Source organism: Podarcis filfolensis (genome assembly GCF_964270895.1).
Source record: "Podarcis filfolensis genome assembly, chromosome: 1".
In the NCBI taxonomy this organism is placed as follows: domain Eukaryota; kingdom Metazoa; phylum Chordata; class Lepidosauria; order Squamata; family Lacertidae; genus Podarcis; species Podarcis filfolensis.
The window spans coordinates 133,336,501-133,404,565 of record NC_139604.1 but is presented as its reverse complement, the minus strand read 5'-3'; the positions used below and the strand labels follow the sequence as shown (position 1 = coordinate 133,404,565).

General features: G+C 48.8%; 6 protein-coding genes and 1 long non-coding RNA gene across 17 annotated transcripts; 5 read left to right on the top strand and 2 right to left on the bottom strand.

Moving 5' to 3' along the window:
* Positions 1-8,730: 8,730 nt before the first annotated feature.
* LOC310766165 (small ribosomal subunit protein uS14) lies at positions 8,731-10,170 on the top strand. Its single transcript, XM_083622196.1, has 3 exons — positions 8,731-8,978; positions 9,620-9,719; positions 10,018-10,170. The coding sequence occupies exons 1-3, from the start codon at positions 8,917-8,919 to the stop codon at positions 10,024-10,026; spliced, it is 171 nt and encodes a 56-aa protein (XP_083478322.1). The 5' UTR covers positions 8,731-8,916; the 3' UTR covers positions 10,027-10,170.
* A 2,989-nt stretch (positions 10,171-13,159) lies between these two features.
* Positions 13,160-21,434, top strand: LOC310763394 (uncharacterized protein). 7 transcript variants are annotated; one of them, XM_083615476.1, is made up of 6 exons: positions 13,160-13,314; positions 14,505-15,333; positions 17,124-17,253; positions 18,377-20,242; positions 20,322-20,647; positions 21,151-21,434. In XM_083615476.1, the coding sequence occupies exons 2-4, from the start codon at positions 14,569-14,571 to the stop codon at positions 19,078-19,080; spliced, it is 1,599 nt and encodes a 532-aa protein (XP_083471602.1). In that variant the 5' UTR covers positions 13,160-13,314; positions 14,505-14,568; the 3' UTR covers positions 19,081-20,242; positions 20,322-20,647; positions 21,151-21,434. The 7 variants fall into 7 exon arrangements, with proteins under 7 accessions (XP_083471602.1, XP_083471607.1, XP_083471605.1 ...); XM_083615481.1 differs by having other exon boundaries at positions 18,377-20,461; positions 20,554-20,647; positions 21,154-21,434; XM_083615479.1 differs by having other exon boundaries at positions 18,377-20,461; positions 20,554-20,647.
* A 1,329-nt stretch (positions 21,435-22,763) lies between these two features.
* RPS29 (ribosomal protein S29) lies at positions 22,764-23,868 on the bottom strand. Its single transcript, XM_083622185.1, has 3 exons — positions 23,625-23,868; positions 23,203-23,302; positions 22,764-22,916 (listed from the first exon to the last, which is right to left on the bottom strand). Exons 1-3 carry the CDS (start codon positions 23,684-23,686, stop codon positions 22,908-22,910), a joined length of 171 nt encoding a protein of 56 aa, XP_083478311.1. The 5' UTR covers positions 23,687-23,868; the 3' UTR covers positions 22,764-22,907.
* Positions 23,869-30,172: 6,304 nt separating this feature from the next.
* On the top strand, positions 30,173-40,407 carry LRR1 (leucine rich repeat protein 1). 5 transcript variants are annotated; one of them, XM_083618201.1, is made up of 4 exons: positions 30,173-30,425; positions 35,308-35,406; positions 36,559-37,286; positions 39,128-40,407. In XM_083618201.1, the coding sequence occupies exons 1-4, from the start codon at positions 30,294-30,296 to the stop codon at positions 39,378-39,380; spliced, it is 1,212 nt and encodes a 403-aa protein (XP_083474327.1). In that variant the 5' UTR covers positions 30,173-30,293; the 3' UTR covers positions 39,381-40,407. The 5 variants fall into 5 exon arrangements, 3 of the variants coding, with proteins under 3 accessions (XP_083474327.1, XP_083474326.1, XP_083474328.1); XM_083618200.1 differs by having other exon boundaries at positions 30,173-30,464; XR_014549138.1 differs by having other exon boundaries at positions 30,182-30,464; positions 36,559-38,494; positions 38,847-40,407.
* Positions 40,408-43,964: 3,557 nt separating this feature from the next.
* On the top strand, positions 43,965-46,430 carry MGAT2 (alpha-1,6-mannosyl-glycoprotein 2-beta-N-acetylglucosaminyltransferase). The gene has a single exon (XM_083616999.1). The coding sequence runs from the start codon at positions 44,357-44,359 to the stop codon at positions 45,767-45,769; it is 1,413 nt and encodes a 470-aa protein (XP_083473125.1). The 5' UTR covers positions 43,965-44,356; the 3' UTR covers positions 45,770-46,430.
* An 8-nt stretch (positions 46,431-46,438) lies between these two features.
* Positions 46,439-67,743, bottom strand: DNAAF2 (dynein axonemal assembly factor 2). Its single transcript, XM_083611976.1, has 3 exons — positions 65,468-67,743; positions 52,294-52,440; positions 46,439-49,657 (listed from the first exon to the last, which is right to left on the bottom strand). The coding sequence occupies exons 1-3, from the start codon at positions 67,664-67,666 to the stop codon at positions 49,139-49,141; spliced, it is 2,865 nt and encodes a 954-aa protein (XP_083468102.1). The 5' UTR covers positions 67,667-67,743; the 3' UTR covers positions 46,439-49,138.
* On the top strand, positions 55,361-56,457 carry LOC310766996. Its single transcript, XR_014550567.1, has 2 exons — positions 55,361-55,799; positions 56,347-56,457. It is a non-coding gene; the product is annotated as an uncharacterized lncRNA (long non-coding RNA).
* Positions 67,744-68,065: the final 322 nt, after the last annotated feature.

The following is a 68,065-nucleotide window of genomic DNA, read 5'->3' as shown; positions in this document are numbered from 1 at the left end:
ATTTGCATTACTTAGAGCTTTAACGACTGATGAAGCCCAGGACGGCGAAAAAAAGCCAACATGCCGGAAATCCTTGTCTAGATTCTGTGAAAGGATTTTGTGGAACTGTAACAACCTTTCATGTGGCTGGTTTGGACTTTATGAACAGACAGGTGGAACAGACACTAATACACAGTTATGCATGAACTGACTATAGAATGATCTGTGGCCTTACCTGTCCAGGTAAGAAAAGGAAAAGTCAGGCAGCACACCCTTTCTCTTTGACTTCCTCCGTCGTTGGAGCAGCTTTTAGCTAGAATTGCTCTTTTGACTCCCAGCCCACAGAGGACACTGGGATTATCTCCATATGGGATAGATCCACATGTACATAGTTACAAAGTATATGCATATACAAAGTATATAAGTCTGCCTTCAGGGATCCAACTGTGAACCGATGATGTGAGTAAACTTCTTTTATATACTTTACACAAGACTGTGGCGTGTTTATTCTTTTAAAAGGGATCTAAGGGAATTTAACAGGAATCTAATATTGAGAGGCTTAAACAAGCCTGCAACCAGCTATCCGCTGTGTGTTTAAAAGGGGAATGTAAAACTCTGCTAAGTTATAGAACTTGCTAGCACAAGTTAGGAAGGATATTAATAAACAATCTATCCTCTCCTGTCTCTCTGAACATTCCCACACTTATGATACTTTTAACTTCAGGTGCCGAGGATTGAATTTAGCACCTTCTGCCAGTCCTGCTGCTCATAATACACACCTCCTGGAATCGTAAGGGTGGCTTGGTGGAGACCTGATCGCAGAACGAAATATCGAAATCAGAGGGAAAGGAAACTGAAAAAGAACATAGACAGATAAGGCATTGTGTTACACAAATATTATGGTGCTCCAGAAAATCTTTCACCCTTCAAAATTTAGGAAATATTCCCTGAGAAAAAGACACTTTATTTTAGTTCACAAAGCGATCCCAAAGCCATCTTGGCCCTCTTAAATGACCCCAGATATTTTCTCTGCAGTAGAAGAAAGTATCTTGGGAAAACCTTTCCCAATAGTTCTTTTCACTTGCAAAATCCTTCAAACCCTGTAAATTGGGAGGTCTGGGACAATGGATGCAAGAACTCAGGAATTTCAAAAGAATAAGGCAATCAGCAAATATTATCAGGGATCTTGACAGGCAGGAAACAAGCCACACTCTCAAATTGCAGTTGATGCTCATGTGATGCTTTTAGGTGGTCTTTGACTAAGGAGCCCTGCAATTTCTAAAGTCCTCACCCCTTTGTAAGGGGGGCGGGGATTCTGTTGCAACAGAAAAATAAAGATCTTCCTTGCTTTTCTCCTACTGGTTCCTGCCTCCACCCAACAATGAACTTGGGGGACACAGAGTCCCTTGGGGGAGTTGGGCTGTGAAAGTGAACTGCATTTTTTCATCTAACAACTGTACAAAGGCTTGTTCTGCTGCTCTGGCTGTCCAGAGAGGTGGCCAAAGTCTTGGAGCCTCAGCTTCAGGATCTGTCCTTCCCATGAGCCCTCAGGGCTGATTTCCTTAAGAATGGAGAGGTCTGATCTTCTTGAAATCCATGGGACTCTCCAGAGTCTCCTCCAGCTCCATAATTCAAAAGCATCCATTCTTCGGCGATCAGCCTTCTTGATGGTCCAGCTCTCACTTCCATACATCACTACTGGGAAAACCAGAGCTTTAACTATACAGACCTTTGTTGGCAAGGTGATGTCTCTGCTTTTTAAGATGCTGTCTAGGTTTGTCATTGCTTTTCTCCCAAGAAGCTGGCGTCTTTTAATTTCGTGGCTGCTGTCACCATCTGCAGTGATCATGGAGCCCAAGAAAGTAAAAACTGCCTCCATTTCTTCCCCTTCTATTTGCCAGGAGGTGATGGGACCAGTGGCCATGATCTTAGTTTTGATCATTGCTAGTAGCCTTTTATTGCTAGTATGAGCCTAGGACCCACGTACCTACGGGACCGCCTCTCCTGGTCTGCCCCGCGGAGGACCTTAAGGTCCACAAATGACAACATTTTGGAGGTCCCAGGTCGAAGGGTGGTTAGATTGGTCTCAACTAGGGCCAGGGCCTTTTCAGTACTGGCCCCGACTTGGTGGAAGGCTCTGTCACAAGAGACCAGGGCCCTGCGGGACTTGACATCTTTCTGCAGGGCCTGCAAGATGGAGCTGTTCCGTCTGGCCTTTGGTTTGGACTCAGTCTGACCCTTATGTTTCCCTCCCCTCATGGTTTTGATCTATGGGCTACTTTTAAAACAAGGCTGCATTTTAAATTGCATTTTCACCTGTATTTTAAATTGGGTTTTCCCCCCCTATTATGTTTTTACTGTGATTTTATTGGTGTTAGCCGCCCTGAGCCCGGTTCTGGCAGGGGAGGGCAGGGTATAAATAAAATTTATTATTAATATTATTATTATTATTATTAGCCTTCAAGAGCCCAGACCTCCATGAATTGTCTCATCCTCTTGAAGGCATCCAAGTTGCTGGCTATCACTCCCTCATGTGGCAGAGAGTTCCACAGTTTAACTTTTTGTTACATGGAAAAAAGCACTTTCTTTTTATTTAATGCACCTCCCTCAACCATGTTCTCCATCAGCCACGTGGACCCTCCTTCCTTGGAGGTTTTTAAGCAGAGCTTGGATGGCCATCTGTCATGGATGCTTGAGTTGACATTCTTGCATTGCAGGGGGTTGGACTAGATGACCCTGGGAGTCCCTTGCAACACTAAAGTTATTTGATTCCCTAAACTACAAAGCCCCAAACCTTGAATCCTTTCCTCCTAGGAGAGTCGCTCCAGCGCCTTGATCATTATGGCTCCAATAATAATAATAATAATAATAATAATAATATTTTATTTATACCCTGCCCTCCCCAGCCAAGGCCGGGCTCAGAGCGGCTTACAAGCAATAATAAAAACAAGTTGAATGATTACAACTTAAAAACAAAATTAAAATACAACATTAAAATATTGAAACATTAAAATATTAAAATGTAGCCTCATCGCAGGAGGAGAAGGAAAAGAAAAAAGAAAGAGGGGGAGGGAATCAAATTGGCTCCACGCCAAAGGCCAGGCGGAACAACTCTGTCTTACTGGCCCTGCAGAAAGAGGTCAAGTCCCGCAGGGCCCTGGTCTCATGAGGCAGAGTGTTCCACCAGGCCGGAGCCAATGTTGAAAAGGCCCTGGCTCTGGTTGAGGCTAATCTGACTTCCTTAGGGCCCGGGACCACTAGGGTGTTGCTATTTATGGACCTTGAGGCTCTCCGTGGGGCATACCGGGAGAGGCGGTCCCATAGGTACGAGGGTCCTAGGCTGTGAAGGGCTTTAAAGGTCAAAACCAGCACCTTGAACCTGACCCTGTACTCCACCGGGAGCCAGTGCAGCTTGAAAAGCACTGGGTGAATATGCTCCCATGGCAGAGACCCCGTGAGGAGCCTCGCTGCAGCATTCTGCACCCGCTGGAGTTTCTGGGACAGCTTCAAGGGCAGCCCCGCATAGAGCGAATTACAGTAGTCAAGCCTGGAGATGACCGTTGCATGGATCACTGTGGCCAGGTCGGGGCGGGAAAGGTAAGGGACCAACTGCTTGATGCGGCGAAGGTGGAAAAATGTCGCCTTGGCTGTTGCTGTAACTTGCGCCTCCATGGAAAGGTTCTTAACTGAACCTGAAGCTGCCCATTTGCAGCCCCAAAGAAGGGCAGCATCCATATACTTAATAATAATAATAGTAATAATTATAATAATAATTATAATAATAAATTATTTATATCCCGCCCTCCCCAACCGAAGCTGGGCTCAGAGCGGCTAACAACAATAAAAGTAACGCAGTTTGCATAAAATCACAATCGATTAATTGAAATGCATTCTAAAATCAATTCAAAATCAAATTAATGGCAACCACTGGGCTAGAGTTCTATGTGGATTACAGAAGGAGGGGGTCAGACTGTGCCTTGGCCAAAGGCCTTGGCCTTTTAAGCCCCCCTTTTAAGCGCTCCCCCCACCCCCCACCCCGGCTCAAATGCTGAAGCCAAAAAGCATCCTCAGCCGCGTGACAAGTCTGCCACCTGCCTGCGGAAATCAGGCACAAAGATCAAAGCAAAAAACTCTCCCTCTTGAGATGATCTCATTTAATTTCAGTTCAACATATGCGTCCGTGGGATTATTAACCCAGCACGCAGCGGCTGCAGAATATTTATTGCCACAGATAATAGATGTCTCCTTTTCCTCTGTTTTAAATTAAAATAGTGATTTGACCATTAGCCCACTGTTTGTACTACCCTGCACGGAATATTGATTTGGCTGTTGAAAGCGATTCGCAAAAGCGCAGAGCGTGCGAGATCACAGGGCCAAGCAGTGTTTAAGATGCTGCTGGGGGGGGGCGGATGTTTGCACCTCCCAGAACTACTCCTAGGTTTTATTGATCAGGGGTTGGGGGCAAATGGGACCAGGTAAGGGACATCACCTTACCAACAAAGGTCCGTATAGTTAAAGTCATGGTTTTCCCAGTAGTGATGTATGGAAGTGAGAACTGGACCATAAAGAAGGCTGATTGCTGAAGAATTGATGCTTTTGAATTCTGGTGCTGGAGGAGACTCTTGAGAGTCCCATGGACTGCAAGAAGATCCAACCTATCCATTCTGAAGGAAATCAGCCCTGAGTGCTCACTGGAAGGACAGATCCTGAAGCTGAGGCTCCAAGACTTTGGCCACTTCATGAGAAGAGAAGACTCCCTGGAAAAGACCCTGATGTTGGGAAAGATGGAGGGCACAAGGAGAAGGGGACGACAGAGGACGAGATGGTGGGACAGTGTTCTCGAAGCTACAAACATGAGTTTGACCCAACTGCGGGAGGCAGTGGAAGACAGGAGTGCCTGGCGTGCTCTGGCCCATGGGGTCACGAAGAGCCGGACACGACTAAACGACTAAACAACAACAAAGGGATTTTAGAAGGTCGGATCCACGCTATGGCCTTGGCTGCTCCCTTCTCCCACCCCCAGTTATTCAGGGGTCTCCTCCCTCCAAAGATTCCGACCTCATTCCATAGCAGTCAACTTTCCCCTTTTTTTAAGGGAAATCCCCTTATTCCGAATAGGATTCCTCTCAAGAAAAGGGAAAAGTTGACAGCTATGCCTCATTCCCTTGCCACCCCTTTTGCCTGGTACTCCAAACACCTGGATGAAGCCATTGCAAGGGGCTGGAATAGGGGACCATTCCCTGGGGTCCCAACTCTACAATGCGATGGTCTTTCTCTTTCTTCTGTCAAATGCCTCCAAGTAACTCATTTTTTCAGTGTCTATGGACCTCCTAATCATAGGAAGAGCCTGCAGGATCAGGCCAATGACCAGTTCAGCATCCTGTTTTCATAGTGGCTGAAACCCGCAAAGCAAGACCCTAGCACATGAGCCCCCTCCCCTCTTGTGGTTTTCAGAAATGGGTACAGTGTACCTCGGGTTAAGAACTTAATTCGTTCCAGAGGTCCGTTCTTAACTTGAAACTGTTCTTAACCTGAAGCACCACTTTAGCTAATGGGGCCTCCCGCTACCGCTGCGCCGCCGGAGCACGATTTCTGTTCTCATCCTGAAGCAAAGTTCTTAACCCAAGGTACTATTTCTGGGTTAGCGGAATCTGCAACTTGAAGCGTATGTAACCTGTAGTGTCTGTAACCCGAGGTACCACTGTATAGCATTTGTAATAAAAGTGAAACATTATATATATACACACACTGCGATCATACATTTATATGCACACTCTTTCAGAAATTGTTGCTTGTGAAACCATTTTAATTGGTTTGCTGAGAGGCACAGCATCTATTTTCCATGCAAAACGTCCCTGCTTCAGTTTCCATCATCTCCAAGGACCAGGAGAGCCCTGAGCTGCTCCTGAGCTGCTACCAGTCAGTGTAGACAATACAGTGGTACCTCGGGTTAAGAACTTAATTCGTTCTGGAGGTCCGTTCTTAACCTGAAACTGTTCTTAACCTGAAGCACCACTTTAGCTAATGGGGCCTCCTGCCACAGCTGCGTGATTTCTGTTCTCATCCTGACCTGAAGACCTGAGGTACCACTGTATTCCAAACAGTGCCGGATTTAAGTACAGTGGTACCTCGGGTTACAAACACTTCAGGTTACAGATGCTTCAGGTTACAGACTCTGCTAACCCAGAAATATTACCTCGGGTTAAGAACTTTGCTTCAGGATGAGAACAGAAATCATGTGGCAGCAGCGGGAGGCCCCATTAGCTAAAGTGGTGCTTCAGGTTAAGAACAGTTTCAGGTTAAGTACGGACCTCCGGAATGAATTACGTACTTAACCCGAGGTACCACTGTATAAGCTAAACAACCTAGCAGTTTGAAAGCATGAAGTTCAAGTACAGTAGATAAATAAGTACCGCTCTGGCGGGAAGGGAAACGGCCTTTCCGTGCGCTGCTCTGGTTCGCCAGAAGCGGCTTAGTCCTGCTGGCCACATGACCCGGAAGCTGTGCGCCGGCTCCCTCGGCCAGTAAAGCGAGATGAGCGCCGCAACCCCAGAGTCGGCCACGACTGGACCTAATGGTCAGGGGTCCCTTTACCTAAACAAGCTCTAGCTTAAGGCCCCACTCTCTTGGGGGCCCCAAAAATTTAAAGGAAAAAACCACCTAGATGTACATTTCCAAAATATAAGATAAAAAGCAAATAAAATAAAACAGAACCTACAGAACAGTGTTTTGTGTTGTGCAAGGGTGATGATCAGGGGTGATGGGACTTGTAGTCCCAAACCAGTTTAGGGACAGCTTCAATGGACCGTATCTGGGAATCGGAATATACATTGTGGGGGATCATGCTTTCCCCCATTTCCAAATAAAGCGGAGCTTGCTCATTTATCCTGTGGTTCTAGAAGGGCTTATCTGTTTCCGCAGCTAAAAGATCCTAAAAGCATCTTTCTTCCCACCGGTCCGGGTGCGCTGCTGCGCTGACCCCTGCTGGCGACTGGGGGAAGTGCGCGCGGCCTGAGAAGCACTTCTTCGCTCTGGCCAGGAGGAGGCGGTCGCGCAGCGCAGGAGCCCATTGGGAGAAGTTCTTTGCAGAAATGCAGCCCAGCGGGGGGAGAAGGGGCTGGCGAGCCGCCGCCCAACTCCCTTTCCCGGCCCGCAGTCCCCAGCCCGCTCCCTCCCCGCCATCTCCGGGTCTACGGGGCCCGTCGCTGTTCCTGCGGGCTGAGCGATTCCTGCAAGCGGCCAGGGACCCTCTGTCTGATCCGGGGGGCGAGTTCCCTGGATGGAATCTAATGTTTTGCCCTTGTGGAATAAAGGCATTTAATATTGTTCTTTCTGCAGCGCCTCTCTCCGAATTCCACTTAATAGACCAATGCATTATTGTTATTATTATTTTGTTGCATTAAAATTCAGCAAAAGAGCCTGGGTTTGGCTGTGTTGCCCCGGCGAGGCTGCAGCGCCTCTATTTCCCAATTGCCCTTATTAATAACAACATAACAACAACATTATTATTCTGATTATTATTATTACTATTCCAATGAGCAAAAGAGTCTGGGTTTGGCTGTGTTGCCCCGGCGAGGCTGCAGTCTTTCTCCCGATTGCCCTTATTATTATAATAATTATTAATATGATTATTCTCTAATGAGCAGCAAAAGAGTCTGGGTTTCGCTGTGTTCCCCAGGTAAGGCTGCAGCGCCTCTCTCCGAATTGCACTTAATAGACCAATGCATTATTATTATGAATATTATGATTCTTCTCTAATGATCAGCAAAAGAGTCTGGGTTTGGCTGTGTTGCCCCGGCGAGGCTACAGCGCCCCTCTCTCTTTCTCCCGATTGCCCTTATTATTGTTAATATGATTCTTCTCTAATGATCAGCAAAAGAGTCTGGGTTTGGCTGTGTTGCCCCGGCGAGGCTGCAGCGCCTCTGTTTCCCAATTGCCCTTATTAATAACAATATTCTTATTATTATTATTATTAATATGATTATTCTTTTCTGAAATCCGGCAGCAAAAGAGTCTGGGTTTGGCTGTGTTGCCCAGGTAAGGCTGCAGCGCCTCTCTCCGAATTGCACTTAATAGACCAATGCATTATTATGATGATGATGATGATGATGATGATGATTATTTTGTTGCCTTCAAATGCAGCAGCAAAAGAGTCTGGGTTTCGCTGTGTTGCCCAGGTAAGGCTGCAGCGCCCCTCTCTCCCAATTGCCCTTATTATTATTATTAATATGATTATTCTGTAATTAGCAAAAGAGTCTGGGTTTCGCTGTGTTGCCCAGGTAAGGCTGCAGCGGCTATTCACAGGCGCGGTCCCACTACTGATCGGCACGGGAGTTTTGACCTGCTCCGTCTCCGACCTGGGCCGGTTCACCCCTCCTTGGGCAACCTGGCGCGCCTCGGCTCCCCGGGGCTCGCCATATTGATGCCGAACTTAGTGCGGACACCCGATCGGCATAGCCCACAGCAGCCCCGAACTCCTGAGCTCAAGCGATCCGCCAGACTCAGCCTCCAGGAGTAGCTGGATTACAGGCACGCGCCACCGCGCCCGGCTGGGGAGAGGCAGGCAGCGCACGCTCTTGGCTCGGCGCGAAGTGACGTCAGGGGAGAGGGGCGGGGCTCGGGCGGGCGGGGCAGCGCAGGAGGACGCGGCGTCAGGGGGAGGGGCGGGGCCTGGGCGGGCGGGGCAGCGCAGGAGGACGCGGCGTCAGGGAGAGGGGCGGGGCCTGGACGGGCGCGGGGCACCACGGGAGAGGCTCTTCCTCCAGGCGCGCCGGGGGCAGAGAGAGAGGAAGAGAGGCTCTTGGCTTGGCGCGCCGTGACGTCAGGGGAGGGGGGCGGAGCCTGGGCGGGCGCGGGGCACGACGGGAGAGGCTCTTCCTCCGCCAGCGCGTGCGCAGTGGGGCGCGGCCTTTCTCTCCTCGCCCGGCGCCGAGCAAGATGGGGCACCAGCAGCTCTACTGGAGCCACCCGAGGAAGTTCGGCCAGGGATCCCGATCCTGGTGGGTGGAGGGCGGGGGGGGGAGAGGGGAGGAGGATGGGGGGGAGAAGGATTAGGAGGGGGGGCGGAAGGGGGAAGGGGGGAAGGAGGGAGCCCGCCGCCACGAGGCGCCTCAGGGAGGGAAAGAGAAGGAGGCCCCCTCCTCCTCCGGGGCTCTAGAATTCGGGGAGGGGGGGGAAGGGCAGCCAAGCCCATGGGGGGGTCTGAGGGGAGGGGGGTATAGGGAGTGGGGGTCCCTCCTGTCCCCTGCTGACCCCCAGGCCTCTTCCTCTCTTCCCCAGCCGCGTGCGAGGGAGGGAGCCCCGCCGCCATGAGGCGCCTCGGGGAGGGAAAAGAGAAGGAGGCCCCCCTCTTTGATGGGAGGGGGGAGTGGATAGCAGGGTCAGCCAAGCCCGGGGGGGGGGCTGAGGGGGCGCGTCCTCTGAGGGGAGGGGGATTCCCGTCCCCCCGTGGGAGGGGGGCTGAGGGGGTCCTCCTCCAAGTGGGGGAGGGGGCAGTACAGGGAGTGGGGGATCCCCCCAGCTGACCCCCAGGTCTCTCCCTCGTAGGAGGGGGTGCTTCCTCCGAGGGGGGGGGAGTACAGGGAGTGGGGGGTCCCTCCCGCCCTCCAGCTGACCCCCAGGCCTCTCTCTCCCCTCCCAGCCGCGTCTGCTCCAACCGCCACGGCCTGATCCGCAAGTACGGCCTCAACATGTGCCGCCAGTGCTTCCGCCAGTACGCCAAGGACATCGGCTTCATCAAGGTGAGATGGGGGGCAGGGAGGATGGGGGGGTTTCAGGGGTGGGGGTGAGGGCACTTCTCTAGGGAGAGAGGCCAGCAAGGCCCGTCAGCCCTGCTCCTTGCTCTTCCCTGAGCCTAAAAGGCAGGCAGAAGGGGCGAGGAGCCTGTGCTCCTTCCCAAGAGGAGAGCTGCCCCAGAGTAGAAAAGGGGGCCTCTTGGGTCCTGGCGGTCACAGGCCCAGAGGAAGAAGCCCCGGTTTGGGGGAACTCCAAGAGAAAGTCACACTAAAGGTCTTCACTCTTCTCTCTCCCACTTTTCAGCTGGATTAAACATCTGTTCACCTGCAGAGATGGCCTGAAGAGGACGGCAAACATGGAAGCTGCTTCAGCCGGATGAGACCCTCTTGCCGCTCATAAGATACTTTTGTGTACAGAAAAATAAAAAATAGGGACTTGTTTGCCCAGATTCTCAAACTCTGATGTGATGCTCGTGATTTGACAGTTCTATAGTCAGAGCAAATAGCGCTTGGGAAGGAGGAGAGGGCAGGGGCTGGATCCAGCACCCAGAAGGGGCCTTGTCATCTGCCTTGTCATCTTATGGCCCATATCCATGGTATGAGCTAGGATTTGTTCAAGAATCTGTACTTAATTTTCTCATCCCTATTTTTTGTTGAAATTACTTGCACAAATTAGATCCATACAGAAATATTACTCATTAACAGACAGGATCATAAAGACATTGGATCTCCACATACGCTGTTAATTTTTAAAGCAAATGGGTTTCTTTAAAAGCTTGATTCATGGTTTGGTTTATGTTCTCAAAATTAAAACAATTGATTAGTGGTCTCCATGCTTCACCTTTGAATTTGTTTTTAGGACACATAGCCTGACCAATTTCATGTTTTCCTTCACCCAGAAGGGGCCTTGTCAGCTGCCTGGTCATATCCATGGTATGAGTTAGGGGCCTAACTGAAGAGGAGTCTTAGTTACAGAGAGACTCCTCCGTTTCCTGATTCTTTTGTACCCTGTTGCTTTCATAACAACATAAAAGAGTCCTGCAGCTGGTTAGTGGCAGCATTCCTACCCTATCCTCACAGTGGGCAGACTGGCACCTATGGGAATCCTCTAAGCAGGACCTTCCTGCTGTTTCCAGCAAATTGAATTCAGAAGCATGGTGTCTCCGGCCCTCCTTTGTCCTCACTTCCTCTTGGGTTCTTCAGCAGGAGAGTTGCAATGCAGCATGAATGTCACCTCAGCAAGTTTATAAAATGTCAGGTTGGGCGCAGGACATACATTTCAAAGGTCTTGTTTTCTCCTGGCAGGGGTGGAAGTTGTCACCTTCTAATCAGCTTCACACTCTCATCTGAATGAAGGTTTAAATTCCCAAGTTTTTGTGCTTTGTATTTTAATTCTCTTTTAAAAAATAATTGCTGCCAATTTTACAAAGCAAATTTGTTGTATGATCTAAAGGGGTTTGTTGTGGGTGTTTTTACATCAAGAGGTTGGAACCACTTGCAGTTTCACTATACATAACATTCCCCACATGGGACTGCCATTTTGTGTGGCAAAGTTCCTTGACTGGCATGATTTCACCCTTCCTTTTTCAACCTTGTACCCCTCAGTTCCCAAAGGGTAGCCTGAGCATGCATGCCAGTTGACCATAGACCCACAGTGCTCAAGGCATCTACCAGCCTCAGCCTGTGAAGGAGCTAGAATTATAGGCCAGAGCCACTTTGCCCAGCTGGTTTATAGCTTCCAGACATAAATTTGAATCTTGGTAAGGTGATCTATGCAACAGCCAGTAGATGGCAGGAGACAGAGAGAGATTATACCCGCTATTCTGTGTATGTATATCTAGAATTTTTAAGCTCTGTGGAGTTGTAGACCTGCTGGTGCTCAAGGCAGCTAGGAAGCCATTTTCTCTAATGCAAGCTTGGGGGGAGTGAGTAACAAGAGAGGTAATTGGTTTGTTTTTTAAGTGCTTTTCTTTTGTGAACTGCCCTGGGATCTTTGGGGTGCTTTTGAGAGCCAATGTGGCCTAATGGTTGGAGAATCGGGCCGGGACTTGGGAGACCAGGGTTCAAATCCCCCACTCAGCTATGAACTTCACTAGGTGATCTCAGGGGCCGGTCATTGCTTTCTCTCAGCTTATCCTACCTCGCAGGGTGATTGTGCAGAATTAATAGGAGAGAGAACCATGCACACTGCCTAGAGCTTCTTGGAGGAAAAGGAGGGATATAAATGCAATAAATAAACAGGTAAATGATGGTTTGCTGCTGGGGATGGGCTTCAGTCTCCTAAGCTCTTTCTCTGATATCCAACACTTGAATTCAGCTTCTGAAAATAGTGCTCCACGCACTGCCTCTTCTAACATCTTCAGTTTGTGTCTGGCCAAGTAAAAATAGCTCCCTGTGCCAACTTTATGAATCACCTAGAAATAAAAGACTTTATCGGCTCCAAGCCATCCTTGCACCCTCCTCTCGCTGGGACCAGAGCTGGATTTAAAGGCAGAGCATCAAGTCAATGTAGCATCCAGGGGCTTCCCAAAAGCCATTAACGGAATATGCCACGGGAGGTTGCTTAAACAGCTGCAGACATGTGCAGGACTAGCCCATGATCAGGCAGGGGAGAAGAGCAGAGAATTCTGGCTTCTGGATCCATCCTCTTCTGACAGTAGTCTGACACTCCGACAGAAAGAAGCCCACAAGTTGGACCAGAACAGCAGCAAACCTCTCCTGACCCCTCTCAGCAACTCGCGTTCATGATCTCCTGCCTCTTGTTTCTGTGTGGATGTGATGCTGTGTGATACCAGCCATGCTAAAAATTACTGGGTGATATCCTATTAAGCCACCCATTCATTTCATTTCCACGGGCCCCATTTTGAGCATGATTGATGTCCGTAGAGTTGGGACCCCGAGAGTCATCTAGTCCAGCCCCCTGCAATGCAGGAATCACAGCTCAATAATCCTACATTGCCTTTGCTGTTGGGCGCAAGGCAATAAATTATGTTGATCATTTAAATGCCCTGCTGTCTCCCAAAGTTGCACGCCAAAAAATTTTAAGAGGAAAGAATTGTTAAGATAATAGAGGCAATAAACAGCATCAGAATACGAAACAGCAGGAGATCAGAGCAAAGGGTTGAGAGCAGGGGGAAAATTCCTCGCAGGCCAAAGAGGACTCTGCAAGGTTTTTAGCTGGGGCAGGCAATCAGAATAAAATACACTTTTTGACTACTGATTCAAAACCCTAAAATGCATTTTATATAACTGACTTTTAAATTTCTATTCTTTGCATATCCTTTTGTCGTAGTATTGCTATGGCCGCTGGCTGACGCAAATAAAGATTCATTCATTCATTCATTCACAAAGAGCAGCCGTGGAGACGTCTCCGATCTCTCCATTCTTCTCCATGGGAAGATTTCACTTCCGTTCCGCAGCGAAGGAAGGAAACGAGCCCGGAAGTTCAGCCCCAGACAAAAAAAATAATACAGTAAATCCTGCGGTGACTCTAGCCTTTTCCTATCTCTATGCGAAGCCGTGGATGGGGAAGGTTTGCTACTAAATAGCGCAGCAGCAGAGAAAGAGCCGGACCGGGAAGGAAGGGGGGGCACGTGCAGAGGTGAGATGCAGGAGATGCATTGCAAAGAGGGGGGGGGGGACAGAGGGTGGCCAGGTCCTTGCAGGACCCCCACCATTCAGCCCTTCTTGCAACCACCCCCCCCCCCGCATGTAAGATGCCAGCTGTGCAGCATCAGTGAATTTGTCTGGGGAGGGGGCGCTTTGCAACGATAGGGGAGGGATCTAGGCCCTTGGGAACCCCACTGGGGTGGGAAGGGAGGGGGGCAGAGACGGGTTGTTTCTCTGTCCAGCTAGCCCTGGCTATGGAGATGCCTGGGGAGGGGGGTTATTGGGTTCTTGTTTCTATTTTTATTATGCATTTTATGTTTTTATACTGTGATTTTATCTTGTGAACCACCCTAAGACCTATGGATATGGGGCGGTAAAGAAATGTAAATCGATTAAATAAGGTCAGGGCAGAGGGTGTGGGGTGTGTGTTTAGAAAGGCATCTCCATGAAGAGGGGCACGTTAGGGGTGGCCCTGACCCATGCATCTCATGCAGGTTGAGCAGGCCAGATGGGGAACCATTGACTTTACTTGGCAGAAAGCAGCTTTGAAGACTCCCAGAAGGACCCGCCCTCCATGCCAGGCAAAGGAGAGATAGCTCTGCACCCTTCTGTCACCCCCCCCCCCCCGGATCAGAGCCCTTGCTTTCCGGGAGACACATGCCCAGAACCCTAGTGGGAGCATCAATCTGCCCTTGCAGTCCTCAGCTGGAGAGGCAACAGCTGGTTGCTGTGGGTGGGCCTCTTCTTCATGATCTCATCTTCCTCATCTTATTCTGCCATAGCCAAGATTTTGAGGGATTTGAGCTGGAAGGTTTCTTCACCTTTCATCCACAGGAGACCTATCTGACCACTGCCATTCTCACCTCCTTTTCTCCTCTTTGATCCTCAGCGCCTCCTGAACCTGAGGATCCCAAGATGACAAATCTGGGTTTGGGGAATGGTTCACTTTCGAATTCACTCTGAGAGCTCAAACAGCAGAAAAGAGACTGTAGTTAGGTAAAATTCTGGCTGCATTTACAAAATAAATAGGCTGGTTTTTTAAAAAAATTGTTTGGGAACCCACTAAAACAGGCACAATGTCCATGTTATTTGCTGTATGGCCAGTTTGTTTAGAAATAAAAGGCATCTTCTGGAGGCTGACAGCTCCTTTGCTCCAATTCTGCCTTTCCTCTTCCTTGACAGGAGCTCAGCGCAGCTGTCCAGATTGCTGTCGGTTATTCCTGAGCTGCTGGAGTTATTGGCGAAGATGAAGATGGAGGAAGACGCCGCGACAGGATGCACCCCAGAGGAGGTGCCGGAGGGGGCAGGAAGTGACCAGAACACTGTAGAGTGCAAATCCAAGATGGAGGACAGAAGGCAGCCCCTGGAAGCTATGAGATCCATTCAGAAAGCAACTCCGCAGCCGGTGAAAGAGGAGCCGGAAGAGGGCTTCTCCCACCAGTGGGAATCCCAGTGGCAGGACTTTCTGAGGACGGTGGAGCCCCCTTGCCAGGGCCCAGAAGCCCAGCCGGAGGAGCCCACGCCGTGGGGCGACACAAAGGCCTTCCTGGCCTCTTTTGAGCAAGTGGCCACTGCCTGCCGCTGGCCCCGGGAGGAGTGGGTGGTGCGGCTCTTGCCGGCCCTCCGAGGAGAAGCCGAGTTGGCCTTTGGCTTGCTGGAGGACAGAGACCGGGAGGACTACGGGAAGGTGAAGGCGGCCCTCTTGCGCAGAGATGCCCTCGGCCGGGAGAGGCGGCGGCAGCACTTCCGGCGCTTTGGCTATGGGGAGGCCAAGGGGCCCCGGGCCGTCCACGGGAGGCTCCAGGAGCTGTGCCACCAGTGGCTGGCCGTCGAGAGGCACTCCAAGGAGCAGATCCTGGAGCTGCTGATCCTGGAGCAGTTCCTGACCGTCCTGCCGCCCGAGATCCAGGGCTGGGTGAGGGAACGGGGCCCCGAGACCTGCTCCCAGGCAGTGGCCCTGGCGGAGGACTTTCTGCTCAGGCAGCAAGGGGCCGAAGGAGACGGAAGCCAGGTGATTTCTTCGCAAAGTTCCTCTGCGGTGGGACTTAAGGATCTGGGTCCAGAAAGTGCACCCTCCAGGTCTAGTTTTTGGGTACAGCTGTGCCCACAGCCTGGCCTGGCCTGACCCTCACAGTTGCCCCACAGAGTAAATAACAGGACACCCAAAATCTAGATGCTCAAGTTTGCATTGCAATCCTATTTTCCCTTCCTTCCAATATAGGTAGGAAAGCCTTACTGGTTAATAATGATAATGATAATTTTATTATTTATATCCTGCCTATCTGAATGGCTTGCCCCAGCCTCTCTGGGTGGCTTCAAACATATATAAAGGTAAAGGGACCCCTGACCATTAGGTCCAGTCGTGGCCGACTCTGGGGTTGCGGCGCTCATCTCGCTTTATTGGCCGAGGGAGCCGGCGTACAGCTTCCGGGTCATGTGGCCAGCATGACTAAGCCGCTTCTGGCGAACCAGAGCAGCGCACAGAAACGCCGTTTACCATCCCGTCAGAGCGGTACCTATTTATCTACTTGCACTTTGAGGTGCTTTCGAACTGCTAGGTTGGCAGGAGCAGGGACCGAGCAACGGGAGCTCACCCCATCACGGAGATTCGAACTGCTGACCTTCTGATCGGCAAGTCCTAGGCTCTGTGGTTTAACCCACAGCGCCACCTGCTTCCCTTCAAACATATATAAAGACATAATAAAACATCAAACACCAAAAACTTCCCAATGCAGGGCTGCCTTCAGATTTTCTTCTAAAGGTTATATAGTTACTCATCTCCTTGACACCTGATGGGAGGGCGTTCCACAGGTGGGTGCCACTACCGAGAAGGCCCTCTGTAAATAATTGTTGCGCCTTTTCCTCCAAGGAGTTCCAGGCAGCGTACATGGCTCTGCTCCTCATTAATCCCCACACCAACCCCCTTGCGAGGTAGATCAGGCTGGGAGGCAGGGGCTGGCCCCTCAAGGTCACCCAGGGAGCTTCCTGGCTGAGTGGGGATTTGAACCCCAGTCACTGAGGTCATAGTCTGACACTCTAACCACTACACCACCCTGGCTTTACGATCAGCCATGGTCGCCAACCTTTTTGGGACTGGTGGGCACATTTTGAATGTTGATAAAGTGCTGTGGGCTTCCACGGGGAGCGTGGTGTGGCATAATGCAAAATTAAGAAAAAATATAGTCGTTGCTCCTTCTCTCACCCACAATCTTACACTTGCCATGCAAAGTCACCCAGGTTTTGCTGGTCCTGACTGTGGGCATCACACAATATTGATTTCACACACCCATGCAGCATGTGAAGACCGCTAACAAGCATTAGCCTCTCTCACACACACACACTCATACATATATTGTACCTCTGTCTCTCTCGCACACTCCTCCCTCTCTCTGCCCAAGTGCATCTCTCTCAGTCGCACCCGCAGAGCAGGCTGGAGAAACCCATCACCCCATTGAATCTCTTACAGATTCACAGGGGTTGCCAACCTGTTGCCCAGAGAGGCCTCTGCATTAGCTAGAAGATGCATCCACTGAGGGTCCTGCTCTTCCCTCTGTGGCCTCCACCTGGCCAGTTGCCCTAGGCAGAAAGCCTCCAGGAGCGCCTTCGCTCTGTCCTGCTGGAGCTCCCCTCCAGCTGGGGGGCAGTTGCTGTGGGTGGGCGACAATCAGACATGGAGACAGGCAGCCTGTATCTGAGCCCCCAACGTGGCCGTGGGGCTGCTAGGTCGAGACTGGCATAGCGAAGTGGGCCTCGGGGTCCAGGGGGTCCCTGTTCTGAAAGGCTTCCTTGCTGCTCTTGCAGGTGGCCTTTGAGGTGGTGGCTGTGAATTTCTCCGAGGTAGAAACTGCTCCTGCTGGTGGGGAGCAGGAGGGGCCCCTGTGCGCTGAAACAAAGCAGGAGGAGGAGGAGGACCAGGAAGCCAGCAAGTTGGGTAAGAGGGGGGTGCCTTGCGCCCGAGTTCCTGCTGGTCTGAGTTCCTCGTTTCTCTGCAGAAAAGCTCAGGAGATGCTCTTGCCATTAGAATATCCAGGCTCTTTGGGGTTTCTAAGGGTGGGAGGCGGGGGCAGTGCCCTGAAAAAACACTCTCTCGATGCAATTTGTATTTCTCTCTGGTGGCTCCCATTGTTATCCTCACCAATGCATTAATTGCTGGTGTAATAATAATAATAATAATAATAATAATAATAATAATAATAATAATTTATTTATACCCCGCCCATCTGGCTTGGCTTCCCCAGCCACTCTGGGCGGCTTCCACCAAAATATTAAAATACCGTAATGCATCAAACATTAAAAGCTTCCCTAAACAGGGCTGCCTTCAAAACTGCAAACAGATCTATTTAAAACAAAGCAAGCCCAATACAAAGAAGGAGGCGTTCTGGCAGAGATTCGTTCATTCATTCACTGGGAAAGCCTGTAGGAACAAATATATCTTCAATTGTGCAGATAGTTGGTGCCTGTCGTATCTCAGCAGGAAAGCTACTCCACAGAACAGGAGCAGCCATACTTGAAGCCCTGCTCTGAGTAACTGGGGGGCAGGTAACTTAATTGCAGGATGGTACATACCTCAGGCGTACTGCGGCAAACGTCATTAAACCAAACGTCCAGCAGTTATTTAGGTAAAAAAACCTAAAGATTCCTTGGGCCTCTCTCAACTCTTTTCTGTGAGCTTGCTAATGCTGTTCCCCCTACTGAATGGGTCATGTTATTGTTGGTTTGCTTATTAAATTTGTATATCACTCCCCCCCAAGGAGCTCAAAGTGGCATACGCTGTTATCTTCTCCCCCATTTAATCCCAACAACCATGTGAGCTGGGTTAGGCTGAGAGTGAATGACTGGTCCAATATCACCCAGTGAGCTTCATGGCCCAGTGGGGTGGAAAATTTGAACCCTGGTCTCCCAGGTCCTTTGCCCCATCACGCTAACCATTACACCACACTGCCTCCCCCTAATGTTCTGAATCTCCACCCTTTATTTCCCCTGCTTTAAAACTCTAGTTTCTTTTCTCTAGCGAAGGGAAAGAGTCATTTGGGATTCTCTCATTTCTTACGCAGGCAAAGAATGGATGGCCGAACACGAGAGGGAGACGTTCACAGCGGAAGATTCGGGCCGAGCAGGGGTGTCCCTGTGGAAAGCGGAAGAGGTGGTTCCCCAGTGCCGCTTCCAGGAAAATGCTGCCGCCAGTCAGGAGAGGCCTGAGTGCCAGCTGAGGACCGACCCCGGAGGGGATGGAGAGGCATCTGTACCTTTTGGGGGAGATTACACAGCCCTCATTGTGACCACCGTCCAGGCAGGAGTGGACACAGGGAAGAAGCGGAATACCTGCCGAGCTTACGGGAAAAGCTTCGGCCCGGGTTCCAGCGTGCTCAAGAGCCGCCGAGCGGGAGCCAAAGCCCACAAATGCCAGGTCTGTGGGAAGTTCTTCCTTTCCGGCTCCAAGCTCATCATCCACCAGAGGACCCACACGGGGGAGAAGCCCTACGAATGCTCGTCTTGTGGGAAGACGTTCAGGTCCAGCTCGGTCCTGTACCGTCACCAGAGGATCCACACGGGAGAGAAGCCTCACAAGTGCCCCGTCTGCGGTAGGAGGTTTGGCAGCAACTCCAACCTCAATCGGCACCAGAGGATCCACACCGGGGAGAAGCCGTACGAGTGCGCGGAATGCGGGAAGAGCTTCATCCAGAGGGCCAACTTGAATAAGCACCACAAAATCCACCAGGGGGACGGGAGAAGCCGGGAGGGTTTCAGCACGAGCTGAAAGCGCAAAGTGGGTGTAAATTGTGTGCACACAGGAGGAAACCGCTTAAGAGACCGGATCGTGCAGCGACACTTTTCAGAGGAATATTTCAGAAAGGGACACAGAAATTCCTGTGTTGCAGCGGGTTGGGCTGGATGACCCTAAGGGTCCCTTCCTACAATTCTGATTCCCCAAATTCCAGAAATCCCAGAGGACTTTTTGGAATTGCTCCCTGTTCTGGGTGCATTGATGAGGTGTAAGGTACCGTGGGGTGAGGGGGGCACTACTGTGAGTGCGCTGGCTGCTCCCCATCATTCGCTCACAGATGCTGAGCGCTTGGGAACGACCCTGGCAAGAGTGCTGTTGCCTTTTGCATGAAGACATCCGGTTGCACTGGCTCCCTATGAAGTGAGGCCTTGCTCTGAGCCCAAGGCAAGATTGTGGACTGTATTGTATGTTATGTGAAAAAAAGGAGGAGACAAATGTAAACACAAAATAATTTCAGTTGCATTCCTTCTTCTTTAAAAACTCCCCTTGCTTTTTCTTCTTCTTTTTTAATACTGCCTTTCCTCAAAATCTCAGCCGAGGCCGCTTATAGTTTAAACGTGTCCCTTTCATGTTGAGCTAAGGAGAGAGAATGGCACCAATAACATGAAGAGCGCAACAGGCAAAGCCAGCGGTCAGTGCAATTGCAGTGGAGCAAATTCAATGTTTTTATCAGTTAGGCAGAGAAAGGGCCTTAGCTCAGTGAGAAAGCATGTACTTGGCATGTAGAAGGAGCCAAGTTCAGTCCCCAATGGCATCTCCAGGGAGGGCTGGAGAAGACCCTCTCTGAAATCGCGGGGGGAGATGACACCGAACTAGTATCTGACTCTACCAGGCAGCTTTCTGGATGTGAAGTTGAGCATTCTGTTGACAGGAATCTCCCAAGGTTGCTTGGAGAGGCAGAAGGTTGTGCATTTATTTAGCTATTTATTTTTGTGTCCAACCAATTGATTCTCAGAGTATCCATCCCATTGAAATTAATAGACTTAAGTACGGTAGGTCCATTAATTTCTATGGGATGTATTCAGCATAACTAAGGAGATCGCTCACTCCAGTAGCATTTCTGTTTGCCTGATGGGATGATCTCTCCTCCCTACCACCACCCCAGCCAGTTTTTGGGGTGGGGGCAGGAAGAAAAGTCCCATTGCACTCTCTGATGGGAATTAACTTCCCAGGGGGCACCTGGGGGGCCAGAGCTCAAGAGGGTGATGGATTAGATCTAGAACCTTAAGTCACTAGGTGGACTGTGGGTTGCCTCCTACAAAACAGCTGATTCTTCTCCAGAAGGGGCATTTTCATTGGTCCAGCACAAACTGAGTGATCCCATCTCTGGAGCAAAGGCACCAACAAAGCCCAGGTAAATGAACCCGGAATGGAACCACTGACCATTTTATTTTAATGGGAATTAGTTGAAATGACTGGTTTACGTATTTGTTTTCTCCAAAGAAGGACTTCAAATTCCCCAAACTTGACCAGCTCTCATACCTGGAAGAAGAGGATGTTGCAATTGTCTGTGGCCTGGACGATGGAGAGAAATTTTCAGGTAGCTCTTTCAATGGATCCTTTGATGATCTGAGAATGCAGAGAGGTTACTGAATCCTCCATTATGATACACCCAAAATAGGATGCTGACATGGACGTAGCCAGGAATTTTAAAAACCAAGTTATCTGCAACACAATTGGTCAGTTAAGTATTTTATTTACTTGATTGGGGGGGGCGCAGCTACCCCCTCTGCCCCCTCCTGGCTATGTCCATGACCCATGGCACCCTGAGATGCATGTACAGGCTAGTTAAGAGTCTGGTGAGTCACTGGGTACAAGAGTTAGGAGCAATCCTTTTAAAGGAGAATCCAAGGGCAAGAGGATAGATAGACAGATCCACAGCTTGCTGCCTAGAAGAGCATCATTCGGGAAATGCTGTGAATCGCCCCCTTTTGATGGCAGGAATGCTCAGGCCAAGACAACTCACCAACACACATAATTTAGAAGTGAACTGATTGTTTCTTTCCCCCTTGGGCTCTGACTGGGTTTCTCTCTTTATTCCAGCAGGTGGTGAAGGGAAGACCAGAAATGAGGGGAAACCGGATAGCATCTCATTAGAAAGAGGCAAGCCCGAGGAAATAAAGGGAGTTTTTGCTTCCAAGATGGAACAATGAAGCAAGGGGCAAACTAGATCAGAAAGAGGATACCACAAGTGGGGATAGTGAATGTTGGGCACTTGTTGTGCTCAGGTGCTGCTTGCAGGTTTCCCACTGAGGAATCTCATTGCGAGAACAGGATGCTGGACTAGATGGGGCCCCCGGTCAGATCCAGCAGGGCTTCCGTTTTTTTATACTGATTTGGGTTTAGATGAATTTAGGGATGAACTTTTTTGTTTATCAGTAGTTAAGGTTGTGTTTCCAAGCCTTTTTTACTTGTAAACTAGGAGCGTCTGATGCTGTTTTAAAGATAAGGATCCTATTACCTAGTAACATCTGTATATAACTATGTAATTATCACTGTTTTTACTCTTACTGATTAGGTTGTGTGTTTTCCTCTTCTATATTCCCAGCTATAAACTAGAATAAACACACTTTCATTCTAAATTACAAAGAGAACAATTTCTTTAAAGTGAGATTGAACACATATTTGAGCATTTATATTTGGACCATCTCACTTGCTCCTGCTCATTCCAACTTAAAGTGGGTTTCCAAAAACAGTCTACTTTTCTGAGCCATTCTATACAAGATCGTTTTTGGAACAGTAGATGCCGGGAATATTCCACTTGCAGAGAATGTTTTCTACAAATCCATTTTGTTTAATGGGAGCCATGTGATACTCTATATAGCTAAGCCATGTAGCTTGGGAACATTGTCAAAAGACCCCAGTAAAGTCCTGCTCTGCTTAAACAGTTGTAAGATACAACCCCTATGGCCTACAAAACAAATAATGAGGAGTGTGGGTTTGGTCATAACAATAAAAAGAACTTTATACATGTGGGGGAGTATATTATTTGGAAGATGTGTGTATCTGAAGAAGTGTGCATGCACACGAAAGCTCATAGCAATAACAAACTTAGTTGGTCTCTAAGGTGCTACTGGAAGGATTTTTTTTTATTTTATTTGGAAGATGGTTGATATAATCCAGCTGGTTTTGCATTTTTCACCATGTAAAAATACGCAAAGTATGTTTATTCCTAACTTTTCTGTATCATTTTAATATTACTATGTCTGCTGCAAAAGGGAGCATGCTTATTATTTATTATAAATGGGCATATAATGGAAGGCTTACTTTTGAAAAATATTGGATGCCATCAAAGGAAACCATTTTTAAAAAGTGGCTCCTAGAAGGAAAACATGAAATTGGTCAGGCTATGTATCCTAAAAACAATTTCAAAGGTGAAGAATGGAGACTGATAATCAATTGTTTTAATTGTAGAGAACATAAACCAAACCATGAATAAAGTTTTTTAAGAAACCCCATTTGCTTTAAAAATTAAGAGCGTACGTGGAGATCCAAAGTAGAGATTCTTGAATAATACTTGCTCATACCATGGATGTGGGCCATAAGATGACAAGGCCCCTTCTGGGTGCTGGATCCAGCCCCTGCCATCTCCTCCTTCCCAAGCGCTATTTGCTCTGACTATAGAAATGTGTCAAATCATGAGCATCACACCAGAGTTTGAGAATCTGGGCAAACAAGTCCCTATTTTTTATTTTTCTGTACACAAAAGCATCTTATGAGCGGCAAGAGGGTCTCATCCGGCCGAAGCAGCTTCCATGTTTGCCGTCCTCTTCAGGCCATCTCTGCGGGTGGACAGATGTTTAATCCAGCTGAAAAGTGGGAGAGAGAAGAGCGAAGACCTTTAGTGTGACTTTCTCTTGGAGTTCCCCCAAACCGGGGCTTCTTCCTCTGGGCCTGTGACTGCCAGGACCCAGAGGCCCCCTTTTCTACTCTGGGGCAGCTCTCCTCTTGGGAAGGAGCACAGGCTCCTCGCCCCTTCTGCCTGCCTTTTAGGCTCAGGGAAGAGCAAAGAGCAGGGCTGGCGGCCCTCGCTGGCCTCTCTCCCTAGAGAAGCGCCCCCCCGTCCCCCTCCATCCTCCCTGCCCCCCATCTCACCTTGATGAAGCCGATGTCCTTGGCGTACTGGCGGAAGCACTGGCGGCACATGTTGAGCCCGTACTTGCGGATGAGGCCGTGGCGGTTGGAGCAGACGCGGCTGGGGGAGAGAGAGGCCTGGGGGTCAGCTGGAGGGTGGGAGGGACGGGGACCCCTCTTTCCCTCCCCCCCCATGGTGGGGAATGGGGAGAGAAAGAGAGAGGCCCGTGGGTCAGGGGACCCCCCACTCTCTATATTCCCCGCTCTTCCCCTCAGACGCTTCAGTCCCCCTCGGAGGGGGGGGCCTCCCTCTCTCTCCCTCCCCGAGGCGCCTCATGGCGGCGTTGCTCCTTCCCTCCCTCCTTCCCTCTTCCGCCCCCCCCCTCCTAATCCTTCTCGCCCCCCCGCTCCCTCTCCCCTCTCCCCCCCCGCCCGCCACCCACCAGGATCGGGATCCCTGGCCGAACTTCCTCGGGTGGCTCCAGTAGAGCTGCTGGTGCCCCATCTTGCTCGGCGCCGGGCGAGGAGGGAAAGGCCGCGCCCCACTGCGCACGCGCGCGCGGAGGAAGAGCCTCTCCCGTCGTGCCCCGCGCCGGCCCAGGCCCCGCCCCCTCCCCTGACGTCACTTCGCGCCGAGCCAAGAGCCTCTCTTCCCCCTCTCTGCAGCCGGCGCGCCTGGAGGAAGAGCCTCTCCCGTGGTGCCCCGCGCCCGCCCAGGCCCCGCCCCTCTCCCTGACGCCGCGTCCTCCTGCGCTGCCCCGCCTGCCCAGGCCCCGCCCCTCTCCCCTGACGTCACTCCGCGCCGAGCCAAGAGCGTGCGCTGCCTGCCTCTCCCCAGCCGGGCGCGGTGGCGCGTGCCTGTAATCCAGCTACTCCTGGAGGCTGAGTCTGGCGGATCGCTTGAGCTCAGGAGTTCGGGGCTGCTGTGGGCTATGCCGATCGGGTGTCCGCACTAAGTTCGGCATCAATATGGCGAGCCCCGGGGAGCCGAGGCGCGCCAGGTTGCCCAAGGAGGGGTGAACCGGCCCAGGTCGGAGACGGAGCAGGTCAAAACTCCCGTGCCGATCAGTAGTGGGACCGCGCCTGTGAATAGCCGCTGCAGCCTTACCTGGGCAACACAGCGAAACCCAGACTCTTTTGCTAATTACAGAATAATCATATTAATAATAATAATAAGGGCAATTGGGAGAGAGGGGCGCTGCAGCCTTACCTGGGCAACACAGCGAAACCCAGACTCTTTTGCTGCTGCATTTGAAGGCAACAAAATAATCATCATCATCATCATCATCATCATCATAATAATGCATTGGTCTATTAAGTGCAATTCGGAGAGAGGCGCTGCAGCCTTACCTGGGCAACACAGCCAAACCCAGACTCTTTTGCTGCCGGATTTCAGAAAAGAATAATCATATTAATAATAATAATAAGAAGAATATTGTTATTAATAAGGGCAATTGGGAAACAGAGGCGCTGCAGCCTCGCCGGGGCAACACAGCCAAACCCAGACTCTTTTGCTGATCATTAGAGAAGAATCATATTAACAATAATAAGGGCAATCGGGAGAAAGAGAGAGGGGCGCTGTAGCCTCGCCGGGGCAACACAGCCAAACCCAGACTCTTTTGCTGATCATTAGAGAAGAATCATAATATTCATAATAATAATGCATTGGTCTATTAAGTGCAATTCGGAGAGAGGCGCTGCAGCCTTACCTGGGGAACACAGCGAAACCCAGACTCTTTTGCTGATTGGAATAGCAATAATAATAATATTGATAGGGCAACTCGGAGAGAGGGAGAGAGGGGCGCTGCAGCCTCGCCGGGGCAACACAGCCAAACCCAGGCTCTTTTGCTAATTAGAGTATAATAATATTAATAATAATAAGGGCAATCGGGAGAAAGAGGCGCTGCAGCCTTACCTGGGCAACACAGCCAAACCCATACTCTTTTGATGATAATTAGAGAAGAATCATATTAATAATAATAATAATAAAGCATTGCTCTATTAAGTGCAATTGGGAGAGAGACGTTGCAGCCTCACCTGGGGAACCCAGACTCTTTTTCTGAATTTAATGCAACAAAATAATAATCATAATCATAAAGCATTGGTCTATTAAGTGCAATTGGGAGAGAGGCGCTGCAGAAAGAACAATATTAAATGCCTTTATTCCACAAGGGCGAAACATGAGATTCCATCCAGGGAACTCGTCGCCGGGATCAGACAGAGGGTCCCTGGCCGCTTGCAGGAATCGCTCCGCCCGCAGGAACAGCGACGGGCCCCGTAGACCCGGAGATGGCGGGGAGGGAGCGGGCTGGGGACTGCGGGCCGGGAAAGGGAGTTGGGCGGCGGCTCGCCAGCCCCTTCTCCCCCCGCTGGGCTGCATTTCTGCAAAGAACTTCTCCCAATGGGCTCCTGCGCTGCGCGACCGCCTCCTCCTGGCCAGAGCGAAGAAGTGCTTCTCAGGCCGCGCGCACTTCCCCACGCGGCCAGCAGGGGTCAGCGCAGCAGCGCACCCGGACCGGTGGGAAGAAAGATGCTTTTAGGATCTTTTAGCTGCGGAAACAGATAAGCCCTTCTAGAAGTGGAACCACAGGGTAAATGAGCAAGCTCCTCTTTATTTGGAAATGGGGGAAAATGTGATGCCCCACAATGTATATTCCGATTCCCAGATACGGTCCATTGAAGCTGTCCCTAAACTGGTTTGGGACTACAAGTCCCATCACCCCTGATCATCACCCTTGCACAACACAAAACACTGTTCTGTAGGTTCTGTTTTATTTTATTTGCTTTTTATCTTATATTTTGGAAATGTACATCTAGGTGGTTTTTTCCTTTAAATTTTTGGGGCCCCCAAGAGAGTGGGGCCTTAAGCTAGAGCTTGTTTAGGTAAAGGGACCCCTGACCATTAGGTCCAGTCCTGGCCGACTCTGGGGTTGCGGCACTCATCAACTTTACTGGCCAAGGGAGCCAGCGTACAGCTTCCGGGTCATGTGGCCAGCAGGACTAAGCCGCTTCTGGCAAACCAGAGCAGCGCATGGAAACGCCGTTTACCTTCCCGCCAGAGCGGTACCTATTTATCTACTTGAACTTCATGCTTTCAAACTGCTAGGTTGTTTAGCTTATACAGTGGTACCTCAGGTTAAGTACGTAATTCATTCCGGAGGTCCATACTTAACCTGAAACTGTTCTTAACCTGAAGCACCACTTTAGCTAATGGGGCCTCCCGCTGCTGCCACATGATTTCTGTTCTCATCCTGAAGCAAAGTTCTTAACCCGAGGTAATATTTCTGGGTTAGCAGAGTCTGTAACCTGAAGCATCTGTAACCTGAAGTGTTTGTAACCCGAGGTACCACTGTACTTAAATCCGGCACTGTTTGGAATACAGTGGTACCTCAGGTCTTCAGGTCAGGATGAGAACAGAAATCACGCAGCTGCGGCAGGAGGCCCCATTAGCTAAAGTGGTGCTTCAGGTTAAGAACAGTTTCAGGTTAAGAACGGACCTCCAGAACGAATTAAGTTCTTAACCCGAGGTACCACTGTATTGTCTACACTGACTGGTAGCAGCTCAGGAGCAGCTCAGGGCTCTCCTGGTCCTTGGAGATGATGGAAACTGAAGCAGGGACGTTTTGCATAGAAAATAGATGCTGTGCCTCTCAGCAAACCAATTAAAATGGTTTCACAAGCAACAATTTCTGAAAGAGTGTGCATATAAATGTATGGTCGCAGTGTGTGTGTATATATAATGTTTCACTTTTATTACAAATGCTATACAGTGGTACCTCGGGTTACAGACACTACAGGTTACATACGCTTCAAGTTACAGATTCCGCTAACCCAGAAATAGTACCTTGGGTTAAGAACTTTGCTTCAGGATGAGAACAGAAATCATTGAAGGCCATTGAAGCTGTCCCTAAACTGGTTTCCGGATGTTTGGGACTACAAGTCCCAACACCCCTGATTATCACCCTTGCAGGGCCCTGGTCTTCGTGGTGCATCCTGGAGTCCCAGAGACTGCCAATATTTTGTGAGAGCGATTTAAGGTATGGTTACCAGATTTTTGTCAATGAACCCGGGGACATTTTTTTTTTTTAAGCTGAGTAGCAACAGGGAGTCAGTAGTGGGGATGGTGAGGCAAAAGACCCTGGGCCCAACCAAGCACACATGCATATTGTATAAAGGTGCAAAGCCCTTCTTTCACACCCTGTGAAACATAAATGCAAAATATAAATGCACCAGCGCTCTGGAGGCGCAAAAGCTGTGCATGGACATGGAGAATCGCTCTTGCTCTAGTCTACTGGATGCCAATCTGCCAGGCGCACTGCGCTTTCAGGATTATTATGCATTACTAGAGGTAAAGCTGACAGACATCGTTGTGGGTTGGTCTCTTTTTAATGAGTGCGAGGTACAAGCGCAAGAGAGGCTGAAGAAAAAGATGCAGTTAAGGAACCTGGCTGGTTTGCACAAAGTATAGCCAGTGCTTTTTCTAAAAAAAAAAAAAAAAAGAGGTGCTGGTTCTCACCATGAAGTTGTTACAGTAAGTGCTGCACTTTTTAACAAAAAAAAAAGTTGGTGCCGGTACTGCGTACCCTTGAGTGCCCCCCCCCCCCCCCCGGAAGAAGAAGAAAGCACTGGATATAGCATTTGCAAAATTACCAGTCCAGCTTCTAGCCCCATGGCCAGTGCCTCTGAAAGTCCTTTGGTCAGACACGGCTCCTGACAGCACCTGAGAGACACTCTGTCCCACCTCCGTGCTAAGAGACACACACGTGTAATTAAGTCCCGTCTTGCTAGGTGGGGTCACTAAGAAGTTATCCACCTGCTTGTTATTACTGATTTGTATTTCTTCCCTACCCTTCACCATAAGGTCCCATCTCAGGTTACAGCAATCTTTGTGACGTTAAAAACAGTGTAAAATGAATAAAAATGGTGTAAGATAAATAAAATGGTGTAAAATGAATAAAATGGTGACAGCAGTCACGAAATTAAAAGACGCCTGCTTCTTGGGAGAAAAGCAATGACAAACCTAGACAGCATCTTAAAAAGCAGAGACATCACCTTGCCAACAAAGGTCCGTATAGTCAAAGCTATGGTTTTCCCAGTAGTGATGTATGGAAGTGAGAGCCGGACCATAAAGAAGGTTGATCGCCGAAGAATGGATGCTTTTGAATTCTGGTGCTGGAGGAGACTCTTGAGAGTCCCATGGACTGCAAGAAGATCAGACCTCTCCATTCTGAAGGAAATCAGCCCTGAGTGCTCACTGGAAGGACAGATCCTGAAGCTGAGGCTCCAAGACTTTGGCCACCTCATGAGAAGAGAAGACTCCCTGGAAAAGACCGTGATGTTGGGAGAGATGGAGGGCAACAAGGAGAAGGGGACGGCAGAGGACGAGATGGTGGGACAGTGTTCTTGAAGCTACCAGCATGAGTTTGACCAAACTGCGGGAGGCAGTGGAAGACAGGAGTGCCTGGCGTGCTCTGGTCCAGGGGGTCACGAAGAGTCGGACACGACTAAACGACAAAATGAATTACAATCAATAGAATAGGATGGGGCCTAAAAACATGCATGTCAGGTGTTAAAGGCGTTTTAGGATGGAGGTTGGACTAGATGACCCTTGCGGTCCCTCCAACTGTACGGTTCTGTCATTCTATGAAGTCACTATGGCTGACGTACAAGTTCCCTGTTGCTTCTGGCTTGCGGATGGAAATACGGCTTTGATCTTACCTGGGATTCCAGCAGAGGGCAATGCAGTTCAACAATCTATTATTATTGTCCCATACAGAAGGAAGCAGAAGTCAAGATATCAACATCAGCATTCCCGCATTTGAGGCTGTAAACAATATTTCAACTATAAGCAATGATTGGCACATCTCTCAGTGATAAGTTATGCATCCAGAATTGTGCCATTGCCTCCAGAGGTTTCATCACCATTTGAGGGAAGCTGTGGACACGGTACAGAACAATAACCCGGTGGTGAAATCTTTTCAGCCTCGGCCCAGTATACCTGAAGGAGCGTCTTCACCCCCATCGTTCATCCTGGACACTGAGGTCCAGCACCGAGGGCCTTCCCTCCCTGCAAGAAGCAAAGCTACAGGGAACCAGGCAGAGGGCCTTCTCGGTGGTGGCGCCCGCCCTGTGGAACGCCCGCCCACGAGATGTCAAAGAGAACAACAACTATCAGACTTTTAGAAGACATCTGAAGGCAGCCCTGTTCAGGGAAGTTTTTAATAAATGATGTTTCAATGTAATTTTAATCTTTTTTTGGATGCGCTCAGATGAGTGGGGTAGAAATAATAAATTATTATTATTATTATAAATTTTTATTCTGCCTCCCACCTGTTAGTAAATTATAAGAAGAGGCCTGTGTTTCAGCCCAATGGCTCAACTGGTCCAGAAAACCTCCTCACTGTGTCCAACCCACAAGCTGGGGGGAGCAGAACCGAGCTATCTGTTCGGTCAGTTAGTTAGGTATTTGTATTTATTTACTTGAATTGAGGGAGGGGGCAGCTGCCTCCTGACCGCCCTTGGCAACGCCCATGTGACTTTCAGATTTAGGTATCCAAACAAAATTAGATTGATGAAGTTAAGAGTTGGACGCTATACCATCATCTGCGGCTAGAGGGCGATAACTGGCTTTTATAGCCTGCCCGGAAGATACTGTAGCAGAGACGGCCGAAGACCATAGAGTTGCTTTCTACCCTTTCTCCATCTCTATGGAATCAGACGTCGCTCATCCCACGGGCGGGTTCGCACTGGGGGTCCTGGGGGAAGATATGGCGTCTACCTGATCCGCCTGCTGCGCGCTGCCCCCCCACTTGGACTTCTGAGGGCGGGGGAAGGGCGAGAAGAGAGAACCGAAGTTCGCGCAACAACTCTCGGGAAAAGAAACGGATCTGGGGGCAGCTGCCGCGTAGAGATTGGGAGACGGGGAGGCAGGCAGCGCTGTGGACAGCCGCGCCGTTGCGTAAGTATGGAAGCGACCGGACGAGGAAGGCCCGCTCTGTGTGTTGGTTTGATTCCTTTCCCGGCGGCGCGATGCGCGCGCAGGAGGCGGGAAAGGCGCTGGGTCGCCTTGGCGGTTTTTTGGCGGCGCCTGAGGCGGCGGAGGGCGGGCGGAGATGCGGCTGCCGTGCGAGGTGTCGGTGGCGAGCCGCCTGCTCCCCTCGGCGGGGCTGCGAGGGCCGGGCCGCGCCGCCAGGGCTGTGGTGGCCCTCGGGAAGCCGCCCGGAGGAGGGGGAGTCTGGCTCCAGGTCAGCACCGCCCGACACCGCCCGGGGGCCAAGTACCAGGTCAGGCAGGCAGGCCGGCCGCGCCCCGGCCCTGCTCTCTCTCTCGCTCTCTCTCGGGGCCTCCTCGGTGGTGGCTCCGCGCTCCTGGGAAGCCCCACGGGGGGGGGGGTCGCCTTTTTCCGTTCGTTATAAAAGCATTTTAAATAGTATTAGTACTACAGGGGTACCTCGGGCAGATTTGAGGGTAAACCATACACAGCACGGGTCTGCCCTTGTGGCTCGTTGGAAGTTGAAACTGCTTCACATGTACTATTACTAATTCCTAATAAAAAAATTTTAAAAAAAGATTAAAATGGTAACCTGCGCATCTGCAGGCTACAGACCAGCAGACCCTGATAGCGACAGGCTTCGAGAAAGCTAGGACTACAATTCGCCAGCCTATCTGGGACGTAGAATTACAATGCCACATGAGCGAAATGATTAAACATCCAGCAATAAGGGACCATGGGAGAGGTTTCTCTCCAGCTAACTATCTGTCAGGTCTTCAGGTACCCAAATACAGACGGTCTTTTACCCTCGCCAGATTCAACGTTCTCCCTTCTGCCTTACTTCAGGGCAGATTTGAGGGTAAACCATACACAGCACGGGTCTGTCCTTGTGGCTCGTTGGAAGTTGAAACTGCTTCACATGTACTATTACGTTGTCGTTTCTATGAGGATATACGTTTGACTTTTATTACACCTGTTTTGCAAAAGTCCAGGAAAGAATCGGAACACCATAGTTTAAAACTACTGCTAGAGGACAAGAATCCCAAGACTACCTTAAATGTAGCTAAATTCTGTGCGTCTGCAATCAATCGCAGGAAGCAAGTGGTATTCCATAGTGACTAAACCCCTAAATGTTAATTACAGGGGGCACGCTAATAATTAATTTGAATTTTTATATTTAAATCCTAGTTATATTCATATTGTCTTTTGTATTTCTGATATATATATTTTTTATGAGCTGTGATATTGTGTGTGTTGACGCTGGTCTGTGACCGTATTAATAAATTCATTCATTCATTCATACAGTGGTACCTCGGGTTACATGCGCTTCAGGTTCCAGGCACTTCAGGTTACAGACTCCACTAACCCAGAAATAGTGCTTCAGTTTAAGAACTTTGCTTCAGGATGAGAACAGAAATCGTGCTCCAGCAGCACGGGGGCAGCAGGAGGCCCCATTAGCTAAAGTGGTGCTTCAGGTTAAGAACGGACCTCCGGAACGAATTAAGTTCTTAACCCGAGGTACCACTGTACTGAGGTCCAGCTCCGAGGGCCTTCTGGCGGTTCCCTCACTGCGAGAAGTGAGGTTACAGGGAACCAGACAGAGGGACTTATCAGTGGTGGCGCCCGCCCTGTGGAACGACCTCCCATCAGATGTCAAGGAAGTAAGCAGCTATCCTATCTTTAAAAGACATCTGAAGGCAGCCCTGTTTAGGGAAGTTTTTACTATTTAATGCTCTATTGTTTTTAACCCTTGATTGGGAGCCGCCCAGAGTGGCTGGGGAAACTCAGCCAGATGGGTGGGGTATAAATAATAAATTAATAATAATAATAATAATATGTGGGGGGGACCCCATTGCATATACAGCACACTTTCTTCCCATGCAAAGAAGGGAAAGCAAGTCAAAGTAGGAAATAAAAGAGAGCAAGGAATCGCCTCTCTCCCCTCATAAGTCAAGCTGCCTTTCTAATCAGGCCTTTGTCTCTTCACTGTCTTATGGTCTTTAAGTCTTTTAGAGGGTTTTTTTGGGGGGGGAGCTTTTAATGTATTTTCCTCCCTCCCCCTATTGAGTTTTAACATACGTATGGTTTGTCTTTTTGGGAAGTTGCTTCGAGTTTCTGTTGGTGCCCCAGGGAAGAGACTAATGAATTTAATAGTGTTTATTTTTATTCATTAAAATTCTATACTGCCCTTCATCAGAGGATCACAGGGCGGCTTACAATATAAAAACACAAAAATACATAACATAGTAACAGACAAAAGCAGTAACATCCCCCCTACATGCATGTGCACGCACACACAGTTGAAAAGGCTTTAATTAGGTTTAATTATTTCCCTTTTCTTCCCTCCCTCTCCCCTTTTATGAAGATTACCCGCTCTGAGACCCCACAGCTAATTATCCCCTGGCCTCCTCGCTGGACCAAGTAGGACCAATTCAGCCAGCTAGCCCTGGTGACCATCTAATGCTTATTAGATGGATTTCCCCCCAATTGATTCTTGAACTTTGAATTTTATTGTTATTCATATTTTTATACTGTATTTTATGCTGCCTCTACAATTAAGTGTTTTACATTTGTTTTTAGCTGCCCTGAGCCTGGTTTTCTGAAACGGGAAGGGCGGGGTATAAATAAAAATTTATTATTTATTTTTTATTATTATTATAAAGGCCTGGGAGAAGAGGAATGTTTTTGCCTGGTGCCTAAAGATATGTAAAAAGGGGCCAGGTGAGCGTCCCTGGACAGAGCATTCCTCAAGCAAGGAGCCACCACAGAAAAATCCTGTTCTTGTGTTGCCGCCCTCCAGACCTCTCTTGAAGGAGGCGCACGAGGAAGGGCCTTCAGATCGTGATTGCAGGGTCTGGGTCCATTCCCATGGGGAGAGGCAGCCCTTGAGCTTTTGCGGTCCTAATAATAATAATAATTTTTTATTTATACCCCGCCCATCTGGCTGAGTTTCCCCAGCCACTCTGGGCGGCTTCCAATCAAGTGTTAAAAACAATACAGCGTTAAATATTAAAAACTTCCCTGAACAGGGCTGCCTTCAGATGTCTTTTAAAGATTGGATAGCTGCTTATTTCCTTCACATCTGGTGGGAGGGCATTCCACAGGGCGGGCGCCACCACCGAGAAGGCCCTCTGCCTGGTTCCCTGTAACTTGGCTTCTCGCAGTGAGGGACCTGCCAGAAGACCTTCGGAGCTGGACCTCAATGTTCGGGCAGAACGTTGGGGGTGGAGACGCTCCTTCAGGTATTCTGGACCGAGGCCGTTTAGGGCTTTCAAGGTCAGCACCAACACTTTGAATTGTGCTCGGAAACATACTGGGAGCCAATGCAGATCTCTCAGGACCGGTGTTATGTGGTCCCGGCAGATAATAGCTTGGATGCTTTCGAAGAGGATTGGGCAAAGGCATAGAGGAGAGGGTATTAATGGATACCAGCCACGATGGCTGTGCTCTGCCCTCCACAGATGGAGATAGCATGCTTCCGAATGCCAGTTGCTGGAGACTGCAAGAGGGAAGACTGGTTTTGTGCTTGGGTCTTAACTTCCTCTGGTGAGCATCTGATTGGCCACTGTGAGAGGAGGATTTTGGGCTAGATGGGCCACTGGACTGATGACCCAGGAAGCTCGTCTTAAGTTCTTATGAGCCTCTTGCCCAGAACTGCCAGCAGTCCCTCCTCATGTAATGAGGACCAAGACGAGGGTGCCATTCATTTATTTTGGCTGTCAACAAGCATCCTCAGAAGAGCCTGGCTGCCTCACCAGGGCCAAGCAGGTGCCTATGGGAAGCCTGCAAGCAGGACCTAGGGATTAATAGAGGCCAGCTCCCATCGTGCCCTGCCTGTAAGCTTCTATAATAATAATAATAATAATAATAATAATAATAATAATAATAATAATTTAAAATTTACACCCCACCCATCTGGCCGAGTTTCCCCAGCCACTCTGGGCTGCTCCTGATCAAATGTTAAAAACAGTACAGCATTAAATATTAAAAACTTCCCTAAACAGGGCTGCCTTCAGATGTCTTTTAAAGATAGGATAGCTGCTTATTTCCTTGATATCTGGTGGTAGGGTATTCCACAGGGCGGGTGCCACTACCAAGAAGGCCCTCTGCCTGGTTCCCTGTAGCTTTGCTTCTCGCAATGAGGGAACTGCCAGAAGGCCCTCGGCACTGGATCTCAGTGTCCGGGCTGAACGATGGGGGTGGAGATGCTCCTTCAGGTATACAGGTATTCTAAGAGCGTAGCTGTCAACTTTTCCCTTTTCTTGCGAGGAATCCTATTCGGAATAAGGGAATTTCCCTTTTAAAAAGGGAAACATTGACAGCTATGTCTAAGGGTCACCTGGCTGGCACCTGAGGGCTGCTGGAGCATTGGAAAATGTACTCTTTAGTAGTTACTTGGATTTATCTGTAGCTCTGATCAGAACATGCGGGTCCCTTAAGAGGCAGAGAACAGAAGCAAAGAGCGACATGGCAACAGCCACGTTAGCAAAGCTGGAGGACGTGCCCAAGAAGAGGGGTTGCAAAAATTTATCAGGCTTGAAGTCCCCAGATACTAAAGGTGAAGTACTTCCTGGAGCTGAAGAACTAGATTAGGACACTGAAATCGGATACTAATTCCACTAATGAATTGGCAATTACATACTTGGCCACTGTGTAAAATGCTTTAAAAATTACAGATAATATGTTGTTTGGAAAGCAGAAGCCTCTCCAAAGCTGCTTTTGTCAAATATTAGCTTTATATATGATTATTTGGCGGCCTCCGTCTTCCTGCTCTGAACTTGTTCTTTCAGTCCTTATCACCTTGGTCCTGGTTTGAAAAGCCATGGGGCAGATCTGGGATATTGCAGTGGTGAATAGGGAACAGTGGAGGGTTAAGGTGCCCTTTGCTCCAGGGGAGTGGGAAGCTGTGCCACTAATATTTTAAGAAGAGCTTTGCTGAATCAGGCTCAGCTTTTGGACACTGGCCAATCACAGGGGGCTTTATAAAATGAACAAATTGTGAATCCCTTCCCACATTTTTAAAGCCGGAATATCTGGTTGGCAATTTGAACATGAAGCTTGTTTTTGGGTTCTCAGCAGGGAATGTTTACTCACAGGCTCATGGCTCTATTGTGCTCTTTTCCTTTTGAAAACAGCTGAGAGAGAACATAGAACAGCTCTTTACTAAGTTCGTGGAGGAAGGAAAAGCCACCGTGCGGCTGAAGGAGCCAGCCGTGGACATCTGTCTCAGCAAGGTATGGTGTCAGGCCAGGGGCAGCAGATGGTCTTCTAACTGCGTGTTCTCACTTGCCAAATTAGGATGGTGTCTAGGTAGCCCTTCTTGGATGACAGGAAAAGACATGCACCCTCCCCAACCTCGAACCTGTCTCTGCTGAAATGATTAAATTTGGGGTTGATTCACAGGAGTTTGGATGCAGCAGGAAGCTCGTTAGCTTCTCCTTTGATCTTCCAAGGTTAAGAAATAGCTGTTGGGAGCTTTGTGACGTCTTGGCCGTCTCACAGTGAAGAAATAAAAATGCATCGTAATGTATGTGCTTCATTGATTTTTGAGCAGAGGTTGGATGGCCATGTGTCATGTATGATCTAGTTGAGATTCTGGCATCGCAGGGGCTTGGATTAGAGGACCCTTGAGGTCCCTTCCAACTCTACAATTCTATTATCCTACTTGTTTATGTTATGTAGCTATCATATTATATATTTTTTTATTTATTAAATAAATACCAGTTGCTGGGGACAAGGAGTGGGGAGAGTGCTGTTCCGCTCAGGTCCTGCTTGCATCTAGTTAGCCACTGTGAGAACAGGATGCTGGACCAGATGGGCCATTGGGCTTTTTATGGTCCCCATATATATTTCATTTCTTAAGCTAGTGAACAGATTGGGAGCAATATCTTGCAACTTAAAAAATACCTTTCATCAGTGTTGATGCTGGCTGGCAGGTTTTACATTTGCATCATTTTAGAAATGAGGTAAATAAAAGATTTTCCTCATTGTTTTGATAATGATTTTTAAGTTTAAGCTTTGTGCTTCAGAACAATGCAGGGTTCGGTTTGTAGGATCAGATTATTCAGGAAAGTTGTACAGTGTGACAATGCTGAAGCTTTCTTTTGCTGTCTCAATAGTTAGTCCTGTTCTTACAGGCCCCGCTTAATATTAGAGCAGTATTTGCCCAGCCTCCCTCGATGCCCCTGTCGACAGTGTGGTTTGTTAATTGTGGCAGAGACAATGCTAGACAAAAATGCATTGTGCTTTCTTCCCCATTCGCTTTCCAAAGGCTGCCACCTGATCCTTTCCCACGTGTTGGTGTCATGGTTCAGAAAGTGCCAGCGCATTGACAAAAGCGTTGAATCTGCAAATGCTCATTATCTTGGTGTCCTATTTGGCTGCAGGCAAATGTCGGCCACCTGAAGACTTTCCTCTCTGCAATGAAGCTGGCTGACCGAGGCACCAGCGAGGAAAGCTTACCGCTGTCCACCTTGGCCCCTCCGAAAGCTTCTGAAGTTGAGAAGCCAAAGACAAAGATGACCATAACATCCAGGAAGAATTACCCTTTCACCCAGAGCTTCCCGTACACTCTGGAGCAACTCCAGGCCTCTTACTGCAAATTACCCCGCATTGATACGCACATACTTTGCCTGAAGAGCCTCCGGAAACTGGACTTGAGCCACAACCTTATCAAGAAGCTGCCAGTCACAATTGGGGATCTCGTGTCCCTCCAGGAGCTCAGTCTACAGGGCAACCTCCTGGAGTCCTTTGGCGCGGCCCTCTGCAGTTCCACCCTCCGAAAGTCGCTCCAGTCTCTGGATCTCAGCCAGAACAAAATCAAAGCGCTTCCAGCCCAGTTCTGCCAATTGCGGGAGCTCATTCACTTGAAGTTGGATGACAACGATCTGATCAGGCTGCCGTTCAAGATTGGTCAACTGAGCCAGCTCCGCTTCTTGTCCGTGGCTCGGAACAAGCTCCCCTTTTTACCCAACAGCTTTGGAAAACTCTCCCTCGAGAGCCTGGATTTATTCGGCAATCCTTTTGAGCAGCCCAATCCCCTTGCTCCTGACATACAGCTAAAAATACCACTGACTTTGTGGGAACATTCAGCTAGAGCAATGATCAATTACAGGTAAAGGGGTTTTTTGGGGGGGGGTTCTGAATCCCAGAAGCGGTGCATCCCTTTCCTTCCTATTGTTTCTTACAGTCAATAATCATATCAACGCTTTAGGACTTTCCAGTTATAAAGTGTTGAGATTATCGTTGAGTGTCAGAAACAATTGTAACGTGAAGGAAAAGTAGGTAAAGCTCATGGAAGAATTTCAGAAAGGCCTTAGGATGATGTGCTGATTTGCATTTGTGGGGTTTCTTCTACAAATACAGTATTTAGTGACTTGCAGAAGATCCCGGATTCAGTCCCTGACGGTTCCAGGTAGGGTTGGGAAAGAGGCCTGGCTGACGTGGAAGCCTTGGAAGTCTCTGCAAGTCAGAGTAGACCTGAGCAGTTAAGTTCTCAAACTGTGGGTCACAGGTCCCCTCCACTGCTCCACCCACATGGCCCATAGAAAGCTTTGGGATCTCTGTTTCGCAGCCCAGGACTTTCATAATACAGTGTTTGTTTTGGCAAGGATGCTGATGCTGAAGAGGAACCAAGTACATTAAGTGATCCTCTGAGACCTTCAGCAATCTTCCAGAGGTTTTCCAAAAGGGGAAAAAAAGGCAATGTATTGTTTTCACAGTATTGAGCTAGAGACACCAGACATCTGACTCACCGGGGCCCTGTATTTACACATAAATCAGAATGAATCTGTTACGGGTTTTCAGTAAGTTGTTGAGTTGGGCGTTTGGTAATTTCAGTAATGTAATTGGAATTGCCAAGCTCATTAGGCACTTGTAGCTATTGGGAGAAATTTCTCTTCAATCCCAAAATCAGTTTAGGTCTTAACCCTCTTGGCAGTGGCTGGAGGAACATTGTTGTAGATCCAGATCTTGTTTTTGTTTCTGCGCGAGAGGTTAAGCCACTGTCCAGTATCACCCAGTGGGTTCTGTGGATGAATTGAGTTGGCCTGCCTCTCCAGCAACCAGTTCCCCTTCAGTGCAGTGTAGTGGGATTGTGCAAGTTCACTGATGCTTGTTTGTGCAACAAGAACTTCCGGTATCTCACACCCTCAGTCACTGTCATCTAAGGCAGATGTTTACAGTTCTGTTGCATAATAGCAACAGAATTAACTTTGTGGCATGAGTAAGGCTATTGGTGTTTAGAAGGGAATTTGGCTTCCCAAGGTGTCAAGGCCAGAATCCAAGCTATGACACCATTGGATATGCATGCTTGAGGTTATGGCAGCTTGCAAAAGGCCGGTTCTGAGTTCACGAGGACTTTGTGTCTCTCAGCACTCGTTGCATCTCTTGGGGACATTTAAGTTAACTGTGCCATGGGAATTCACTAAGCATTCTCTGGTGCCCACATAACGCGTGGTACCAAGACTGTGTTGCATAGACTTACAGTTTCCCCAGTTCACAGATTATTATTATTGTTATTATTATTATTATTATTACTAAATGTCAAGTCAACACGCTTGCTTTGGGCCTCTTTTTCAGCACAGAATTGTCAGCCTGTCTTCCCCAAGCCAGTGCCCTCCAGTTGATCTCCCATCAGCTCCAGTGAGCATGGCTGTGCTGACCGGGGCTGAAGGACGTATTACTCCAGGCAGCTGGAGGCCACCAGGACGGGGGAAGGAAGACGAAATGGATTTTACATCTTTAATAAAGCTACATTATTATTTTTACCTGCTAAGGAGATTCCAGGTTCAGCAGTATGAAGGTCTTGGGTGGTCACTTTGGCTCAGAAGTGTGGCTCATTCAGTATGTTAATTTAAAATGCTTGCAGGCTTCTTTCCAAGACAGGCTTCCAGGCTCTATGAAACTGCTCAGCACGAACTGTATTCACATCCAGGCCTTGTTCTCTTTTTACAGGCTCCCGTACAGCTGCCACGTCCTTCCTTCTCACCTCTGTCACGACCTGGACATGTCAAAGAGCTGTCACTGTGGGCGGGCCTGCCTAAGCAGTTTCATTCAGACGACCGTGACCATGAATCTCCACAGTGTGGCGCACACGGTTGTCCTTGTGGACAACATGGGGAGCACAGAGGCCCCCCTCCTCCGCTACTTCTGCTCTCTGACTTGCTACTCTCAGTTCCTGGACAGACATCTGCAAAGCATCCGATGACCTGAAACCGAAAACCACACGTAGTCTGAGAAGCCTCATTCAGCAACAGACGCTGTCTGATATCGAAAGCAATGCTGGGACACTAGGAAGCAGAGCCAAGAGATCAGCTGTCTCCCAGGCCTTTCCTTTTTTCATCATCCAGAAGGAGCAAGGGAGGCAGGCTTGCATTCTAAACAGAATGCGGTTTAGCAAAGGCTGCAGGTTCTTTATGAAACTCTCTTGCCTGCATAGATCAGGGAAGCTCTTTGTCTGAGAGTGGCAGGTTATGTTCAAGATGTGAATATCATATTCCTTCACCTTCCTGTTCATCGCTATTATTGAGCTGGAGGACTCTTCTTGTTGTGCCCCCAAGCAAGAACCTGATTTCCTTCTCCCGTGCATTATAAGAACACTGTTCTATCTACAAAAATAGTTGGCTGTTTGTTATTTAAAGCAGAACATGTTCAAAGTGTGTCTAGAAGTTTGGCTGCAGTTGAGCTTCTCTGGATGGCATGCGACTTTTTCAGACAAGCTCCAGGTTATTTCATCAGTCTCCCAAAATCTGTTCCCTGAAATGGTGTTCGCTCTGAACAGGACAGTATTACTAGTTAACACAGAGTTTACGCTGATTTTTTAACGTTCATGCCATTGTCAAAAGGAAGTTTGTCACGATCACACAACGTGTTGTGTTGCTATTGAAGAACTGATGCAAAAATAATGTACTTCAAAACAAAATATTGTGGTGGCCAGTTCATCATATATTAAAATTTGTATGCAGGAACTGGTTTTTCCAAGTACCAGATGCAGGCACAGAGTGTTTTGGGAATGGTGCCCACATGCAGAATTTGTAGTTTGAAAGGACAGGGGTATGTGATGCAAGAATGGGAAAGGATTGGGCCCCTGCTAGTCTGGATTTTGCCTGTAAAATGTGTGCTCTGTATGCAAGAATTATTATAGAGTGCATCATATGAAGCAAGTTTTGCATCAGTTAACTTCTGAAAGCCTCTTATTTCTTAAAAAGAATAAATAAATGCTTAAGAGTCTGAAATGAGTCTTGCATTACTCTTAAATGGAGCTGGGCTTTAGAAACAACATAGATTGCACCAGCATATTTCTGTTCCCTCGTCTCTGCTCTTTAGGATCGTGAAGGATTCTAAATTTACAAAATGCAGTGACAGCACAGATAGAAACCTTTGGCCCATTAGAACTAAATGGCCTCTTTAACTCTGGGGCTGCTGTACTGCTTTCCAGCCCCATGGAGATGATGATGATGATGATTTTATTTATACCCTGCCCATCTGGCTGGGTTTCCCCAGCCACCCTGTGTGGCTTACAGAATATATAAAACATAATAAAGCATGAAACATTAAAAACTTATCGGTACAGGGCTGCCTTCAGATGTCTTCTAAAAGTTGAGTACCAGTAGTTCTTTATCTTCTCAACATCTGCTGGGAGGGTGTTCCACAGGGCGGGCGCCAGTGAGGGAACTCCCAGAAGGCCCTCGGCGCTGGACCTCAGTGTCCAAACTGGCCGATGGGGGTGGAGACACTCCTTCAGGTATACTGGACCGAGGCCATTTAGCACCAACACTTTGAATTGTGCTCGGTAACATACTGGGACCCAATGTAAGAGGGTCATTCCATATAGTGACCCAACTTTTGTACCTCATGTCATCCAATTTTCTTAATATTTTGTACATATGTGGAATGATCAAAACTAAGTTCAAATCTAAAATAAACAAGACTTCGGCCAATAGGATCAAGAATTGAAAGAATTCTCGTTAAGTACTAAAGAATTATTTCAAAGTGTTTATTGTATCATGCAACAGCAAGCTATCAGTCTGCTATGGAACACATTTTTTAAAAAAGCCTGACTAGCTTTTCAGATACCTTTTAATTGAATAACTTTCTAAAGAAATGCCTGAGGTAACTGATAATATAGGTTGAAGTCTTGTTTATTCTGTTTTCTTTTACTCCAGAGAGACCCGTTTATTCTAAATGGAACCCAATAAAGCAGACATGTATGTACAAAAAATAAAAATTAATGTTATCCCAGTGAGATCCCAAGAAGAAATTTTGCAGGTAGCTCTTAGAAATATTAAATAACACAATTTCTTGGGGAAATTTTAATCGTATTAGATTTTGTAACAAATTTAAAATTTAAAGTACACCCATCATGTGACATACATTAAAGTTCTGAAGAGATTGGTGTTTTTAGTTTTGACAAATCTCAATCCTGGGCTGAGCTTTAAAGGCTTAAAGGCCAAAATGATCATTTTTTTTTGAAATTTCAAACCCTCATAACTCACAAACGGAATGAGATAAAAAATTAAAATTTTAGATTTGAACTTAGTTTTGATCATTCCACAAATGTACAAAATATTAAGAAAATTGGATGACATGAAGTAAAAAAGTTGGATCACTTGATATGGAATGACCCAGGTATTTCAGGAGTGGTGCTCTATGGTCAAGGCCTGGGCTGCTTTAAGAGTACTACCAAGGACATATCTGGGCTTGCGGAGGGGAGAATACATGACGTTCAGAGTTCCACAGATCCCCTTTTTTGTCAGAACGAAGTGTCAAAAGGAATAGTGGGGCTGTAATATATAGCTGGTCCCTTCCAGAATTAAAATCCGCTACTGAGGTTTCAGAAAATTCCTCTTCTGAACTCTCCAACCTTCCTCAGTTCCTTCTATGCAACACACAAACATTTTCCTTTTCAGTCTTGTAGTTTCAGCCAGACGCTTCTTTTGGACGTGATTGTTTTTAAACTGCCAAGTAATTTGCATTTGCTTCTGCGTTCCAACTGGCACTTCATGCATCAGCTGCAGCAGGCGGATGTCTTGGAAAGCAAGGCTACACCATTCCCAAGCAGGGAGGGATTAAAATGAACACGCTTGTTGCACCCATCTCAAAGCCTGGTGCCTGCAACTCCTCTTTTATTTAAATAACGTTTATGCCACGACTTGGCAGATCAACAAAAACACAGTCACCCACATCCTCTTGTGTACAATCCTAAAAAGGCACAACACAAAAGGAAATCTGGTCGAGAGGGAGGAGGAAATGAGCAAGTTCCAGTTCTTCCTTACAGATTCTTCTAACAACCAGCTGCAAGGGAAAAGTTCTAGGTAGAGAGGAGACACCGCCTTCTTTTTCCCCTTCTTTGCACGGCTGAAGACTCTGCACATGCTCTATGATACCCAATCCCCCACCGAGTTTAAGGGGGAGGTGGGGCTTGCACTTGGTTAAAGATGCAGAGGAGATGGGGCAATTGTCTACGTAATACTGCAGACCTTCCATGATGTGCCCCTGTATTCCAGGGACAGTCTCAGATTTACAGAAGCTCTCCCGGTTTCCGATTTGATCCGAGAATATTCTGCTTTTTCTTAGGGCAGGGGTCAGCAAGGTTTACCTTGCCTGGGCCGATTCACTCCAGCAGAGATCCCTCTGTGGGCCAGATAGTGTGTGTGATTCTTGACATCTGCGCAGGTACAATTTCTGGTGCCGCAGAAGTGAGTCCCCACGCCGCGCTGTGCTGGTTTAGCACAGCACACACGGACTCGCTGAGCGGGCGGCTCGTGGGCCGGTTAAACAACCCCCGCGGGCTGCTTAGGTTGCTGATCCATGCCTTAGGACATCCCTATTTTCATCAGAGGAATGTTGGAGGGTAAGGAGTTATGCAACCCTGGAGCCAAGGAGATAAGCGACTTTATAACCTTCAGAAGACATCTGAAGGAAGCCCTGTAGAGGGAAGCTTTTTAATGTTTAATGTTTTTATATATATTGGAAGCTGCTCAGAGTGGCTGGGGCAACCCAGTTACATGGGCAGCTCTTCATCATTATTGAATACGATGTCCCTATTTTCATTGGGGATGTGGGTGGAGCTGTGAGTTAAACCACAGAGCCTAGGACTTGCCGATCAGAAGGTCGGTGGTTCGAATCCCTGTGACGGGGCGAGTACCATTGCTCGGTCCCTGCTCCTGCCAACCTAGCAGTTCGAAAGCACGTCAAACTGCAAGTAGATAAATAGGTACCACTCTGGTGGGAAGGTAAACGGCGTTTCTGTGCGCTGCTCTGGTTCGCCAGAAGCGGCTTAGTCCTGCTGGCCACATGACCCGGAAGCTGTACGCCGGCTCCCTCGGTCAATAAAGCGAGATGAGCACCGCAACCCCAGAGTCGGCCACGACTGAACCTAATGGGGTCCTTAGTCCATGGGGTCACAAAGAGTCGGACACGACTAAACAACAACAACAACATTTTCATTGGAGAAATGTTGGAGGGTAGGGAGTTATGCTGTTTCCAGGCAAGGAAACAGAAAACACCTGAAGGCAGCCCTGTAGGGGGGAAGCATTTTAAATGTTTAATATTTGTTGGAAGCTGCTTAGAGTGGCTGGGGCAACGCATTGAGATGGGCAGGTGACAAATAAAACTATTGTGATCGAATGCTTCGTCCCCCTTTGCAGGGGAGAAATGTGGGAGACTTTCCAGTTCCGGCTGCCTCTGCCTTCCCGCTCTGCCGGGGACCAGGCCGCCCTCCACCCCCAGCGCCGGCTCTTCCCTCTCCCCGGCCGGCCGGCCGGTGGCTCCGGATGCGGAAGCCGCACGTGGAGGGCGGCGGAGAAGGAGGAGGATCCGGAGGCGGCGCCCTCGTCGTCGCCGCTGCTGCAGCCCCGGCGGAGCGGAGCGTGGCGGCTGGTGGCGCGTCCGGGGCGGGGCGGCTGGCTGGCTGGCCGGCTCCCTCCTTCCTCCTCCGCCCGCCCGCCCACGCCCCATCCGGCCTCGGCGCGGGGACTGGCCGCTCGCCCCTCGGCCGCCTCCGGAGAGGAAGAAGGCGGGCGCGCAGGCGGGGAGATCGAGCCCATCGAGGATGCCGCGCGCGCGGCGGAGGGCACCGTTGGCCGCCCGGCCGCTCGGCTGATGCGCCCCGGAGGGAGGGCCGCGCCGGGCCCGGCTCCTCGGTGATCGAAGGGGCGGCAAGACGCCGCCGCCGCCGCCGCCATGAGGCTCCGCATCTACAAGCGCAAAGTGCTGGCGCTGCTGCTGGCCCTGGCCGCCGCCGCCTGCGCCCTGGCGCTTTGGGGAGGCGCCGGAGAAGCCGGAGGGAAGCGGGAGGCGGACGGTCGGGCGCCGCCGCCGCCGCCTCCGCCACCGCCGCCGGGAGACCAGCCCGGGGCACCGGCCGGCAGCAGCAGCAGCAGCAGCAGCATCCTCCCCGCGCGGCCCGGCCAGCGGCTGCCCAACGCGTCGTCTCCGGCGTGGCTCCCCGGGGAAGAAGCGGCGGCGTCGGCCAACCGGACGCTGCACTACCGATCGCTGGTTTACCGGCTCAACTTCGACCAGCCCGTGCGCAACGAGGAGCGCTGGCGGGCGGCGACGGCGGCGGAGGGAGGCGGCGACGGGGCGGACGCGGTGCCGGTGGCGGTGGTGGTGCAGGTGCACGAGCGCGCCGAGCACCTCCGGCTGCTGCTGGCGTCTTTGCGCCGCGCTCCGGGCGCCGAGCGGGTGCTGCTGGTGCTGAGCCACGACGTGTGGTCGGCCGAGCTGAACGCGCTGGCCGCGTCGGTGGACTTTTGCGCCGTGCTGCAGGTCTTCTTCCCCTTCAGCCTGCAGCTCTACCCGGGCGAGTTCCCGGGCACCGATCCGCGGGACTGTGCCAGGGACGTGGGCCAGGCGGCCGCGCTGCGCCTGGGCTGCCTCAACGCGCAATACCCGGACGCCTTCGGCCACTACCGCGAGGCGGCTTTTGCGCAAACCAAGCACCACTGGTGGTGGAAGTTGCACTTCGTCTGGGAGCGGGTGCGCGCCCTGCGACGCCACCCGGGCCTGGTGCTCTTCCTGGAGGAGGACCACTACCTGGCACCCGACTTCTACCACGTGCTGCAGCGCTTGTGGGCCGCGCGCCAGAAGGACTGCCCCGAGTGCCAGGTGCTGTCGCTGGGCACCTACGCGCCCGTGCGGGGACCCTTCTCCGGACGGGCCGACAAGCTGGAGCTGAAGACCTGGAAGTCCACCGAGCACAACATGGGCATGGCCTTCGGGCGGGACACCTACGAGCAGCTGATGGGCTGCGCCGAGGCCTTCTGCACCTACGACGACTACAACTGGGACTGGACCCTGCAGCACCTGACCGTCAGCTGCCTGCCGCGCTTCTGGAAGGTGCTGGTGCCCGAGATCCCCAGGGTCTTCCACACGGGCGACTGCGGCATGCACCACAAGAGGCAGTGCCAGCCCGCCGCCCAGAGTGCCAAAGTCGACGCGCTGCTGGACGCCAACCGGCAGCACCTGTTCCCCGAGACCATGGTGGTGGGCAAGAGGTACTCGCTGGCACCGCTCAGCCCCCACGTCAAGAACGGCGGCTGGGGAGACATTCGGGACCACGAGCTCTGCAAAAGTTACCGCAGGTTGCAGTGAGCCCAGCCGGGCCTGGATGGAGCCTCGGCTTTTCCCCGTTGGGCCTGTGGGATCTATTACAGGCATGAGCCTGAAACAGGGGGGCGAAAATGTATTGATTGGTTTCTGCTTTAATAGGGACTGTGGTTATTACAGAGAGAGAGAGAAAGAGAGAGAGAGAAAAGAAGTGTTTCTGAGGCAGAAAGGTCTAGGGGAATGTTAAAAATAAACATAAATGCTACTTGTTTACTGGAAGAATAATTGACAATTTTTACCTAGGCCTTTTTATAAAGTGTTTGTGACACTTTCAAACAACCCTGAATTCCGTTTTTCTTTTGCAGTTTGGGTGTCAAAGGGTTGGGCGAGTGCCTAAGATGACCAGGGCCCCCTGTCCGCAACTCAGGAGCCCCCCAGTTCTGAACTGGTCGGCGCTTTCTGAACAACCCCTCACCCTCTCTCTGCCAACCACTTATCTTACTAGAGAGAATCAGTCATTCATTATTCCATAATCTTGTACATGCTTGCTTGAAATTTGGTACCTTAATACCTGCAAAAGCCTTCTATTTTATTTGCTATGTGCTTATGAGAAAATCGGAAATCCATTTCTTTTCACTTAAATGTAGAAATATGCAACTTTTTTTTTTTAGTTCTGCCAAAATAAAAAAAATCATGTTTTTTGTAATACAAGTCTTTCAGTGATCCGAGACAATCCCTTTTAATTTTTATAGCGCCAAATTAAAAGAACAGCTTCAACAATGGTAATGACGACACAGTGCAATGATACAAAGTAAAGTAAATGAACAACATAACATTTGAAGAACTGAACTGAAAACAATGACAACCATTTACCTCCTGTTACAGAAACAATTCAGGTTCCTGCGTAGGCAGCCCAGCTTAATGAATAATTAAAAATAGGGCTGGATGAAGAAACGCAGGAGAGCATCCAAGAGCTAAAAGCCCCAAGCAATGTAAAGTAACAGCATATGGAGAAGAGATATACTAATTGAGAGCCTAGTCTACATCTGTGTTAAGAGGCTCAGTAACCTTCAAAAGCCCTTCTTGATGAAAGAGCACAGATCTAATGTAACTATGTATTGAATGAATATTACAGCGCAATCCCATCAGAAAATTCTCCTGCACAAGTTCTTCATAAAGTAAACGGGCCTTGTGCGAAAGAACTTCCCAGTGGATTGTGCCCTTCCTTGTCTCTGGAAAAAGGCACCAAAGATGAAATCCATTTATATGCCCAAAATGTAACGAAGGCCCATTTGTGTATTGTGGTGCAGTAATACAGGCAGCAGCAGAAAACACAAGATGGCAAAGTCATCTCCAAGGCATCCCTTAGACCTGCAGCAAAACGCTTTATTGGTGAATTTTAGTGTGTTCCTAGATTTTACAGGACAATCCAATTAGTGGAAACTACTGAATTCTGTCTAACATAATTAACTGCTGAGTGTTTTCCAGAACTTGACTTTCTGGGATGCAAATGTGTTTCTTCAGGTTACAAGAGAGGAAAGACTTCATTAGGTTAGTCTCCCCTGCTCCATTTCAATTTTGAACATGCTAATTAACGTAGACAGAACTTCTAATTTAATGGCTTGAAGAGTGCTGATGGGTTTTCAAGCAGGTCTTAATTGAGAGTGGGTTCTAGTGAAATCTGTGGGACTGAGAAGAGGGTTACAATCCTGCTCCAACTGAGCACTGTTGAGCCCCAGTGCAGATCACTGGGGAACAATTCTTCCATTTAAAATGTGCTGAATTTTAGCTTCATGGTAGGTACCTGCCACATCCAGGGTATTGATGACTTTTGTTAAAACAACAGTTGGCACAAAATCTCTTCCTGTAAAATGCTGGCAGTTTCAAAAGCATCCAGCCTAGCTATGGTAGACAAATTAAGCAGAAGTTCTAAAATAGTCTTTGTATTGTGAAAACTAGTTTCGCCGACAGAAAACCTGAAACACATTTCTGCTGTAAAACGTAGAGCTGGGAATAGATCTATGTACAGTCGCTGCTTGTGGGGTGTGCTATTCTCTGTCCCAATGGCAGTGGAACTGCAACGGTTGGGTACAGCCCTGTCCCTCGAGGGCATGCCTACGTTGAAATCAATTCCATTAAAATGAATAGGATTATCTTCCTGTGAATGCAGTTTACAATCTGGCTATGACACCCTGATCCAAAATAGATTGTGCTGCATACGTTTCAGAAAGGTTTTGAGTTCCCCGAAAACAGTTTTCATGCAAGCACCCAGGGGATTTCCGAAGACAGTTGCAACACTTGACATTCAGGAGACTTGCATGGGTTTTGATGAACAGAGAGCAACTCATGGTATGTATACTGGTTTTAGCATCCACCATGAAAGCAAGCAAGCTGGTTTTTGCCCAGCTGGTGCTGTTGCATTTTTATCTACCTGTTTGAAGGGTGCTTGCTGAGTGTGAAAGGGATGCCCCAAAGGCAAACCATACAAATTCACCCCTGAAAGTAATTGTGGCAGCACAAGTCGTTGTGAAATGTGAGGCTTCTGAGACGGGAGGACACTTCAAATAGCGAGTTGTTGTTTCCCCATCAGCGGAGAAGATACGGGAATGCTGGAGGAAAGGGAAGTTGGAATAAAGGCATTATGAAACCCTGAAGTTGTGACGAGGCCTTGCGCAAGAGCATGGCTCAGTTGGCTCAGCCGAGAGACGAATTAGCCTTCTGCCCACATAGTCAGCCTCTTCGCTTTGCCCTTCCGTGGCGCAAGACGTCACAACCAAGAAGTCTCCCTGTTTCAGTCACCGGCTTCAGAACAAGCCAGCATCCTAAACAAAACTTCAAAGTCTGGTTTAAGATCCTCATTCCAAAGCTAGTAACTAAAGTCTCCCAGTTCAAAATGGGAAATGGGAAATTGATTAGAGACTTCTTGGTTTAATCCTGTTTGTGTGCACAGGCAAAAGGCATGTTCCTATTTCAGTTTAACAAACCTAGATGTAGCCTGACCACGACCTGTATGTTCCCCTGACTACTCGCAGCAATGGGATTTTGACTTTAATGAAGTGCCAGTTTCTTTCTGAAATTCAGCAACTTGCTGAGTGCTCGTCTAAACCCAGGGCTGCCAAGGCACTGCTCTCCAGATGTTGCTGCACCGCCACTTGCCTCATTCCTGACCTTTGTCTGGGGCTGATGGAAGTTGATCTGGAGTGCACTGTGTTGGTAACCCCTTCCTGGAGTCCAGTCCTTTCAAATCTCCCAAATGGAAGTGAACGTTTTTGAGCAGATGGGACCGGTGCTTTGTTTCCGCAAGACTTGTGGTTGGGGTTCTGCACCGTCCCTTTCCTGTGCTCTCTGGAGGAAATGCAAAATGTAAAACTTGAGGTTTTTCTCGCTGCAGAGCCCGGCTGGGAGCTCAGCACATTAATCCAGTTCATACAACAAAGCATTCTGAAAGGCGACTGCGCAGTGTGTTGTGTGGTTGATAATGTACTGCACACTTCCATCCCGCATGTCTGTTTCCTTTAGCACAGGAGGAGCCGGCCTGCTCCTGCCCTGGCCCTGGCTGTTCTGTGCTGACTCTGAATGCACACCCTCCCCCCCTCTGGTCTGGCCAGGCTCCTCCCAGTTAAACTGGGCTTGCGGTGTGGACGTGGCTCTTTCCTCCTCCCTTGCAAAAGCACGTTCTGACTCACGACACTCCCTTATCTGCTGTTTCCCAGGGCTTGCCAAGCTGGGGTTGCTGGGGTCAAGCTCCAAACAATGGCCTGGTCCCCCGCCAACTTGGCCCATTGTTTCCATGGATGTGAGCGGAGCTGTTTGTGCGGGGCAGCTTTCTGCATCTGCTGAGAGTTCACTGCCATTTTCTTGTTCACCATCCTCTCCCTTGGGAGCAGCTCCTTCTTGCATTTTACCAAGCTCAAAGCCGTTCTGCTCCAGCGGCTGTGAAAAGAAAGGGGGAGAGCTGTTGGTTACAGTTGTAGGCTAAAGGTAGAGAGAAGTGTTGCTGAAAACGGTCTCAGCCACCAAACAGGAACAACCTGGGCTTCCTCCCAAACAGGTCTCCCTTTTAAGTTCGTACCTTCTTGCAATGTTTCCAGTAAACAGGGCTGGAGATTTCTGCAGGCCTGGCAGTGAACCCTGACCTACAAAGCCCCGGGAACGTGCTCAGAGGCAGAGTTGCAAGAGTTCTGCCAGGTGGCTGCCCACTGTGTGCTCCTCACAGGAAAGATGATTCTGGCTGGGTTGTGCAAGATGCCTTGCGCTTGTCACAGAGCCGTAGTTACCCAATGCCTTGGGGCCATCTGGATCATGCACATTTCAGAGAAGGAGTCATGGTTTCAGCTGAGGAGACTCAATGTGCATAAGTGGTGCACTAATTGGTTTTATTCTGATTATATGGTGTACTTGGACTTTTGACAAGGAACCTCAGCAAAGACACGTCAGTAAGCTCATGGAATAATTGGAGAGGTCCTCTTGCAGATCAGGAATTGGTTAAGTATCAGGAAGCGGAGAGAAGGAAGAAATGGCCATTTCTCTGAATGGAGAGATGTAGAAAGTGCATTCCCCCAAGAATTGATACTGAGACTTATGCTTTTTAACTTCTTCATAAACAATCTAGTTTCCAAGGCCAGTTTCCAGGTGATGTTAAATTGTTCAGGGATAATGAAACAAAAGGAGATTGTGAAGACCAAACTGGGTGAATGGGTGGTAAAATGGCAAATGCAATTCAGTGCAAACAAGTGTAAAACAATGCATGTAGTCTAAATTAAGAGTGTTTTGAGCCTCAACACCTTGTTGCTGAGGAGGACTGCATCTAAATCATCCAAGGACCCTACTTGCTAAGGACCCTCTTTGACAATGCCCACAAGCAGCCAATGATTGGCAGCCCAGGTCCCTATGTCAACATTCCTCCAATCGTTCCTATGCAGCAGGACGGGCCACGTTCTGTGCTGCTCAGAAGACTTTAGACCAGCTCTCATTTTCACTGGCAAATAAAGCAGTCCTCTAAGATACAGAATAAGGTACAAACTCTTGTGGTGGCTGGCAAAGTAGCCTGGAGATGAACAGCAGGTGGTTGCCAACCTCAATATTCTTGGCCTTGTGCAATCTAGGACACCCAGGTGGTCTGTGCCACGGTGCCGGCTGCAAATGTTAATGGAAAAAGCTCTTCTGCTCCAGTGCAGGACTGAGAAAAATGAGAGCACAGATAAGGGAAAACACACCACGTAGATACCAACCAAGAGGTCTGGTGTAGGCTGGAATTGCCATCCAAGCGATATCAAGCTCTGCTCTCCTTTCAATAATTAAATGTAGAAAATCAAATATTGATATTCATTGCAGTTGGCAAGTTTCCAACAGCTAACAAACAACAGGTGCCAGATCCCAGGTAGAAATGCAAGGCAGCCTCTGAGACTTTAAATGGAAGCTGTAAGTTGACAACACATACAAAGTGTGAGACACTTTTATTTTACAGTAGGGGAAGCAGAAACAACCCCAGAGTCCGTAAGCAGAGCTGGGCTACAAATACAGATGTCTGCTCTTATCTTTCATTTCATTGTGTGCAGGCAATTAAAGAGAGTGCACCTTGCAACCCACCCCCAGGAGCAAAGTCCAGACTGCGGCCTTGAACTTTCAGAGTCTGATCCAGGATACGGGCTGGCTGAGGCACATGATTATTGAAATAATATTTGCAAATGCAGCATGTGGAGCCACACCGTGTTCGGTCTATTTCAGGAAGAGATTACAACTCATCTGCTGCCACATTTATTATTTGGGATATGCTATAATTTTACAAATTGCGAAGTTCTTGTAATGATTCTGCAGATTAAGTTGGGAGGAGAGGAGGGGAGTGACATCCTAGAAACCCTCATTCTGTGATGGGAATCTGACCGTTTGTTACAGCAGGCTATTTGAGAAACCGCCACACAGGACCAAGTAATTCTTAAATTCTTAAAATTTCAAGAGACTCTAAATATTAGGTGTCAGTCCAGCCAGCTGCCTCTGTTTATATTTGATTTTGGACTTCTATTCCTTCCAAGATGACAAGTCTTCATGCTCTCCAAAAGGGCTTCAAAATCACAAAGCTTACAAGATCCGCAATAAGATGAGAAAAATCTGACTTCCGACATGCAGTTAAGATCCTCTCCAAATGCAGTGGAACAGTGTGGTCTGTTCTGGGAGCATGTTCATGGCCATTAGGAACATTCTTGCTTATCCTAAATCTCTCTCTGCAATTTAAATTCAATGTTGCTTGTCCTGGATTGAGCTGAAGCCAAATTCTGGCCCATCTGCAGATTTTTGCACAAGCATGGCAATCTCATTGAAACACAGAACATTCCCAGCACACACATGCCAGGGTGGGGAGCTTAATACAAGTGGAATAGCAAGTTGCCATGTTTGCTGAACATTTAATTTGGAAGTTTTCAGAATCAATGAGCGCCCGTAACGCACAGGTAAAAATATCCTTACAAGCAGCAAGGTGTTGGGCAAATGGAACTGGAGACAGGTAAGACAGTGACTGGTTACTCCAGTGTTGTTCATGGATGATAAGGCAGGCCTGCTGAACAATGCCTTACCTTTAATCTGATCTGACTTTTGCCCTCCGAGACATCCAACACTTCAATTAATGGCTGGTGTTCCATCTCAGACGGGCTGGAACGGGACATTCTCGAAAGACTGTCCAGAAACTCATCCACATTGTCTTCAGTGACAAACCACCTTTCCTGAAGGGGAGAAACAAGTACAAAACTTTGGTTACAAAACAAGTACAGTAGTACCTCAGGTTAAGTACTTAATTTGTTCCAGAGGTCCGTTCTTAACCTGAAACTGTTCTTAACCTGAAGCACCACTTTAGCTAATGGGGCCTCCAGCTGCCGCCGCTGCGCCGCCGGAGCACAATTTCTGTTCTCATCCTGAAGCAAAGTTCTTAACCTGAGGTACGATTTCTGGGTTAGCAGAGTCTGTAACCTGAAGCGTATGTAACCCGAGGTACCACTGTACAAAACTTTGGTTACAAAACACCAGCCCTTAGGCACTCCAAAGCTGCCGCAATCCCCAGCTCTCTGCTTCTCCTTAAAGCTGGCATTCTTAAATAGAGAGCCAGTGTGGTGTAGTGGTTAAGAGTGGTAGACTCATAATCTGGTGAACCGGGTTCGCTTCCCCGCTCCTCCACATGCAGCTGCTGGGTGACCTTGGGCCAGTCACACTTCTCTGAAGTCTCTCAGCCCCACTCACCTCATAGAGTGTTTGTTGTGGGGGTGGAAGGGAAAGGAGAATGTTAGCCGCTTTGAGACTCCTTCGGGAAGTGATAAAGCGGGATATCAAATCCAAACTCTTCTTAAATAACGGACGAAACCTTCAGCTGTGGCACCCTCAATCAGAAAGTCACACACAACCAATTGGATCAGCAACAAGGAATAGATTTTATTGTGGGCTGACAGACTTTGTGTTAGTCAACAAAGTGATGCTTTCCTTAAGGTATTTCTATCTCCCTTTTCAAGCAGTCTACTTATACTAAAAACCAGAATACAGCTGCCTAATTTTCAAGCAGATCCTTTGGCCAAGCCTTTCATGGTGAGCTGCTGCATGCTTGCAGGTGATAATGCTTTTTCCATATGCTGGCAAATGGCACAAGGGCAGGCCAGGCCGGGTTGGTTTTGTTTCCTTTTTCTGTGATTAAAGTCTTTTTGCCAAGGCCCTTCTTTCTTGTGCGCATCTGTCTGAGGGATGCCATGGAACTCCAACAAAAGAAAAGTCTTTCTTGGCAGTGACACCTGAACTCTCAAATGCCCTTGCTACACAGCCTTTAGCAATGACAAACCTAGACAGCATCTTAAAAAACAGAGACATCACCTTGCCAACAAAGGTCCGTATAGTTAAAGCTATGGTATTCCCAGTAGTGATGTATGGAAGTGAGAGCTGGACCATAAAGAAGGCTGATCGCTGAAGAATTGGTGCTTTTGAATTATGGTGCTGGAGGAGACTCTTGAGAGTCCCATGGACTGCAAGAAGATCCAACCTCTCCATTCTGGAGGAAATCAGCCCTGAGTGCTCACTGGAAGGACAGATCCTGAAGCTGAGGCTCCAGTACTTTGGCCACCTCATGAGAAGAGAAGACTCCCTGGAAAAGACCCTGATGTTGGGAAAGATGGAGGGCACAAGGAGAAGGGGACGACAGAGGATGAGATGGTTGGACACTGTTCTCGAAGCTACAAACATGAGTCTGACCAAACTGCGGGAGGCAGTGGAAGACAGGAGTGCCTGGCGTGCTCTGGTCCAGGGGATCACGAAGTGTCAGACACGACTGAACGACTAAACAACAACAACACACACAGCCTTGCTTCCCTGGCACCCTCATCAGAGTCCTTTCAGCACCAGGCTAAGGTGTTTTTGCTCACAGAAGCATTTTAACCTTGTGTAGTACATTTTAATGATTAACCATTTTATCTGTTGTTTCATTATTGTGCTTATGCTGTATACACCCAACCGGTCTGAAGGTCAGGATGAAGATTCAATATATACAGTAACAGGCCAATTCTATGTTAGGCTGCAGACATTTTTTTAAGGCCTTTGAGCAAGAATCCAGATGCAAAAGTGCTGCATTACTCAACCCCAAAAGACATTCACCAATGAGAGAGAAACAGAGGCTATGCAGATTTGTCAACCTTTTTTCTTGGCAAAGCACCAGCGCCTTGTACAACTGTGTGGCGAGGAGAAATTCAACAGGTGAAGCTTTTTACACATGGGGTACATGAACTGGACCATGTGGCAATAAAATCTTCAGCCATTGAATTTTTGCTTTCCAAACAGTTGTAAAAAAAAAAAAAGTAGAGCAGATCCCCTATGAGGAAATGTTGCAACATTTGGGACTTTTCGGTTTAGAGAAAAGGCAGGTACAAAGGCAACGGTGCCCAAAGCTGTTTTCTGGATTGCAGGTACATGCGTGCTTTGTCCTGGAGCCGCCACTTCCACAATCTCAGGGGACAGCTGGGAGAAGCCTCTGAAGAGCTCCAGCTAGAAGAAAACAGCAAATGGAATGGATGCCCCAAGGAACTCTATGGATCTGGCCTTTAAAGCTAAAGTAAAATGTCCAGGTTCACTGATGAAGCAAACTGCCCAGTGGGGAATTCCACTTTCGTTATTTTTGCCCATGTTCCCTGTCTGCACATCACTGAAAGAGATGGCTCCACATGCTGTCCTGGTTCACACATAATGCTGAACTGTAGTTTAATAATAACAATAACAGTTTTATTATCTATACCCTGCCAATCTTCCCTGCCCTCTCCTCCACCAGGACAACCAAGAGGAGGAAATCAGAAGTGATTGCTTCCATCTGCAGATAACCATAGTGACTCATGTCCAAAGCTAGGGAAAACTGTGATGAATGTTAACTATATTTCAGAGAACAAGCCGCCTTCAAAATGCAGTTGATTAACTATAAACACTAATAATGGTCCTCAGTTTGGACAAAATAAGTAATTACAGTTGACTGAAAACAGAAACAAGACCTTCTCATTTCCTTGTTGCTTTTCCAGAGGAGAGGGAGGTGCCAGAGGCTCCCCCAGACTCATTCTCATAACCTTACATCGCTGTCACCACTGTTTCAGAGTTAACAAAACCCACACATGCGCCCTTGGAACATGTCACTCTCAAGAAGCTTCACATATATTAAGATACATTTTTATTTTATAACATTCATAGGATGACCTTATAAACTCATTCAATGTGGCTTACAGCCTTATAAAAATACAACTTTCGACAGGAATAAGATACATAAAAAACTTCTAATAGAACTTCTAATGTTAAGAAAACCTGCAATAATAAATACATGTCCAGCCCAGAAATAACACACAAATCCATCAACCATCAGAAGGCCAATGGCAAGATGGAATATCACTCATAGGTAAGTCACTGAACCCAACTGGGCATATTGAGAATATTGCACAATACCACAATAACACTGTATGTCTAGGACTTAACACTGTATGTCAGCACTATGTCAAGTTGTTCATTGGGCATTAAATAAAAACAACTAATAAAGTACATTTTGGGTTCACAGTAGTCTTTGGAGCAATTGTCAATGGTAAGAAATAAAGCTAACAGATCCATTTTTGCCCCTTTATCAATAATACCCAGTGCTAAGCTATTAGAGTTGAAAGTTTCTCTCCAGCAGACTGCAGGCATCTTAAAAGTAGGTCATGCGCTGGATCTAAATTAAGTTAAGGTGCCTTTATGGTGAATTCAGGAAACAGGTTCAAAAGAAACTCAGATCTCAGAGCCTCTCTGCCTTTTTGCAAATCCTGCTGCAGAGCAGATCAGCTAAAGTCAGAGTCTCTACGGCAATGGAAGATGAAAGCCACAAAGGGGGGCAGTGGGGGTGTCTCCTGTGTATAAGGTATTAGCAATGGCCAGAATTAAGACATCTCCAGAAAGGCTTTCGGCAGCTTAATCAAGAGGTTAATAACTTTGGTGACACAAGTTTCCCATACCAGGAAGGCGGCAAATGAAACTTAAATATTAATGGCTTCTAGAAAATGATGGTGCTTTTTATCAGCGATTAAATCAGTAACAATTTTAATGGGTAGATTTTTCTTTTCTTTTCAAAATGTATTCTCTATTCTTTATTCTAGTTTCTGTGATGCATCAAGGCGGCAAAATGACTTGAAATGGCCCTGGGTTTATTTCCTCCTGTCATTCCCATTTTCGAATACCATGTTACAATAAATATTCTAATCCCAGTTCTATATTTGTTATGCCTCTGCTTTGACAAATAATGCTTAGATAAATAGAAACTTCCAAAGCAAAGGTCAACAACGGCACCAAAGCAAACATCTATAAACCACTGAAAATTAGTACGTAACAGCGTGTGGGGGCTCCTTTCTTTACTTTTAGCACTGCTTGGTTTACACAAATGTTTCAAAACACTGTTTTGCATCTTACAATGTTTTTGAACAGTTTTATGTGCTAATGGGGTGTACTTTTAGGGAGTTGTTTGTTGGCTGCTCTGAGCATTTTCAAACAGGAAGGCAGGATTAAAAGAGCTTTGAAATAAACTGAACAAATAAAATCTGGTGACAAATGTGGAAATGTGGACTTAATTTCATCAGATATTTATAAAGGATAGGAAATGGAAGAACTGACTACTTTGCTCCACATTAGGAAGGACACTAACTAGACAAATATATTTATTTTGGGGAAAGGGCATGGCATTAAGAGAGGTGTGTTTTTTGCTTTATGATTGTCTAAGAGTTGCTCCCTGTTACACTAATTTGCTGTAGAAAAAAGAAGAGGGGGAAAGAACTGCTTTATATAGGTCTGCATGAAACCTTTATAAGTGGTGCATGATTGCCCCATCCCAGCTAAAGAGAGAGCTGTCTGTTAATGCCTTCTCTCCGCTTCCTGTTCCTTAACTACCGTATTTTTTGCACCATAACACTCACTTTTTTCCTCCTAGAAAGTAAGGGGAAATGTCTGTGTGTGTTATGGAGGGAATGCCTACGGGTGGCATGCCTACGGATTTTCCTCCTCTAAAAACTACGTGCGTGTTATGGTTGGGTGCGTGTTAAAGAGTGAAAAATACGGTATTTACTTACTTTTAAGAGGACCTCTCCTCTGATCTCACGGCAACTAAGCTTACTCAGGAGTCTAATGCTCCTGTCTATCTGAAGTATAGACTAGCCTAGAGCAAAGCTACCACCAAATTCTTCCATCCTAGCAACCCACTGCAAATCCATTCAGATGACTAAAGCTGATTTGGGGAACTGGGCATTAAAATGGAATTAACACTGTGGACGTAGTCTTATGGGGAAAGTGTGTATTATTAAATAAGAGGGGGTTATTGCTTACGCGGGGACGTGGGTGGCGCTGTGGGTAAAACCTCAGCGCCTAGGGCTTGCCGATCGCATGGTCAGCGGTTCGAATCCCCGCAGCGGGGTGAGCTCCCGTCTTTCGGTCCCAGCTCCTGCCCACCTAGCAGTTCGAAAGCACCCTTAAGTGCAAGTAGATAAATAGGGACCGCTTTATAGCGGGAAGGTAAACGGCGTTTCCGTGTGCTGCGCTGGTGCTGGCTCGCCAGAGCAGCTTCGTCACGCTGGCCACATGACCCGGAAGTGTCTCCAGACAGCGCTGGCTCCCGGCCTCTAGAGTGAGATGGGCGCACAACCCTAGAGTCGGACACGACTGGCCCGTACGGGCAGGGGTACCTTTACCTTTATTGCTTACACCCTGGCTTCCAAAATAGCTTGGAACCCATTTGCCTATTACATCATTGCTGAAATACAAAGAGATGGAAGGAACATCTTTTTTTAATCGATCTGAATATCTTCTAGTTGGCATTCTAAAGGTTTGGTTTGCATAAGATCCTGGATGGTTCAGTTGGTTACAGCCTGGTGCTGATAATGTCAAGATTGCAAGTTTGCTTCTCCGTATGGGACAGCTGCATATTCCTGCATTGCAGGGGGTTGGACTAGATGACCCTCAGGGTCCCTTCCAACACTTCAGTTCTATGATTCTATGGTTGTACCCTGATGTGTGAGCCTCCTTCGGTTCCAGCTGGAAGAGTAAACACACAGGAATTCCTCCCAGGTGAAGAAGAGTGAGATACGGTCTCCGGTCCGTTAGTGCCACCATGTGTAAGCGAAAAGGGATCCTGCTTTAAAATATTTACGTAGGTTGCCTTCTCACAGCACTAAAAACCAACCCCTGCTTCTTGGGGGAAACATAGAGAGCGAGGAACTCCACTGCCTATCTGCTGGTGGCGACGACGAGAGCAACAATTTCCCCCCTCTGAAAAGCAAACCGCGTTTCACCATGGCAATCCCCTTAAACGTCCACGTGCCAAAACCAATTCTAGTTGGCATTTCTCCACTCATTTGGAAAACATCAAGAACTGGCAATTTTCCGCTGCTGCCAGCAAAACATGAAACTAGTGGCTCAGTTTTGGAAAGGAACAACTAGGCAAACATGTAATCTGTGGATTGACAGAAACAAAGGACCCCAGAAGAACCCCAGCACCACAGAAAAATACCAAGTGTCAGGGACTCAGGAGCAGGAGCTCTGGGGAGAGAGGAAATGGAGAGCGAAGGGGAAGAATCCGAGGGCAGCGTAGGGGAGTATGACAGTGGCCTGAGAGATTCCATGAGCTTCTCCAGCGAATCAGAAGATTCCCAGAAGGGGGCGCCGATGGTCAGGGCAAGGGGGGTCCCAGGGGGGACGCACCAGAAACAAGGAGCCAGAGGGGAACCCCAAAGCAGCAGTGGAGGATCGGGACCAGTTTCCCCACCAGAGCGTAGTGGGGGGGAAGAGTCACATGTGTCAGGGGCAGTGTCTCCTCCAGAGAGGGAGTCAGGGCTGACCACTCCTCCAACGGAGGGGAGGTCAGTTGCAGCTAGCCCCCCCAAGGGGGAAGCAGTGACAGCAGCAGTGAAACGGTCAGGAGGAAAGCTGCTGGCTGGGCGCGCGCGCCAAGTTCAAATGTGCAGGCGCGCGGAACAGCAGGAGACCCGGATGGGGAACCAGCTCCTAAAGCCCGCCGGAGGGAGGGAGAAGGCTCAGGGGAATCAGCGGGAGAAGAGGCTAGAAAGGGCGGAACCCCGGCGGGCAGGCGGACCCAGAGGAGGAAGGAGCAGCGGAGAAGGTGGAGCAAGGCTAGAATCTTAAATTGGTGTCAAGGGGGAGGAGACTCAGACGGAGCATCAGCGGTCTGACACTTGAGACGTGGGGCTGCGCGCTGCGGCTCTGGAAGTGAAACTGAACTTCAATAAAGACTTTTATACTTAACAACGAAGCAGCGTTGGTCCTTTGTGAGCTGGGACCTAGGGTAGCTCTGACACCAAGGCATGGGGAAACCCAAGAGATTTCACAGTAACATGTGCGCCATTTTACAACATGCAAACTACAAGTAAATGAGTATAAAACTACTTATGTGCTTATTACTAATGGTATCAGCTTGGAAATACTGGAAACCACAACTGTATGTTACTCACAAAACTGTGGTGTTAGGAGAAAGGTCATTTTTCTTTTCTGTGGATTATATTTTACATAAAGTTTTTCATGTAGATTAGCACAAACTTTTATTTTAGTCTGTATTTCTTAGTTTATGTGCAGTCATGATTACAGTGGTACCTCGGGTTACATATGCTTCAGGTTACATACGCTTCAGGTTACAGACTCCACTAACCCAGAAATAGTACCTCGGGTTAAGAACTTTGCTTCAGGATGAGAACGATATACGATATACGATATCTTTATTGTCATTGCCCCATGCAGAACAATGAAATTGAAAGAAACAGAGAACAGAAATCGTGCAGCAGCGGTGCAGCGGCAGCAGGAGGCCCCATTAGCTAAAGTGGTGCTTCAGGTTAAGAAGTTTCAGGTTAAGAACAGACCTCCAAAACGAATTAAGTTCTTAACCCGAGGTACCACTGTATTGTATCATACAGTAATGCAGGGGGCAGCGAATTGCAAGAGCAGGCGCAGGCAAATCTGTCAAGCCAGGAGAATCTGTCAAGCCAGCCAGTGCCTCTACCTAGCTCCATCCTTATTTCAGACATTGTCATACACTGGTATATTGTGATGTTGGAAACCAGGTATCGCCCAGCCCTGGCTTATACACTCTGCCTCCACAGTCATGGGGACATTTGAAGCTTCCACTTCCACTTTCTATTCACCACAGCTTAGTGTTAGGTCCAAACACAAAATGTAATTAATCTTATTTATGGTTTACTGAAACAAGTCAGCTTCATAAACCATGTTTTGAATTGGGTTTGATTAAACCAGACGTCATCAACCTTTTAAATCTGTTGTGAGCACCAAATACGAACAGCAACCAAGGACAGAGCTCAATCTATCCTATTGACTAGCACAAGAGAATGCTTCTTTCAAGTTGAATTTCAGTGGGTGGAGGAGACCCTGTAGGCACAAGGGAAGGTCTCTGTGGGTGCTGGTGAACAGAAACAGAAGAAGAAGAAGAAGAAGAAGAAGAAGAAGAAGAAGAAGAAGAGGAGGAGGATGATGATTTTGGATTTGATATCCCGCTTTATAACTACTCTAAGGAGTCTCAAAGCGCATAACATTCTCCTTTCCTTCCTCCCCCACAACAAACATAAGAGGAACCTCCTGGATCAGGCCAATGATCCATGTAGTCCACCTTCCTGTTCTCACAGTGTCCAACCAGATGCATATGAGAAGCCTGAAATCAGTTTCTTGTAGGGCAATAGTTCCCAACTGGAGGTCCGCAGAACCCAGAGGGTCTACATAACCCACCCAGGGGGGTCTGTGGCACCATTCACATAAAAAACCCTACCATAGAGATATCAAAATTTTCAGAAGTAGGGGCTCCATGGCTTGCCTTTTGAAAAACAGGGGGTCTGCAGTACTAAGCTAATTGGGAACCACTGCTGTGGGGAGTAGAATCCCTTCCCTTCTTGACTCATACACATATCAACACATGATTAGCACAAGAATTATGGAATGAAGAGACAACAATCCAGACTAATTTTCCCAAGAGTCATTCTAATATTGAGCAAATTGTTCCCAACTGTGCATTAAATTATCAGTGTTATTAATCCTTTCTTGCAAGGGTTGGCATTCATTTCAACTACCTCCAGTATGTTCTTCAACTACAGTCGGCAGCTATTGGACAGGATTTACAGTGTTCGGGAACTAATGGTGCTGACTAGGACTGATGGGAACTGTGGTTCAAACTAGGTTGGGGGAAGGATGACTTATAAAGCCACCATATATTCTTAAGCACACCTCTGTCAGTTAACCAGCTGCTACAATGTCAGTGTATAACCTGAGAATATGTATTTTTTCTAAGCATTCTCCTATGAAAGTATTTTCAGTTGCTAGCTGGAGGTCAAGCAAGAACTAATTCCACTGGCTAATTCCAAAAGAATCTAGATATGTGGGGAGGCTAGAAACAGGAAAACTAGAGCTGCTGTTAAAATTGTTTATACTGTAACAAGAAGGTATCTGGTTTCTTGGACCAAGACGTGGATAATCTTGAATCTCTCTCCATGAGAACGTCACTATATAAACCCGTTTTTCTCATTCTAAACAATGCATCTTTGCCTGAAGGCTTCATGTCTGGAATTTATGCTTTCCTGCATGCCTATTTCTTATATCTCTCTATCTTCCCTGGAGAAAAAATGGCCAATTGTTGTCCATACTGCAGGGGTATCACTGCAACCAGGCCCCATCTATAGGCTGCGGAAGGCAAAGACCCATCAGCACAGCTGAGCCACCGCCGGCAGTACTGATCTTGCTCACTGGGACACACCTTCAGCCTCCAGGTGTCAGCTGTTCTGTATGATGGAAAACTTATTTGCTTGTGCTGTACTACTTGGCTGAAAAATCTGACGAAATGAAACCAGTCACCTGCAACTGAACCTTCTCCCATTCGTAGTCCTCACACCCAGCCAGCGGCAATGCCTGACATAAGGAGTTAATGGTTTCTGCAAAGCATTAGATTAATGACCTTTCACCAGCCTCTGAGAGAAATGCCACAGTTATTTTTTACCTCCTTGCCATCAATGATCCATACTGAATGAGATAATATAATTTTAAAAATTTTAATCAAAAGGGCATCTGATCTGTTAAAACCCTATTTAACAAACTGCTGGCCTTTAAGGAACTTCAGAACGAAAGGTCACATTACCTCTCTAAGAGATGCAACCCTTGCAGGAACAGCAGTGGGGAAAGTCCATCCCTATCAAGGGCTCAGTCTCTTTCTTTAAAAACTGCCGTGGTTTTCCAAACCGAGGGTGTGCAGTTTAAGATGGGAGCAGAAGGTCAACACAACTAGCACTCCAGCACAAGACAAGATCCTCCACAAAGTGGTGGGTTGAACTCCAGAACAGGAGGGAAATTACTCAAGGCCACAACTGAAACACCTGAGAAAGGATAAAGATGTCTCTGTTGCCAGAAGACAGAAGCCCAAACACCATCCCCAAAAAGTAACATGCTGCAGAGCTCCCTCATCTGGTTCTAGAACGAGAACAAAATCACAGGAGAGTTTGGTGATGATTTACTGGTCACTATATACTTATAAGCTCTTCTTCCACATGTTTCTATTTAACAGCAGGGGCTTGATTTGATCAGTTTACTCTCCACTAAACCAAAAGCAAGCAGCAGCTAGTCTGGATTGCGCCCCACTTTAAAGTTGAGTTTTGCACTCTGAACCTGGAAGTTCAGAAGCTGGCTGTGGGCAAAAGTGTCTTTGCACAACTTTGCTTGGTGCGCTGGGTGCACCTGTTCCTAGAAAAGTCAGATCTGGCCAGAATACCTCACGACCTGCATTGCAGCTGAACTAGCTTTTGTTTGAAAGTTTCAGCTGGCACAGTATGCTGTGGCCAGACTGCTGACTGGAGCCAGTTATCAGGAACGTGTGGCTCCACTATTACAAGAGTTTCACTGGAAGTCGGCCCACATCCAGACCCAAATCGAAGTGCTGGTTAGGACTTTAAACTTCTGTTTCAGGAGTGGCAAAGCTTTCTAGCCCAGCAGACCAAGTCTTACAGGTGAAAAGGTCCTGCAAAACACCCCTATATAAAGTACAGAGCTTATTTTAGTCATCACTACTATACAGGACTCAGTAGCTTCAATATGTCATTTGTACTGGCATATAATTAATATTTATGTGAGTTTGAATAATTAATTATATGTCAATGCAAATGATATTTTGAAGCTACTGAGTCCTGACATACATGGGTTCTGCCTTGCCAGAATGCAACTGTAGCTATAATAGTATCTCATGTTGATGAGAGCTGACTCAATGCTCTGATTAAGTGGTAAAAAAAATGTGTGTTTTTTCTTCAACAGGGAAAAATGTATAGCCCCAGTGTCAGCAAGAAGACCAAACCTATATCCTCTCTCTCCTCCCCTCTGCAATTTTAATACAAGGTTTTTTTTCCAATGCAAAGAAACATTCTAGGTAACAGAACTCCAGAGAATCAGTCTACAGATTCATGAGCATTCAGTCTGGAATGTTTATTCACAAAGGTGGAAGCTATAACAAGAACTGCTGTCTTCAAGGAGCAGAACTGCAAATTAAGCTAGTTTGAGTATTGAAACAGATAGGAAGCATACTTTACTTTGCCTCTTCAGTTTCTAAACAAACATGATGATGAAACTGCAAATGGCCACACATTTGTTTACTAAACAGGTGTCAGAAGGAGGATGACAGTTTCAGTCCCCTGCTGACATCAAATAGGAGAAACTTTATAGCATATTACATACTGGTAAGTAGCAAAGCAAGTTCAGGGGACAAGTTCTACTGTGTAGGGTTTGGCACACACTATTCACTACAGTATGAGGTCCTTGTGTTTTGACAGCGCCTTCTACAGTTCAGCCCAAAGGAGGTCAGATGCAGTCTTGATGCAAAGCCCTGAACAGTTTGGGACTTAGGTTCCTGAATGACTTTTTTTCTCTCTCTCATACAAGCCTACTCAACTACTGCCAACCATCCTCAGAGGTCCTTCTCCAAGTACCCAAGCCTTCAGAGGCAAGGAGAATGGGAAGAGAGCAGTGGGTTGCCATACTAAAAGGGTGTAGGTAACAGTCACTACTTACTATGGAGGTTATTTTCTTTTCATCACTGTGATATGGAAGGAAAATGTTCCCAACACCCCAATAGCTATGGGCAATAAGAAAAAAACCACAGCACTTCAACTTAACATCACATGCAACTAGTTGGCCTTCAGGTAAAGGACTAACTGGGGCCTCGGTTGCTTTAATAATAATAATAATAATAATAATAATAATAATAATAATATAGTAATAATAATAATAATAATTATTATTATTATTATTATTTATACCCCGCCCATCTGGCTGGGTTTCCCCAGCCACTCTGGGCGGCTTCCGAACTGAACATTAAAAACAATACAGCATCAGACATTTAAAACTTCCCTAAACAGGGCCACCTTCAGTTGTCTTTTAAAAGTAAAATAGTTGTTTATTGCCTTGACATCTGCTGGTAGGGCGTTCCACAGGGCGGGCACCACCACCGAGAAGGCCCTCTGCCTGGTTCCCTGTAACCTCACTTCTCGCAGCGAGGGAACCACCAGAAGGCCCTCGGTGCTGGACCTCAGTGTCCGGGCAGAACAATGGGGGTGGAGACACTCCTTCAGGTATACAGGACCGAGGCCGTTTAGGGCTTTAAAGGGCTTTACTACTCCCACAAATCCTAAGAATGGAAGAAGAACCTAGCTGGATCAGGTCAAAGACTCGCCGAGTCCAGCATCCTGCTGTCCACAGTGGTCAGTCAACAAGATGCCTCAGGGAAGCCCAGCAGCAAAACATGAGCACAACAGCACTCTTTATCACTGCCTTGGCAGTGGGCATAAGAAGTAGCCTTATACTCCACATATTTGTCTAGTCTCCTATTAATGCTATCCAAATTGTTGGCCATCAATTCCATTGTTTAACTATGCACTGTGTGAACCCAGATACCTTTCTGTTGCTCCCACATTTAGCAAGGAGCCTAGTGGGGAAAGTGTCGGAGACCCACATTCAAATCCTGCTCAGCCATGAGGGTCACTGGTGATGTGGGGCCTATCACATTACATCACATTAGTCTCAGCATAACTTACTTCCAAGTGTAGTTGCGTGAATAAATTTATGCGATAACAAGTGAGTGCGCGATGCCCCAAGTAGAAGAGCAGAATAAAAACGAAATAAGGGCCTCAAAAATATACCCCTGATTCTGCTACACCCTGAGGGTGAGAGTGATATGAAATGTAGTTTTACCTGCAAGGAATCACCATTTGGGCCGAAATACATCTTTCTCCAAAGTCCAGTGGTCTCGCGAGACTTTGTGAGGGAAATAACAGCATTATCGAGGGACACATCAAGTCCAAACTCAGGGGGACTCAGTCTATTTTCTGGAGGGAACTGCAAGAGGAATGTATAAGATGCAAAGTCTTTGCTGGCAAAACTAACTCTGTAGCAATTTGTTCCTACTTCCCCCCTGAGGCTCTGGGGAAGAATGCCTGGCACCTGCAAGATCAGCCTCAAGGAGTTTTCATCCTGAGTGCATTGGAAAGGGGGACAGTGGGCAGCTGTGCTTGCAGTGGGCAGTGGAGAGTCAAGGCAGCTAGTAGGGCTTTTGGCAGAATCCGGATCAACGGTGGGGCCCTCCGTGGGCAGCAGAGGAGAACCAAAGGTTATGTTTGCAGGACACAGAGAGGCAGGTGCAGAGATCTGCACGATGCTAGTGGTACTGGGGCACGCTGGTGGCGCAGAAAGCTCACTTCTTGTGGAGGGCATAGGATCCTCATCTACATTAGAGCAGTCCAGACCCGACAGGGTTGCCCCAGAATGGTCCAGGCTGTCACGGCGGGACACACGTGGAGGAGCCAGGATGCCACCGGGGCACGGCGAGGGCACCACGTCGCTGGTGACATGGGTGCTTTCGTTCAGATCCATGTCGGCGCAGAGATGCCCCTGACTTACTCCCGCAACAGGGCCGGGTAGCTCCACGGCGCTGTCCACGCACGGATCTTCACGCGGCGCAGCAGGCAAACCCGTGCCGCCGCACGTCGGGGCGGTCGGACGCGTGTCAGCCGCCGGGTCGCTTTCCGCGGGAGCCTCCGGGCTGCTGGCCCCGGGGCTCCGAGGATCGTCGGAATCGTTATGACCCGGACACGTGGAAGAGCCGGGCTCGGGAGCGGGCGGAGCGCTTTCCGCGGTGCACCCCGGCCCCGCCTCCACGTGGGTGGCAAGGGGCGTTTGCTCCGCGTTGCTCGCGGCTTGGATCGGGGCGCAGCCCGGCTGCGGTTCAGCCGAGCCTCCGGTTTCCGAAAGCGGCGGCGGCTCCTCCTCTTCCTCCTCCTTTCCTTCTTCCTCCTCCTCCGGCCGGCCTTGCTCGCCGCAGCCGGGGCTCCCCTGCTCTTGCCCGGCCGGCGGCAGCACGGGCAGCACGACCACCAGCTGCCTCTTGGCCTTGTTGAAGGTGGCCTTGCCGGCCGCCTCGTCCACGGCGTAGGGCAGCGGCAGGCGCAGGCTGTAGGCGGCGGGGCGCCGCGACTCCAGCCGCAGCTCCCGCCCGCGGACCTCCAGCTCCGCCTGGGCGGCCGAGCCCAGGCAGGGCAGCTCCACCGTCACCACCAGCTCGCGGGGCACCGGGCTGGGCGCCGAGTCGCGGCAGCAGCGGTAGTCCTGCAGGTCCACGTAGGAGCGCTGCCGGAGGCTCCAGCGCGGCGTGGTGGCCGCCGGGGCCGGCTCGGGGGTCGGCCTGGGGGGCTCGGCTGGGCGAGGCGGGTAGGCGTAGGGCGTGGGGAAGGGCGGCAGCGGCGAGGGGCACTCTTCCTCCCCGGTCCCCTCCGGGGCGCCCCCGGGCAGCGGCGTCCGGAGCAGCGTGGCCTGCGGGACTCCCTTGTACTTGATGCCCCTGAGCGGCACGGCGTTGGCGCGGTCCAGGCCGGGCGAGAAGCGGCTCTCCAGCGCCTCCAGGGCCGTGTCGCTCACCAGGCGGCGGAAGCGGGCCGAGCGGGCGGCCAGGCGGAGCGCGTCCGGGTGGAAGAGCACGTCGTAGACAAGGCGCGGCGGGCCGCGAGGCTCCCCGGGCCTCCGCCGGCCGCCCAGCTCCTCCCGGGCCGGCGCCAGGCAGTGCGGCAGCGTCCAGCGGCTGCCCCCGGGCTCCGGCTTCGCCTCGGGCCTGGCCACCAGCGCGTTGCCGCACACGTTGACGTAGCAGCGGCGGGAGCCGGCCTGGCTGGTCCGCAGCACCCAGCCGGGCTGCGGGTGCAGGAAGCGCGCCTCGACGCCTCGCTGCCGCTCCAGCGCCGACACCTCCGCCTCGTACACGGCCCGCTGCGCCGGGTCGCTCAGCTCGGCCGCGTAGTCGGCGAACAGCTTGCGGAAGCCCTCGTCCTGGAAGGCCTTGCTCAGCCGCTCCACCTCGTCCCCCGTCAGGTCCAGGGCTTCCAGGCTCGAGCGGACCGCCATGCCGGCCCTCGGGAAGCCGCCGGGGAAGGAGGAGGAGGACGAAGCGCCGCTGTTGCTATGGAAGCCACCCTAACAAGATGGCGGCGGTGCCCGTCGCTATGGAGACGGGGGCCGGCAAAATGGCCGAGGCCGCCGTTGCTATAGGAACGACCCCGGCAAAATGGCGGCGGCGAGGCCCGTCGCCAGGGAGACGGAGGCCGGCAAAATGGCCGAGGCCGCCGTTGCTATAGGAACGACCCCGGCAAAATGGCGGCGGCGAGGCCCGTCGCCATGGAGACGGAGGCCGGCAAAATGGCGGCGGGGATGGCGGAGGCCGCAGTCGCTGTAGAAGCGTTCCTAACCTATTTGCCAGGTATTTTCGCACCGCCCAATGAGATATTTGGGGGTGGCGCGCACCCC

Coding starts and splice junctions, on each gene's coding strand:
- LOC310766165 (XM_083622196.1), top strand. CDS start 8,917: ATGGGGCACCAGCAGCTCTACTGGAGCCACCCGAGGAAGTTCGGCCAG. Junction 8,979..9,619: donor GGCCAGGGATCCCGATCCTG/GTGGGTGGAGGG, acceptor CTCCCCTCCCAG/CCGCGTCTGCTCCAACCGCC.
- LRR1 (XM_083618200.1), top strand. CDS start 30,294: ATGCGGCTGCCGTGCGAGGTGTCGGTGGCGAGCCGCCTGCTCCCCTCG. Junction 30,465..35,307: donor GCCCGGGGGCCAAGTACCAG/GTCAGGCAGGCA, acceptor TTTTGAAAACAG/CTGAGAGAGAACATAGAACA. Junction 37,287..39,127: donor AGAGCAATGATCAATTACAG/GTAAAGGGGTTT, acceptor CTCTTTTTACAG/GCTCCCGTACAGCTGCCACG.
- MGAT2 (XM_083616999.1), top strand. CDS start 44,357: ATGAGGCTCCGCATCTACAAGCGCAAAGTGCTGGCGCTGCTGCTGGCC.
- DNAAF2 (XM_083611976.1), bottom strand. CDS start 67,666: ATGGCGGTCCGCTCGAGCCTGGAAGCCCTGGACCTGACGGGGGACGAG. Junction 52,441..65,467: donor CAAATGGTGATTCCTTGCAG/GTAAAACTACAT, acceptor TCTCCCCTTCAG/GAAAGGTGGTTTGTCACTGA. Junction 49,658..52,293: donor AAAGTCAGATCAGATTAAAG/GTAAGGCATTGT, acceptor TTCTTTTCACAG/CCGCTGGAGCAGAACGGCTT.
- LOC310763394 (XM_083615476.1), top strand. CDS start 14,569: ATGAAGATGGAGGAAGACGCCGCGACAGGATGCACCCCAGAGGAGGTG. Junction 15,334..17,123: donor CCGAAGGAGACGGAAGCCAG/GTGATTTCTTCG, acceptor CTGCTCTTGCAG/GTGGCCTTTGAGGTGGTGGC. Junction 17,254..18,376: donor CCAGGAAGCCAGCAAGTTGG/GTAAGAGGGGGG, acceptor TTTCTTACGCAG/GCAAAGAATGGATGGCCGAA.
- RPS29 (XM_083622185.1), bottom strand. CDS start 23,686: ATGGGGCACCAGCAGCTCTACTGGAGCCACCCGAGGAAGTTCGGCCAG. Junction 23,303..23,624: donor GGCCAGGGATCCCGATCCTG/GTGGGTGGCGGG, acceptor TCTCTCCCCCAG/CCGCGTCTGCTCCAACCGCC.